The sequence below is a fragment of the Canis lupus genome, chromosome 11, assembly GCF_048164855.1.
Source record: "Canis lupus baileyi chromosome 11, mCanLup2.hap1, whole genome shotgun sequence".
NCBI classification, from domain to species: domain Eukaryota; kingdom Metazoa; phylum Chordata; class Mammalia; order Carnivora; family Canidae; genus Canis; species Canis lupus.
In genome coordinates this window covers 12,319,037-12,387,363 of record NC_132848.1, presented here as the reverse complement: position 1 = coordinate 12,387,363, position 68,327 = coordinate 12,319,037, and the positions used below count along the sequence as shown (strand labels likewise).

The 68,327-nt window shown below is 39.5% G+C and overlaps 1 long non-coding RNA gene across 1 annotated transcript; it reads right to left on the bottom strand.

Annotated features, from left to right (window-relative positions):
- Positions 1-13,653: 13,653 nt before the first annotated feature.
- On the bottom strand, positions 13,654-67,204 carry LOC140642508 (uncharacterized). The gene is made up of 9 exons (XR_012038941.1): positions 67,038-67,204; positions 65,819-65,983; positions 59,706-59,834; positions 50,932-51,114; positions 49,556-49,730; positions 27,514-28,422; positions 18,272-18,307; positions 17,810-17,913; positions 13,654-16,803 (listed from the first exon to the last, which is right to left on the bottom strand). It is a non-coding gene; the product is annotated as an uncharacterized lncRNA (long non-coding RNA).
- Positions 67,205-68,327: the final 1,123 nt, after the last annotated feature.

Below are 68,327 nucleotides of genomic sequence, written 5' to 3'. Positions count from 1 at the left end.
CCTTCCAATAAAGGGAGTACCCAGGTGGGCCCATGTCATCACAGGGTCCTTAAAAGTAGAAGAAGGAGTTGGAAGAAGAGGAAGGTTTTATCTGTGTTGCTTGTTCTGAAGATGGAGGAAAGAGGTCTCCAGAAACTGGAAAAGGTAAGAAAACAGACTCTTGCTCTGAGCCTCCATAAAGAGACATGATGTCGCCGACACAGTGATGTTATCCCAGTGAGACCCGTGCCAGGCTTCCAGCTTGTTGAACGATAAGGTCATACATTTGTATTGGTTTAAGCCACTAAACTCATGGTGGTTGGTTCTAGCAGTGATGGGACGCTTGCACAGCTAGACTTTGGGAGGCCTTTAAAGAGTGTGTGGGCTGAGAGCTGGCCATGAGCCACCATTTAAAGTCTCTCTTTAGCATCCTCACTCCACTCTCCTGGTTCTTGCTGGCCTTGTCATATCCATCTGGAAAACCCAAGTCCTCTAAAATCCTATTCTCTCGTGCTTCACTCCTTCACCAGCATAGCTGGACATTGCTGAAGAAAAGCCTGCAACTGCACTGGCTGGGCTCACTTTATGCCCGGGATCATAAAATTGCAAAAGGCATCTGAGGACTGCCCGGCAGCCATACTGCATTTGTCTAGTCCATTATTTCCCCAGACTCTCAGATAGCCAGGTGCTTTTTGCCCTCTCTCCAGTTACCTCCAACAGCTCCTCCTTGGGCCCCACTCTCAACCATGAACCTGCTTGCTTTTCACTGGGGAAGCTGAATTATTGGAAGTGACCCCCCCCCCGGCTCCCACACCCCATCTTCCCACCATCTGCCTCTGTGCTCATATACCCCACCCCATGCACTGAACCCTTTTCTGTCTTGCTGACTCAGGGATCTGCTCTAGTCCTTGTCCCATCCTGCTCCTTTATCCACAACCTTTTTCTTTAATAATGACTTATTCTTGCTAGCAAATAAATATATTTTCACCATCTTAAAAAAAGTTTTAACCCCGCTTCTTTGTTCAGCTCTATCCCCAATTTTTGTTCACCTTGAGAATGAAACGTAGCAAAGGAATTAGCTATACTGACTGTCCCAAGTCTTCTCATTCTCTCTTGAACCTGTTCTAATTCGGCCTTTCTCCCCACTGTACTACACCACAAGGGTCACTGATAAGTGCCAGGTTCTTCACATTCAATGGTCCTCTCTCCACCCTCTTCCTATCAGCAGCATTTAACATAATTTCATCACTCCTTGCTTCTTGAATTTTCTTCACTGCCTTAGCATTATTCCCTGGTTTTCTTCCTACCTCAGTGACCACCATTGACTCTTTTGCTTGGTCCTCTGTATTTCCCCAATCTCTGAGTCTCCATATATTTGAATCCTTTCATGAATTAAAACTGCATGGGAGTCTAAATTGAATCTCAAATTAACATGTTCAAAACAGATCTATTCTAACTTGCTTCTCTCCTGGTCTTCCCCATTTGCTCGGGGAAAGATTTGACTCTTATATGCCACGTGCAGTTCCTTAACAGATCCTGAAAGCTCTAATTTCAAAATATGCACAGAAGCTGCCCAAGCTCTTCCTCTCTAAAGCCTTTTAACTCTTCATGGCTACTTTCCTAGTGCCTAGAAAAGAGCCAGCTACATAGTAGATACAAAAAACGATTTATTGAATGAATAAATAAGTTAAATGAGCCCGATGTTAGGAATATAAGGATATTATCAGGTATATTATCAGGTAAAATGTGTGAGAATGTTCATAGTAGTTTAAAGTATTCACTGAGCATTATTTATAGTAATTAAAAATTGTAAGCCTTTTATATGTCCATTAATGGAATTTGATTAAGTGAAAGATGATGAACATCTGTGATTTCGTCTGCTCAGAAGCTCTGTTCTCAGAGGACCTGCCTTTGTTCATCCAAATGGCTGCTATGGGAGATGCCATATTCTAGTAGCTAACTGACACAGGGGTGGATGGAAATTAAGTAATGAGCATCTTCCCCGAGATTGAACGTTGTACCCTGAAAATTATAGTTGGTACATTTGGAGCAATGTTTCTTGCTATGTGGAGAAATCCATGCAAGAGTGAAAGAGCATGAAGTAGACCCAAGAAAGAAAATGGAGCAGGAGATCAGAAGTCTCAATGCTGTTGGGGTCCCTGGTTCTAGTTTTTCCTGAAGTTCCATTGCATCTTTGCTCTTTACTCAATGCTCTTTACTCAATTATTCAACCTTTCCTTAGTTCCCATAATCTGATTAGCTTCCTCTTTTGTTCAAGTCCAATTATATTTGGGTTTTGTCACTTGAAACCAAAAGCACAACATAGTACAATGTAGGTATTGGAAAGGATGATCATAGCAATATTCACGGATGTAGGAAAGACTCCATGATAAAATAGAAAGCAAGTTGTAAATAAAGATGACCCTATTAATAAAAGAGTATATATTTTCAGATACAAATATGCATTTAGAATAGAAGGGAAGGATGTATGTATGCTAAACTATAGTTATCTTTGGGTGGTGAGATTTCTGAGGACTCCAGTTGGTTTTTTTTTTTTTAATGACTTCTGTAGTTTTAAAAATTTTCTACAGTGAACATTATAATGGCCATAGATCTTTTACATACAAAAAATAAGCAACACTTCCTCTTAATTTATTAACCCGGTATTTTCACTCAAAATATATGAGTAGGAGAGAAAATGGGGAAATCATGCAAAAATTTTTCTGAGACTTGACCCATTTACCCTCTTGAATGCTTTAGTTAGTTGATACCCATCACACCCCTCCCCCAGCACCACCACCAATTTACTAATGAAAAACTCAATTGAAAATGCAATTAGAACATATATCTTCTGTGACACTTGGGTGGCTCAGTAGTTGAGCATCTGCCTTTGGCTCAGGGCATGATCCCCAGGGTCCTGGGATAGAGTCCCACACTGGGCTCCCCAAAGGGAGCCTGCTTCTCCCTCTGCCTGTCTCTGCCTCTCATGAATGAACAAATATTAAAAAAGAAAACATATATCCTCTGAAATGTTCTACTTTTTTACTCATTTCATTTTGGGATGGAAGTCTACATATAATTCAAGAGATGATTATTGTTTTTTAATGTTTCACGTTGGGTATCAAGTGCAGGAAAAATCAATGAACAGTTATTCATTGAGCATCTACAATGTGAGAGGTCATGCTAGTTTTGTAGGGAATTTAAAGAAGTTCAGTTTTGCCCTCAAGAAGCTTAAAGACCACATGGATTATAATACAGAAATACTTAAAAATACAACTACCCATGCCAGCCAGTGAGTGCCAAATAACCTGTAAATATCAGGCCTTCAGAAGTGGGGACATGGTAGTTCTGGGCAGGAATGGTCAGAAAAGCTTTACAGAAGTTAGATTCAAGCAGGACATAGACAAAAGAAAGGACATTCCAAGTTGGCACATGTGAGTGTGTGGGTGTGTAGGGAGCACTTTGAGTGAGCACAAATAAGCATGTGTTAATAGAACATTTTGGGGAGGCAGAGAGTAGACCAAACGGAGTGAAGGGATTTTGCGTAGTTTGGGGTCAGATTGTAGAAGGCCTTTTATGGCTATATATGTGTGTATATATAAATATATAAATATAAATATATATATAAGTAATATATATATTATTATATATAAATATAAATATATATATTTATATATACACACACACGTATATGTGCTCTAGGTTATATATATATTTATATATATAAATATATATATATTTAATTTTAGCTGTTCAGAATTACAGACAATTGAGTTCACATGCCAACTCAGTTAGTAGTGGCTATCTGGAATGCTTTGACAGGGATTGTGAGGCAGTTCTTGGAAAAAAACACTGTCATTGATGAATGGTGTCTGTCCTGGATGTGAGAAGCAAAAGTAGCAAGTGTGATATATTGGACCCCACTGAAGACTGTGGGAAGCCAACACTTGACTTTCTTTTATTCCCATTTTGCTCAATTCTTTAATGTTGATAAATGCTCAGAGAGTGAACTTTTGATTCCCATGTGGGTTTGCCGACGCAGATATAAATATGAAGCTAGATTTTTTTGTATTAAGTTTCTAAGGCATTCATATTCTTTGTAGCTGCAGTTCATTTTCACAGTTGCATGATCAGTTGCTAAATCAGTGAACAAAAATTCTTCCGAACAAAAATTCTTATGGAAAGTCAATAACTTGACTACCTATGCAATTTGACTACAGCTATAGGATATGCTAATCATGCTAGATGAGTATGTTCAGTTATGTGAGTTTTTTTTTAAATTATAAACATGTATATTGATTGACATTTTGATGTCTTCCTCTGGTTCATGCGTGTTTTATCGAGCATGAGTAAATCTCCTGTGACTAGTCAAGACAGGTCTCCAATGCCTGGAAGTGAAAGGCCAGATCCAGCCAGCCTTCCCTGGGAGGACATAGAATCTTTGCAATTTCCAGAAGGTTGTCTGTTCCTACTGATTTTAATGAACTACTCTGGCTTTATTGGTCACCCTTTAAATATTTTTATTATGTAATGTTTGGCATATACAAAAGAATGCAGTAACATAAAAAAAAAAAAAACCCGGGATCCCTGGGTGGCACAGCGGTTTGGCACCTGCCTTTGGCCCAGGGCGCCATCCTGGAGACCCGGGATCGAATCCCATGTCGGGCTCCTGGTGCATGGAGCCTGCTTCTCCCTCTGCCTGTGTCTCTGCCTCTCTCTCTCTCTCTCTGTATGTGACTATCATAAATAAAAATTAAAAAAAAAAAAAACCATGACCCTTCTTTCCAATTAAAAAAATAACGGATTAATGCATTACTTATATCATGTGCTTTTCTTCTCCTGCCTCTCCCCAAGAGGCAACTATTTCCCTGTAAGTTGTGGTTATCATTCTGTTGATAATTTTAGCACACATACATATATAACAGTGTAGTTCTGCTTGTTTTGAGCTGTATTGAAATGGCGTCCTACTGTTTGTCACCTTTTGGAACTTGCTTTTCTCATATACCTTTTTAAGATACTGTCATGTTGTCCATGTAGCTCCAGTGTATTTTGACCATTGTATGATACATCCTTTTGTGACTATTCCATTTTTTATTCTATTGAGGTTTTTTTGTTTTTGTTTTTTTTACAGTACAAAAACACTCTCACAGGAGCATTTTCTGTTGTGTCCTCTCTCCTGTACCCTGTGTAAGAGTTCTCCAGGGTATACATCTGAGAGTGGAAATTCTGGGTCACATATAGGGTATGTGGATATTCACTTTTTATGAGATAATGCAAAATTGTTCTCCAAAGTGGGTTGTCACCATTTTATAGTCCCACCACTGTTTATAGAACTTTGTCTTCCTTAAGGTTTTAGGGCAAGGATTAAATTGGAAGTTGAATAAGAAAGCTATTGAAATAGTCCAAATTTGAATTGATTCCAATTTAGAGGTTAAGCAATGGGCCTGGTTGACAAATTATTTTGGTCATTGTATTTGGTTATTAGGTGGGAAAAAAAACATTAAAAATAATTCCAGCATCATTTGCTTGGGACAGAATTCATTATTCAAACAGTAAAAATATATTGAGAACCAAGTACATGTCAGGTGATAAGTTAAGCAACAGGAACATAAAGATGAAATACAGACTCCGTTTCTTCAATTAAGAGAGAAATATCAAGTTATATCAGTTACAGTATAGAGTCATCACCATGATTATGAGAATTAGAACAAAGGGATCTTAGAAGTGCAGAGAAGGGTCATCTAATCCAGTCTGGTGGGAGTCTTCTGGAAGAGGGGATCTCTGAACATCTCAATTTTGAGAAGCAGGAATTATAGAAAGTCTTTGGGCCAAGCACAGCAGAAAAGGTCTTTGTGAGCCAAGAGTACAAACTATGGAAAGGCAGGGACGAGCCTGTTGCTGCATTTGAGACACTGCAATTCTTTCTTTGTGGCCAATGCTTGGTTGGTGTATAGGGGAACTTCTACTCATCTTACAGAAAGATTGTAGTGGTAGGCAGGAGCCAAATCACGCTGTGTGCTAAGGAGTTTGGACTTTATGATAAGGCAGTGCGAGGCCTTCAGATTTCTAGCCTTGTACTTGTACCCGGCTCCCCAGGGATTTGGTCCATCCTCTACTTTTGACTGTGGCTCATCAGCTTACACTTGTGATGGTATCATCTAGTTCCTTCTACTGAAGGAATCCTATAAGAGCCTTCCTGGGTGAGGCAATAAGGTCTTTATACTTCCAGTAGCTTAGTACCCCTGGCCTCAGCTACTTCCCTGCCTGGTTTCCAACCCACTTCCCTAACCAGATCATCTGTGTGCTCCCTGAGCCTGCCTGCATTATGACTCAATGACCATACAATTCCTCATCCAAACTAGGCCTCTGTGGAGAGTGAAACAAGGAGCTATTGGTAGTTATTCTGGGCAATAGGATAAACAAGGATTCTCTCTGGGGAAAGTGGTGACCTATTGTCACCCCAGATTCATCTATAATGCTTTATCTTGTTCTTGTGTGTTTGTGTTCTACAAGCAATTTACCAAGCTTCTGATCCCCCAGCTCTGTCTTAATGGCTACATTTTGTGCATTTCCTCAGTTGAGCAAACTTCCTCATTTAGACTCTTCTTTTTGGATTTGCATTAGATCTTCTTAATGTAATGTCTTTGAAAGTGTCTGGAATCTGTTATCACCTGGTCCTGGCTGTCAGACTGAGAGACCAAGGCAATGAGAATGCCAAACCTGGATGGTGAGTGTGTTCCTGAGAGTGTAAATGCCCTCACAAAAGTGGGTAATGTTTTTGTATAACTTAACTGTATCACCCCTGTAGGGTCCAGGGCTCCCTGTTACTTCAGACACCTGATCTCATAACAAAGTTAGGTTATTATATCCATTTGGATGCTCACAGAGGTTAAGCAGCTATCCAAAAACCCCATAGCTAGCAAGGGTATGAGCCCCAAATTTCTCCCGTGCTCATCCCTTTCCATTCTAATACGCACAGGGATGTATTTTAAATCTTTTTTTTTTAAGATTTTATTTATTTATTCATGATAGTCACACAGAGAGAGACAGAGAGGCAGAGACACAGGCAGAGAGAGAAGCAGGCTCCATGCAGGGGGCCCGACGTGGGATTCGATCCCGGGTCTCCAGGATCGCGCCCCGGGCCAAAGGCAGGCGCCAAACCGCTGCGCCACCCAGGGATCCCAGGGATGTATTTTAAAAAGGCAGTCAAGGTGATGTAAGGGCATCCAATCCAGCAGGCAAAGACTGAATCAGGAGAATGTGGTGCCAAGAAATGCCTGGGGCTCTGAGAAATGTCAGAAGTCCTCGCAGTAGAGTGGATGGAAGGGCATGGATGACCCTTGAAGATCCAGGCAGAGAGGAATCCTGGTTAACGTAAGTTGCTCTCTCACAAGGCTGAGTTTACAACAGAAATTAATGAACAAGTTGACTAAGGTTTAAGGCAACTTACCTTGAACGTGCATAATGTACCAGGAATAAGACACAGCTGACTAAAAAGGTGTGCAACCAGAATTTCTCCAGGCTTCCTTATTAGATTGCATCAGAAAAGATACTAATTGTGTAATATTCAAATCCCGCTGGTTAATTGTTCCCAGTTTCTGAACCAAGACCTGAAGTCCCTGCTAAGTTTCCTCCTCACCAGCCTTCTGGGAGCCATCGGAGAATGTGTTCAAAGATAAGTGTGCTCACCCGGGACCTGCGGCCTTTCTGGCATGCACCTGCCAAGTCCTCTCAGGGGATTCTCTGTGGTCTCCTGGCTGGCACAGACTCAGCGGGCCTCCCTGTCGGGCACCATCACTGAGTCCTACAGATTGACCTCAAAGTGGGCACAGAGATCTACAAGTGCCCTCAGCGAGCTCCAAATCCCACTTCAACCGAGGCAGTCCTCTTTTATCCAGTTCATAAGGGGTCTCTTTCTGTGTTGACTTCACTAAAGAATTTGAACTTCTAACAGGTGTTTGAAGACCATTTCCCCAGAGCCTCCCTGGTGCCAGGACTCTGCTGCATTCCGGGGAAAAGTGGGCAAGTGCTCATTTTCCTGCTCAGCGTAGAACTTTGTTACGTGGGGAACAAAGTCCTGCTGTTCAGACCCTAAATGCCACAAAATTGCTTATTAAAATAATTTCTGCCATTTGGGCTTTCAGTGCCTTTCTCCAGAGATGTCAGACCCGATCTGTGGGGCAGGCTGGGAATAAACAGGCTGCTTGTCTCTGTCAGAGTCCTCAGTTGTTACTAATTGAAATGTTCTGTGAGCAGAAAAGGAATTTATTGAAGAATATAAGATTTCCCAGAAGGCCAGCAACCAAGCTGGGAGGCCCGGGACAGGACCAATGCCCAGAATCACCCTGAAGAACCGCTTTGGTAGAAGGAGCACTGTTGCTCCTGCCAGGCACACACACGTTGCTGGTGCTGGGTCTTGGCTGGTGCACGACCTTGGCCACCCCTCCTTCTGGAAACTGATTTACCTGCAGCCATTCTCACCCGAATGGACCCCAGATGGCACTTGTTTCTCTGCCAACACCTGCTTCTGGGTCACAACCTTGCTCAGGTGTGTGTGGTTGTCAGGGCCTGTGTTCCAGTGTGTTCTAGCTGCAGGGGAGGTGGGCGGTTCTCCAACTGGGGGAAGCATGTCCAGTTGCACTGAAAAGCTCAAAAACAGTGGGCCTCAGTGGAGCTCCCAGCGAACAGCCAGCAGCCAGCCTCCACCTGCTGGCTGTGTGAGTGGGCCATTTGGAGACACTTGATGGGATGAGCACTGGGTGTTATGCTATATGTTGGCAAATTGAACTCCAATTAAAAAAAAAAAAAAAGGAAGTGTGTTTGCACAGGACTTCCTGGATCCTTCTCATTACCAGGCTGGCCCCAGTGACTGCTTTTATCTCTACTGAGATCTTTATTAGCCAGAACAGACAGCAGGCTATCCATGACCCTGAGCTCAGCCTCTGCCTTGCGTGGCTCAGAGAAGGCTTCTCCCTGGGTTTTTCTAGCCAGATGGTCCAGTTACCTTGCTAACTAAGGTGCATCTGGCACTTGGCGCTTCCACTTCTGTTCTTTTTCCTCTGCTGCCCTCTAGGGGACCCATTTAGGTCCTTCACGTGCCAGGCAAAAAATCTCCCTGACTGGTGGGAACTATTCCAGACATCTCACATACACCTTCTCCTCTATTCCTGACGACTTTCTGAGGTGGGTGCTACTTTCAGTCTCCTACGAAAGCAGAAACATAAGAATCCAGTAACTGGGCCCAACCCTGGCGTTTGAACCAACGCCGTCTTGTCCTGCAGTCTATGCACCGCCCTGGTCCCTTTCTCTCCTGGCGTGGCAAAGTAGATCCGTCCAGGCATCTACGTGACACTTGTTTATCCCCATAAACTTTGCTTTGCAAGGTGGGTGTTTACCTCTGTTTTGGATTATGGCACAAGAGGCCTTACTGGTTTCCCTGTTGTCTTTTCCCCACCTAATAATCTATTCTCCAGACAGAAGCCTGGAGGATCTTTTAAAAAATGATGTTACTCTTTAACTCATACATTCATTTCCTTTTACCTCCTTTCTATACAGGAAAAATAGAAGCATCTGTCTTACCAAAGGGGCAGATTAGCCAACCAAGCAAATGGGGTTCAAATCTGCTAACACCCTGAAAACCACAATCTAAAATGGAATCTATTGATGTGTGGTTATAACACTTAATGCACATGGTTTATTTCTGAGTAATTTTAGCATCTATCTTGTTCACCATCACACTTATCCTACAAGGAAGAGAGCACACCTCCTCTCTTTTATGAGACAATGTTAGCAGGGCTCTGGCTTAGACAGAGCGGCATGATCCGTGTGGTACAGAGTTGGCCCTGTTACTTAGAATAGACCTGTGACTCCTGACACCTAAAGGGTTTTCAAAACTTGAATGAGGTGTGTACAGGAGAGCCCTTTAAGTATGATCTGAGATAGCAGGTTACTATGTAAAAACAGATAAAGCTGCTCAAGTGGAACGGGGGAGGGGGGCAGTAAACTGTAGGGGGTATGTGTTTGGGCCATTTGCAAAGACTTTGGAAGCATAACAGAAACTTCTTGAGCTGAGCTTCAGAAACTCCTGGAAAGCATGTACAGTAAAGAGCCATTATCAGCAATAGGGGTGGAGATCCAGAAGTTGCCAACCCCAAACCCATAGTCAATATTTGTACTCTTTCCAGCGTCTCAGTTCCTTTCTCTCTCTCTCCAGGCATCCTAGTTTTCCATGGCACCGGAACGAGAAAGAGAAACGTTGACATTCACACAGTCACCCTTCTGACCTCACTTCAGAGCTGTGGCACCTCCCGGCCAAGACTTCCAGCTTTGTTCCTCCCATTTTCCACTTCATGTTGAGCACGATGAGACTTGACTGAGACTTAAACTCCCTTGCCTGGTGGGTGGGAATGGGGAGAGGGGATGCAATAAGGAGGTGGCTTATCATGTTTGTGCTCTGGGGGAGGGGGGGTTCTGGGATCAGAGCTGCACACCTGCTGACTTGTCAGCTGATACGTGAAAAGTAAAGAGCCGTTACAAGAGGCAGCAAGATGGGGATCCCTGGGTGGCGCAGCGGTTTGGCGCCTGCCTTTGGCCCAGGGCGCGATCCTGGAGACCCAGGATCGAGTCCCACATCAGGCTCCCGGTGCATGGAGCCTGCTTCTCCCTCTGCCTGTGTCTCTGCCTCCCTCTCTCTCTCTGTGTGACTATCATAAATAAATAAAAATTAAAAAAAAGGGGGGCAGCAAGATACTCAGGGTTCTTAGACAAAAATACCATTTCTCAAGCCCCTGTCTTTCCAGTCCAGTTGCTGAGAGCAAAATCACCATTTTCAACTTCAGTGTGAATTTAGATCACCGGGGGAGATGATCCGTAGATGGAGATTCCCTTATGGTTAAGGAGATTTTCTTCTGCTTGTTTTCATTGTTTTAAGAAGCAAGTGTCTGATGCAAGCAACACTGGCCTATGAGTTTAGCAGGGAAATTGAAATTAAGTAGTATTAACATTATTTCCCATATTATTCTTTTAATGTGGGTCATTTGGATTCTTCCCAAATTTTGTTTGGCTTTGCTTTCTGAAGCAAACAAACAAACAAAACAAGAGACCTGCAGGGGAAAAAAAAAATTGCTATGGTCACATTGGCCCTGAGGATTGAACGATTTCTAGATCCATCTAGCCTGACAGACATAGTAATTTATTCTTGTTCTGTTGTGCATTCACCTGCCATGCCACGTCTCCCTCTTCATTTTCAACTAGGAGCTTTAAAAACCTGTAGTTGTAAATCTTCTATCGTGTAGACCGATGCCATGGCTCATTCCTGCCTCTGCCTTCCATCATTGGAAGAAAAAAGTGATTATCTTTGTGACAATAGGATTACTCCCACCTCTGACATCCCTGCTCCGTGGTGACATCAGTAGGGAAATAACTTGAAAGGGGCAAAAATACACATGTTCTGATTAAAGGCATAGCAGGCATGTACTGAAAGTCTCAGAAAATTTGAAATGTTGAATCAGCTGAAGACAAGATCTTACGAATGTAGTATCATGAGGAATTTTCGAAAGTCTTAACAAAACAATTATTTTCAGTGTTTCACTACATTTATGAATCTGTAGCTCACCAATGGAAAATATGATGCTGTGAGAGGCAGCTATGAGCGCTACCTGGAGTAGAGTATTGGGTTATCTCAAAAGACACTTGTCCTGTACTCATAAATGTACTTCCCAGCTATTACACGTCACTGTTTTAGACCATAGGGCTTCTAGACACCGAGTGTGATTTAAAGGCAATCCTTCAAGGGGTCATTGAGGCTTAGGAAGTTCGAATGGTAAGACCAAACTGGGTAGCTTTATACAGAGCTCAGATTTAGTTGTCAACATTAATAGGCAGATCCTTTCATCAATGTCAGACAACCAGTGGATTGTAACACACCACGGTCCAAACTTTGAAAATTTTACTTTGTGCTCACTTAAGTTTTCTTCCACCCGGTCAAGCATGACATTGTTTTCCATTCTTGCTGTTCTTAGTCAAATGAAGGCTAAACCACTCAGTTTAGCATCAGATTTCCAGGCATGTTTATGAATCTGACCCACCCAGTTGGAAGAGGAGCTAGAAATGTTATCAGCATTCAGGTCAACATGCTCACTACAGGGACCAAAATTCAAGCTCTGTGGAAGGCACAAATAATTGAGACTCCAAACCCAAGGTGGGAGAAATTAAATTCCTACTTAGATCGTGGAGTTCTCAGACATGCATTAATTTGAAAAATATTTAGTATGTTCTTCGTGCCAGAGATTAGAAATGAGTAAGATTAATTTTGTTTTTTTTTTTTTTTTTTTTTTTTTTTTTTACCTGGTTTTTATTTTTTTTTTTATTTTTTATTTATTTATTTATTTATTTATTTTTTATTTTTTTATTGGTGTTCAATTTACTAACATACAGAATAACACCCAGTGCCCGTCACCCATTCACTCCCACCCCCCGCCCTCCTCCCCTTCTACCACCCCTAGTTCGTTTCCCAGAGTTAGCAGTCTTTACGTTCTGTCTCCCTTTCTGATATTTCCCACACATTTCTTCCCCCTTCCCTTCTTTTCCCTTTCACTATTATTTATATTCCCCAAATGAATGAGAACATATAATGTTTGTCCTTCTCCGACTGACTTACTTCACTCAGCATAATACCCTCCAGTTCCATCCACGTTGAAGCAAATGGTGGGTATTTGTCATTTCTAATAGCTGAGTAATATTCCATTGTATACATAAACCACATCTTCTTTATCCATTCATCTTTCGTTGGACACCGAGGCTCCTTCCACAGTTTGGCTATCGTGGCCATTGCTGCTAGAAACATCGGGGTGCAGGTGTCCCGGCGTTTCATTGCATTTGTATCTTTGGGGTAAATCCCCAACAGTGCAATTGCTGGGTCGTAGGGCAGGTATATTTTTAACTGTTTGAGGAACCTCCACACAGTTTTCCAGAGTGGCTGCACCAGTTCACATTCCCACCAACAGTGTAAGAGGGTTCCCTTTTCTCCGCATCCTCTCCAACATTTGTTGTTTCCTGCCTTGTTAATTTTCCCCATTCTCACTGGTGTGAGGTGGTATCTCATTGTGGTTTTGATTTGTATTTCCCTGATGGCAAGTGATGCAGAGCATTTTCTCATATGCATGTTGGCCATGTCTATGTCTTCCTCTGTGAGATTTCTGTTCATGTCTTTTGCCCATTTCATGATTGGATTGTTTGTTTCTTTGGTGTTGAGTTTAATAAGTTCTTTATAGATCTTGGAAACTAGCCCTTTATCTGATATGTCATTTGCAAATATCTTCTCCCATTCTGTAGGTTGTCTTTGAGTTTTGTTGACTGTATCCTTTGCTGTGCAAAAGCTTCTTATCTTGATGAAGTCCCAATAGTTCATTTTTGCTTTTGTTTCTTTTGCCTTCGTGGATGTATCTTGCAAGAAGTTACTATGGCCGAGTTCAAAAAGGGTGTTGCCTGTGTTCTTCTCTAGGATTTTGATGGAATCTTGTCTCACATTTAGATCTTTCATCCATTTTGAGTTTATCTTTGTGTATGGTGAAAGAGAGTGGTCTAGTTTCATTCTTCTGCATGTGGATGTCCAATTTTCCCAGCACCATTTATTGAAGAGACTGTCTTTCTTCCAATGGATAGTCTTTCCTCCTTTATCGAATATTAGTTGCCCATAAAGTTCAGGGTCCACTTCTGGATTCTCTATTCTGTTCCACTGATCTATGTGTCTGTTTTTGTGCCAGTACCACACTGTCTTGATGACCACAGCTTTGTAATACAACCTGAAATCTGGCATTGTGATGCCCCCAGATATGGTTTTCTTTTTTAAAATTCCCCTGGCTATTCGGGGTCTTTTCTGATTCCACACAAATCTTAAAATAATTTGTTCTAACTCTCTGAAGAAAGTCCATGGTATTTTGATAGGGATTGCATTAAACGTGTATATTGCCCTGGGTAACATTGACATTTTCACAATATTAATTCTGCCAATCCATGAGCATGGAATATTTTTCCATCTCTTTGTGTCTTCCTCAATTTCTTTCAGAAGTGTTCTATAGTTTTGAGGGTATAGATCCTTTACATCTTTGGTGAGGTTTATTCCTAGGTATCTTATGCTTTTGGGTGCAATTGTAAATGGGATTGACTCCTTAATTTCTCTTTCTTCAGTCTCATTGTTAGTGTATAGAAATGCCACTGACTTCTGGGCATTGATTTTGTATCCTGCCACGCTACCGAATTGCTGTATGAGTTCTAGCAATAAGATTAATTTTGAAGCTTTAGAACACTGACTTTATAACATCGATTGAAAAATCTACATCTTGTGTCCTCATGTACAACTTTTCTCTGAATGGGTAAATTTGTAGAAAGTTAGAATGAATGGCCCCAGAGTGGGAGAGCCAGATACCTCCCTCTTAAAGGCAGCCTTTGGTGGTTTCTTTTGGGAAACTATTTAAGCAGTTGATTTCTGTTCTCTCTGGGATCTATCTGCCTCTTTGCTGACTCTGGCTCAGTGGGCCAATCTTAATGTATCAATTCATACAATTGGAATAATAGCACCTACTTTGTAGAGTCATTGTGAGGATTAGAACTTGTCAGGTGTGATAAATGGAAATATGACCAGAATCCCAGATGCCCTTTGTCTTAAGTTGGGTTCTCTAGAAGCAGAGCCAGAGACAGATTCAAGCCAAGTGACTTACTGAGAGAGTGCTCTTTAGGAAAAACCTGAGAAAGGGAGGTGACACTGGTATAGTCAAATTGCTCATCAAGGATATAGTCACAGGTAAATTCTGTTGTTGACCTGAACAATGAGGGACTCTGAGGCATAAATGTACAGCAGAATTACCATGATTTGAGGCAGACTGGCTCTTCATATTCCATACAGTCAGACATTGGCTGAAGCGGAGCAGTGGAGGCAGGTGGTGGTTGTGTTAGTGGTAGGGTAACTTCCCAGGCATATGCAAGTATGGGAAATAAGAGGACTTCTATCAGCCGAGGGCCATGTACTTTTAACCTCTGCTCCTCAAATGGAAATTTCTTAGGACTTAGGTCCCTGAGGACCCCATTCAGTCCTTAGTACTTCCTCCTCTGGTATCCAAATAGAAGGTATCTTTGAGCCCGCCTTGGAGTATTCTGTGTGAAACAAACACTGTGCTTCAAGGTTCTTTCACGGTGCTAGGCAGACAGGGGATCTAGAGATGCCAACTTTTCTTTTATGCTCTTTTTGTCCCTAGAACTGTCTCTCATTTTAGATACTCACTGCTAAAGTATCCTCCTTCAAAGTCATGCCAGAGGTGAAAAAAAAAAAAAATAGAAGAGACTCTCATCAAGGCAATGGCACATGGTACATGTTAAATAAGTGTTGGGTACATTCCCTTCCTTCCCTTTAATTAGCCTTGTCTCACGATCATTTATGTGATTTGAACTTTTGTAAGGTACAGCAGAAGTTGTGTAGTTGGTCAGTTCTCATGGACATTATCAATCACCATAAAGACTAAGATCCAAATGGATTTGGAGTTATAACCATTTGGGGGGAATGTATTTGCAGAAAATAGCCAAATTTTATCTTTTTAAAACCTTTCTTTTATCTCTGATTCTTTAAAACACATGACACTATCACCCAGTTTGGTACTTAAGTATCTAAAAAATTTTCTTTTTTTTTTTAAAACAGTCTTAAGGGTAACTTTGTATTGTATCCATTGACCATCCAATGCCTTCTCCCTAGCCCTTAGTTAACTGTCAGAAGCAAAGAAAATGCTTAATTAATTAATACTTGTTATCTTGATCAAGTAGATTAGTGGGCAAATTAAGACATCCATAAGTCAACTGAAAATAATCCCTTAGAAAAGAAACCACATGAGGAATTCCTTCTAAAATTTTGTGCCAGAAATTTAGCAATAACTAGTAATATTTTATATGCTCACGTCTTTTTGCCTAATGATTATGCTTCTATGACTGTATCCTTAAAAATATGGAACCAATCCCTATGTCCATTAAAATAATTAAATCATCACAGTCAAAAGCCATTAAGCAAGAATGAGATAAATGTATGTACTGATGACAAAAGTCCAAGGTGCAAGTAAAAGAAACAGTTGCATATATATTTTTATGTATACATATATATGATATATATAGAAAATTTTTGTATTGAGCTGTGAGGTAGAGATTAAAAAATTAAACTTTGTTTTCTTTTAGCTGGGTCAGCAATCCAGCAGTCTATTTGTTAAATAGATGAAATTTTCCCAACTAAATTGAAAATACTAATTTTGCCATATATTGCCTTATATCTAAGTTAGCATAGATAACTGGATCTTTTTCTGGATGCTACTGGTTTGTCTTTTCAGTGATATCACCATAATCTGGTCACAGTACCTTTTTAGACTATCTTAATAGTTATGTAGCAAATGTCCCACCCTGTCTGGTTCAACTTATGGGTAATCTTCCTCACCTACTTTTGTATTAACTTACAACTTTTATCTGGTTTTTAAAAAGCTAAAAATATTTTAGTGGGATTGAAATTGCATTAAGATGAATTTGGAAAGAATTGATAACTTTATAAAAATGTCTTTCTGTTCATTGTCCCTCAGTATAATCTAACAGGTTTCTTATACTCCCACCCTATTTGGGGAAGAGGGGAATAGGCTATTTCTCCTTTTATTTTCTGACTAGTTAATGCTACTATAAAGAAAAGGTATTGATTTTCATTTATTTTACATCAAGTCACTTAAACTTGTATTCTGATTTTTTTTTTTAAGTGTTGATTCTTCTTCAGCTTTGTTGGAAAAATGTTTGTGGTTTCTTTTAACCCTGTCAGATACAGAAAGGATACAGTAAATGAAAAACCTTCCTACAATCAAGTTCAAATTAGTTTCACTCTTATTCTTTATTAATCACCATTCCTAAAGCACCTTTCCACCCTCTGAGGGAAGAAGAGAGGAAAGCAACATATAAGCACTGTGTGATCAGGTCCTCCTGCCCTCACTCTGTCTAGGACAGGGTGACCACCAAACTCCTGAACTGGAAACTCCCATGGTCAGTGGAGGAAAAATCCAGCAGCTGATACATGAGGACCCACAGTCTGCAAGTTCCCTGTGTATCCTATCAGGTGGATAGAAGCCAAGGAAGGTAGGTTCATTTCATTTTTATAGGACTGATTTGCCTGGTCAGATTAGGTACCCAGAGGCTAGCCTCAACCATCCCCATTCTCCTTTCTCCTGGGTTAAAAAATGAGGATTATAGTGGCCTGGTCCTGATGATGGTTCTACATTTTACAAAACAGCTTCACAAGATAATAGTTTCTAAATAGGTCTTGCAGAAAGAGAAATGTAAATTTATTCACTGTAGCTGGTTCAACAATTTTATGAACTAATTTTAAAAGAAGGGCCTTGACTTTCTTACATGTTTTATACAAGGTAGAAGGACAAGGGGGAAACTCAGTAAATGGTTTCTGGCTCGAGGAATGAATGAGCATGTGGAGATTTCTGTGACCCTTCATGACACTTCTCTCCCTCTAACCTCTGTGTTGAACTTCTTGGCCCTTTGTCCCATCAGCACATTGTAGTTCCCATCTATTGTTCTATTCATTCATCACACGGATTTCAGTGAGCTGTCAAGAATCACCCTCACGCCACACCTCTACGACTGCTACTAGCACCACCAACAAATAGTGTTGAGGTAGAGTGATTTTATAAGTATTTAAAACTATATTGAAATAAACTCAGATGCCTCCATCAACGTTGGGGTTTTTTTTTTGTTGTTGTTGTTGTTGTTTTAAGAAAAGAGAAATAGGTGATAAAATTTTTGCAGCACTTACACAAATGAGCCCTCTCTAGGCAAAGTTCCTAGTGATTCAGTCACACTGTTCACAGCATATATCTCTGCTGGATACACAAGTTTTAGTTATTTGTATGTTGTTTTCTAAAAGTAAATAAATAAATAAATTTTTAAAATTCTGGCTTTGACTCATAATGGCTCTATAGAAACACTTATTCTGTTATTAAACACTTGGAACAGATAGACTACTGGTATTTCTCTACTGTGCTGCCTCAGCATATGCAGGCAGATGAAATCACCCTTCCTTACTGAGAGACCTGTTGCTGTCCAGCAGACAGTGGGAATTCTGAATGTATAGGATTATGTTTTAGCAATTTGGATAAGATCTTTTTCTTAATTATTATAGACATGTGCTACTTTTTATTTTTTATTATAAATATAATACATTATTAAAGACATTTTTAAAAAATCAAGAAGATAAAAGTAGTGACAGTGCCCTTACCAAGCATCAGGATTCTCCACTGTACCATCTCTGCATCTGTGTTAAATATGATTAGTTACAAAAAATACTATTGAATAGTATCAGCAAAACAGTGATATCTGTGCTGTTTTATTTTGTTGCTATTATGAATGATGAATATAAGTTGTATACGTTTATTGATTAGTTATAATTAAATAATATAATTGTTTTCAATTTCCCTTTCACTTTTACTTAATTTTGCATTTATTTGTATCTCCCTCCCCCTTTTACTTCTGTGGAGTTTTTGGTCAAGTAATATAAGCTCCTGATACATTTACATTTATTTGTATCTCCCTCCTCCCTTTACTTCTGTGGAATTTTTGGTCAAGTAATATAAGCTCCTGATACAGTAAGATATTAATGTTTTAATATTTTTCAGCAGACGTTCCTATAATTTGATCCTAATCTCATGATTTTTCTGTTTCTGTATTGAAGTTTTATATTTTCATATAGTGTGATCTTTCATTTTTCCCCTTATGTCTTTAATCATTTCTAAACTTAGTAAATCCTTTTTTGCTTCCAGACATTTGATATTCATTTTACTTTTTTTCAACTAATTTCTGTTGATTTTTCATGTTTACTTAATTTATCTAAAATTTGTTGTAGGGATCCCTGGGTGGCGCAGCGGTTTAGCGCCTGCCTTTGGCCCAGGGCGCGATCCTGGAGACCTGGGATCGAATCCCACGTCGGGCTCCCAGTACATGGAGCCTGCTTCTCCCTCTGCCTATGTCTCTGCCTCTCTCTGTCTCTCTGTGTGACTATCATAAATAAATAAAAATTAAAAAAAAATAAAATTTGTTGTGGTGTGTGAGATGAAATGAGGTTCTAAACAGATTTTTTCTCTCAAATTGCTAACTGATCACTCAGACAGCACTATTGACTAAAGCTTCACTTGCTCATTGAATAATGGTGTCTCCTTTATCGAATACCATGGTGCTATATATAATAGGTTCTAGTTCTGAGCCATACATTCTGCTTACACTTAACCCAGTAATGCATATTTTTTCAGAGGCTATACTACATATTGTAATAGATTATATCTGACAAGATTAGTCCAATCTTAGTTTTTGTACTAGTTTTATTATCTCATTTCTATTACTTTCCAGATTTATTTTAGTATAATTTAGTTGTGTGTGTGTGCATGTATTATCGGAATTTTGACAGAAATTATTTAGAATATGCAGATTTATTTTGGAAGGGCTAGTGTCTTTATAATAGTCAAAGAATAAAAGTTTTAATCTTTCAGACTCAACAAATAACCATAATCCATGTTAGTACTTATCAGAGTATAATGAAAGATTTAGAAATGGAAAATGCAAGCAGGTTTATTACTATGGTAAGTAATTGGTTAGCACAACCACATGGACACTTTGGTCGGGCTCCATAGCAAGATCCTATTTTGTCATTATTAGTATTATCATCACTATCATGATTTCATAATAAGCATAAAATGAATACATCATTTTCAGCCACAGCCACAAGGTCTACAGGTTACAATTCATTACTGGTTAGGTGCTAGATACTGAGGGAACCAAAAGGTAGAAGACCTCTTCAAGGTGGCAGAAGGCTTACTGTGATCTTAAATACCTCCAGGCTTTGTCCCTTCTGTTGCTCTTTCTGTTTCTCCCTTTCATAAAATCTTTCCAATCCATCAAGATCCAGGTCATTAGGTAACTCTGTATAGGTCTTCTAAGACACTGGCAGTTAGTCACTTCCTTCTCTTTAACCTTAAGGTACTCGTTTATATTTCTCTGATCAGCTTGTCTCCTTGAGTTGTAGCTACTTGCATACTCTTCTGTCCTTCACTAAACCGAAGTCCTTGAGTTTAGGAACCTTTGCTTTTCATCATTATAAACGGAGTGCTAACTCTTGAGGATGGACTTCAATGTGTGTTTATTGAATGAGTATATAAATGAATAAAAAAAAATATTTGTCGGAAAAATATTGAAATAAAGATTTCTCAGAAATTTTTGATAAGTTTCAAACATTCTGAAGCCATTTAATAGAGCTTGGTGAAACTCAAATATTAAAAACTGGTGTGTGTCTATGTATGTGTCTTGTAGGCAGAATTTCCTCCTAAGATTTCAATATGACATATGTGGGTTAGTTGGCTCATCACTTTTGTTTTCCAAATAATTCTTAGCTTTAGAAAACATCGCTATAAAGCACACAGCAGCCAATAGGTAAACTTTGTGAGCTGGACCGAAATGTCATCGCCAAGCTGGACTTCCCCAGGTGGAAGGCCCATGTGCTAAATAGAAACTGCAGTGTCTACCTGTGAAAAACATTTATGTGTCAGCAGAATTGACTTTATATGTGGATGGGGTTGGTAATTCTCTACAGGGTACTTATTTTCCTCCCAAAAAATCATCCCTGTCCACCCACCAAGGAGCCAGATACTCTTGTCATTGCATTGTCTTTTAAGAGTGTTAAATTAAATCATTATGTTGTAGAGCACTAAATTAGGCATGTGTTGGATTATATACATTTTTTAGCCACTTGGTACAAATGACCCCCCCCCCACCCTCAAACCTATTCCAGATTCTTTGTAAAAGAAACTGTTGCATATTCCATATTCACAACCTTACCCATGAACACAATCCTGGTTCCAACTTCTCCTCGACATGAGCTTGTTACCCACTGGTGCTTCAGGTCTTGAACTTGATTTCTGGTTCCAGTTACCTGGTTGTAGCCTTGGCTCTATTTTCTTAGTCTTTCTGGTTCTCTACTTCCTGAAAGGTTTAAATTATCTCTGGCCATTGTAGATAAATATCATATCCAATATCTTTAGGCCCTGGGAGCTTTTGTAGATGTAGATGGAGCCTCTTCTGGATTATTCTGGCACAAGTTGGAATTAAATCCTACAAGGGGTCTCTGATCATCAGTCAGAGGAACAATGACTGTAGGTAGGTGGTTTAAGGGAGACTAGTTCTTTGGAATAATGTTAAATATTGTGTATTTCTGGCATCATAAGCCAAGACCAAGCACCTCACATTAAAAAAATAACAATTTATTCTAGGGTCCTATCAGTAAGCATGACGTTTTGTTTTGATTAGCTCCATTGTACTTCAGTACACATCCAAGCAGCATTCCCCACATTTTTCTGAGAGCCCTCCCTGCCAAAATGTATTTTATCAAAAGACTTATTTGTAAGAGGCCTGTGTAGAGTATCTTATCAGAAATGGCATACTAAGAAAATGACTCTTATTGCAGTACTTTATTTATTTATTTTTTTTTTTTTTTTAATTTTTATTTATTTATGATAGTCACAGAGAGAGAAAGAGAGAGAGGCAGAGACATAGGCAGAGGGAGAAGCAGGCTCCATGCACCGGGAGCCCGACGTGGGATTCGATCCCGGGTCTCCAGGATCGCGCCCTGGGCCAAAGGCAGGCGCCAAACCGCTGCGCCACCCAGGGATCCCTCTTATTGCAGTACTGATTATTCATATTGACTTGTTTATAATTTACAAAATACTTTGCTTTCCATATTATTATTTGGTCTCCCTGATTCTTACCTTATTTTATTAAAATATGTTCTCATCAAAATAGACTGTTAAAACACAGTCAATGATGGTGTATCACTCTTCTGCTCAAAACCCTGCGATGGCCTCTTCTCTCATTGGAATTGAAAATTCACCAGTGAATTTTCTTTGTGGAAAGGATTTTCATTCAACTTCTTTAACAGATTGCAGTTTAAAAGTAGATTTAATTTCTTAATAGATAGAGGAATATTCAAAATCTACCTCTTCCCTTCAGAATGAGCTAAAGTAGCTCATGCTATTCAGCACCTTTTTGCATTTTATTAAAGTTGTTGAGTGTATTGGCATAAAGTTATTAATAATCTTTCTTTCTTTCAAGCGTGTGGATGTGTAAGCAGGAGAGGGAAGAGAGAGAGGAAGAGAGGCAATTTTAAGCGGGCTTCACGGCCAGTGAGGAGCCCGATGCTGGACTCCATCTCACGACCCTGAGATCATGACCTGAGCTGAAAGCAAGAGTCAGACACTTAACTGCCTGAGCCACCCAGGCGCCCCTATTTTTCTCTTTATTAGTAGAATTTGTATTGTCACTTCTCTTATTCCTGATGTTGGTAGTTTGTATCTGTCCTCTTTTTATGATCTTTCTTATGAGGGGTTTATCAGTTTTATTGATTTTTCTCAAGAGCCATTTTTTTATTTAATTGATTTTTCTCTATTTTTCTGTTTTCTCTTTCATTATTTTTTGCTCTGATCTTTATCATTTACTTTCTTCTCCTTGTCTTGGGTTTTATTTGCTCTTTGTTTTCCAGTTTCTTAAGATAGAAGCTGAAATTGTTAATTTCAAAACTTTGTTCTTCTCTGATATACATATTTTAGTTCTCTAAACTTAACTGCATCTTACAAATTTTGGTATTTTGTATTTTCAGTTTCATTCCATTTAAAATACTTTCTAAATTCCATTTTGATTTCTTCTTTGATTTATGGGTTGTTTAGAAGTATTAGTTTTCAAATACTTAGGGATTATCCACAGATACTTTCTGTTATTTATCTTTATTTATTAAATTTATTTATTCCCATTATGGTCTAAGAGTATACTTTGTACAATTTGAATCCTTTTAAATTTACTGAGACTTATTTTTATGACCCAAAATATCAGAATATGGCCTTACACACTATAGACGTGCTTTTGCCTCAGGGCCTTTGTACTTGTAACCTCTCACGGAAATGTTCTTCCCCCAGATAGCCACATGGCTTGTTCCTTCAACCCCTCTGAGTCTGTTCACATCTCATCGTCTCCATGAGGCTTTGTCTGACTACGAAATACAAGATGTTCGTATGAACCAGATACTCTTCACCATCTTTTGTTGATTTAGTTCTCTCAATTGTACTTAATATGTGTTTCTGTATTTAGTTAAACGTCTTTAATATAGCATGAGTTCCACGAAGGCTGGAATCATCACTAATGTATTCCTAGCACATGGGAGAGTGCCAAGAACATAGTAATCGCTTTATAAATATTAACTTAATTTGATTAAAAATATAAACCTGTAAGATAGGTAGGGCTGATTTTATTGCCACCATTTTATCAACATAGTAACCAACTAGTAAAATCAAGACTTTCTATGCACTCTGATTTATATAGTAATTCCTGACACTTGATTGCTTTGTAGCCATTTTGTGCCTGGTACCCTGCTGGAGACCAAGGATTCCAAAATAAACAGGCACAATTCTGGCCTTTGAAATTTGTTAAGAGCAGTTGAGAGTAACTAGAAGTGCACCTGAAAGGGCCTTATACACCATGCAGGATACTTGGATTTTACCCAGAGAGCAATAAGAAGTCACTGGAGGGCTTAAGAAAGGAAGTGGCATGACAAAAATTTCAAAGTAGAAAGATTTAAATTGCATAAATTATTATTGCTGAACTAATATTTGCTGAGTGTTCATTTTATGTCTAAGACTCTTCTCAGTGCTGGTGGTATAGCAGAGAAAAAGAATCCATCATGAAGCTAGTCTAGTAGAAAAGACTAACAATAAAAAAAATAAATAAAAATACAATATAGTTTCAGACTGTTGTAAATGCTTTGAAGAAAAGTAAAGGAGGGTAAGGGAGTCATTAGGATGGAGGTGGGTGTATTTTAAATAGGAAGGTCAGGGAAGATTTTATGAAGGAAGTCATATTTGAGCAGAGACATACATAAAATAAAAAGAGTTCTACAGAGTTTCAAGCAGAAGGACTAGCACCACTGTGGATGTTGGTTATGACACAGAATTGAGCTTTGCCTGGTTTGAGAAAATCAAGGAAGCCAAAATGACTGGAGTTAAGTGAATGACAAGGGCATGGTGATCTGCAATAAGGACAGAGAGGTTAGCAGGGGGTGATGATGGTGGGTCATAAACTGCAGTTGGGTTTTGTTCTAAATATAATGAGAAGCCATTTGGGTGTGTTGAAATCAGGGAGGTAATGATATCTAACTTACTTTTAAACCTACTTCTGGTGGATATATGGAAGACAGACTGTAGCAGAGCAAGAAAGGAAGCAATAAAACCAGTTAGAAGACTGTTGCAGTAAAGCAGGCATAAAATGATGGTTGAACCTGACAGTTTGTAGTGGAAGTGGTGGGATGTGGAATTGGTAGAGTTGCCATAACTTGCTAATGACCTGGGTGTAGGGTATGAGGGGAGGAGATATCCTACATGATTCTTTAGGTTTTGGCCGAAGCAACTGGTCAATGGTGGTGCCACTTCCTGAAATGGAAGGCACTGTGGAACGATCAGTCACGGGCTGAGTTGTATCTTTCCTCAACCCCACTTCTTGTGTTGAAACCCAAATCCCAATTTGACTGCGTTTGGAGACAGGGGCTTGAAGGAGGAAGTTAAGGTTAAATTAAGTCAAAAAAGTGGGGCTGGGATACCTGAGTGGCTCAGCGGTTAAACGCCTGCCTTCGGCTCAGGGCGTGATCCTGAAGTCCCAGGTTGGAGTCCCACATCAGGCTCCCTGTGTGGAGCCTGCTTCTCTCCCCGTGTGTGTCTCTCATGAATAAATAAGTAAAATCTTAAAAAAAAAAATAAAAATAAGGCTGTAATCCAACAGGTCTTGTGTCCTTATAAGGGGAGGAAGATGAAGGATGTATGTACATAGAGAAAAAGGTGTGTAAGACAACAGCAAGAAGGTGGTCACTTAAAAGCCAAGATGGATCTCAGGAGAAACCAACCATACTGGCACTTTGATCTTAGACTGCTAGTCTCCAGAACTGTGAGAAAACAAATTTCTGTTGTTTAAGCCTCCCGGCCTGTGGTATTTCACTGGGGCAGCAACGTTACTCTAGAAAACCTAGCAAACAATACAGAAATGAGGAAGATAGTGGGGGGGGGGGAATCAAATTCTCTACTAGATATGTTGAGTTTGAAATGTCTATTAGACTTCCAAGCAGAGAAGCTGAAGAGGCAGGTGGATATATAAGCTCAGGGGAGAGATGGAAGCTGGAGATATAATGGAAAGGTATTAGCACAAACATATTTATTATAGGAAGAACACATTCCCCAATGTCTATGTTCCTATGAGGAGCCTCCATCAGTGTTACAGTCCTGACTTTTCACTGTTTTCGGAGTCCCTCTTCCCCAGGAGGAGGTTTGACATAACTGGTGAGTTTGGGAGAAAGAACCAAGTTTCACTAATTTTCTTGTATCTGTTTGGGATGTCTGCCTTCAGAGAATATAAATTTTCTAATCTTCCATGCTGTGAGTTTTTCAAGATGTAGTTTGCACTGGGAGAGGCCTGTGGTTATCCAAATGTTCCTACGACTGAGTGAGATAGCAAAATATTAGCAAGTCTAGTTACCCTGTGACTCAGGGCAAAAATAGTTCTACGGAGTTCCAGGCAGAAGGACAAGGACTACCATATGCAATGGTTGTAACACAGAATTGATCTTTCTTTCCTTTATGTTCTGCAATATAAAATATTTCAAAAACTAATAACAGAGGTGACATTTTGATCTTTCTTTGACTCTATATCTACCCTGAAATTGATTGTGAACTTGAAGGTTCACTAGATAAGGTCACCTATCTGATAGATACCAATAGAGAAAATCATAGGGCCAAACTTAGAAACTTGGGGCTTTCCAGAGTAAGATAGTGGGAGAGGAATCATTAAAGGAGATTAAGAAGTTAAGCTAGAAGAAACTAGGAGAGTCCTCTCACACTCTCTCCTCTTGCTTTCACTGGAAACCAAGTGAAGAAAATATTTTAAGAAGGAAGGGACAGTCCTCTGTTTCAAAAGCTGTTGGTTTGTTGATCTAAATGAGAGTTTATGAAATTGGTGGTATGATCATCTCCTGTCTTTCTGGTTAATTTTGTGAAAAGAAGAGAAAAGCTGTGACTCTAGCTGGCTTCACTGGAAACGATGTAAGCATAGCCTCCTCTATTCAATCACTTAGTTAAACAGCTCCCTCAAGAAGGGTGACCAGTTGTTCTGGTTTGCACACTAGGGAACGAACAGTTTCCTGAGATGTTGGATTTCCAGTGCTAAAATAGGAAAAGTCTGGGGCTAACTGGAATGAGTTGGTTACCCTGTCTTCAAGTAATACCTCCTGCAAACACACAGTTACACACATAATCATACCACTGTGGCTCATTATCTTGCACCTCTCAAGGTAGGCTACCCCTCTGAATGTATATTCTTAGTAGTGATGTAGACATGGATTGGTGGAAAAGAAAAAGGAAAAGGAAGAATGGCTCACCCATCCAATCACAGGTAAGGATGCGAGCAACAAGACTATTTGCATTTGTGTAAGATCAAGGCCATGGTCTCCTGGTGGAAGGTGATGATGGTAAGGAGATGGATAAGAAAGCATGATTCCATACAATGTGGTTTCTTCTCAAAAATGGGGGAGGTTTCTTTGGGCATGTAAGTAAATGGTAATCCTTATCAAAGTAGGGAATATGAAGAATATGGGGTCTGTGAGAGAAGAGTGATTTTTGTTTTGAACATGTAAGGCTTGGAGTGCCTGGGGGCCACTAGAAAGTGTAGTGCAGCACAGTGTAGATCTTAAGAGCATTGACTTGGGCCTTCCTACCTGGATTCAAATCTTAGCTCCTTACCTGTGATTAGCTCTGTGTGACTTTGAGGAGACTTAACCTACTGGCTCTCAGCTTTCTCATATATAAAATGAGCAGAATAATGATGGCTGTGCCTGGTAATGTGATGGTGAAGAACAGTTTCTGATACATAGTATACGATAGGTACTCTTCATAGACTGGAGGATCTGAATCTATGGGAATATGGATAATTTAAAAAAACTGAGCTGGCAATACAGAAACACGGACACTGGGAAATGAAATGCCCAAAAGAGTATATGAACAGGGCAGGTGGGAGATTGAAGTGTGTGTGTGTGTGTGTGTGTGTGTGTGTTGTGTGTAGGGGGAGTAATAGTGGGAGGGTAGTTAGACAATATACAAAACTTTAGTGGTGATTGTTTAAAAGATAGTATGCTGTATCATGGTAATATAAGAGGTATTTGTTTCTTGTCTCAATTTTCATTTCGAGTTTTTATCAATTAGCCGTTCCTTCATAGCAAACTTTGCCAAAACTTATTTTTTCTGCCCATAAATTGCTGTGTTCTAGAAGTTTGGGCAGGGCTCAGCTTGGTGACTCTTTTGCTGGCCTGCCTGGGGTCCCTGATCTGGCCACAGGCATCTAGCAGCACAAGAGAGGCTGGAAGGCCTCCTTCCCATGCCTTGAGGTTGGGTTTACCTGCCGGCTGGGATTGGTGTCTTCTCATGGAGGCTGGCCCAGGATTCCTTACGTGGTGCTCTTAGGGCAGCAAGGGCCTGAGAGCAAAAGCTGAAAGGCCTTTTAAAGCCTGAAGTCATCTGATGCCCCTTCTGTTTAAGTGAAGTTGCGGGGCTGGCATAGAGTCTAGGGGAGGGGAAATAGCCTCTGTGTCTTGATGGGAGTAGTGACAAGATTACATCACAAAGGGGCAGGTGCATAAGAATTGGAAGAATTGTTGTAGCCATCTTTGAAGACTGTCAATGATCTGGTGTGACATTTTTCATGTCATTACCGAAGGCCTACTGGAGAGGACATCAGATGCATAACAATCTTCCTACCCCCAGTCATGCCCAGAATAAGCCTTGCATGTGATACAGTATGTGATGGGTATGGGAAGGGTAAGAATGAGTTAAAGGTCCAGTTTGTACCAGGTTTGTAGTCTGATGTGATATTACCTACTGTGACACTCTCCTTTCATGACAATATGGGTAGCTGGCCAAGTGGACAGCAAGTGATCATAGGAATAGAACTAAAGAAGAGAGCATTCTGAGAGCTGGAGAGAAGCCAATATAATATATCTTCAATATTGGAGAAATCAAAGTGGAAACCAACGAGTAGACCCCATAGAAACACAAAGTCTAAAAGAACCAGCATAGAATGGAGACAGTACCAATAGCACTCACAGCTCAGCCCTACTTTCCAGCGGGGTTTACTGTGTGGGCTAATAGGGCCCAAAGGCAGACGAGTACTTACTGCAGTGGTTGACGGGGGCACTTGGTACCAAAGAACAAAGCCAGACTGCTGCTGTTCTCTGCTCTGGAATCTTCTGGGGTCATTGAAGTCATTACTCCTCCCTCTTCTCAATGGCCAATCACAGCTATCAGCTAACTAGAAAGTAAGAGAAGAGGTCACTGTTTCAGTAAGGAATGGATATGTTTTCTTTTGGGATGCTGCTTTTTTGCCCACTAACACTGTCTCTAATTGATTCACATTTATCTTTAGATCCCAGTAAGTGGCAGCACATGAGGATAGAGGCATCGCCGTGGAGGCAGAGCTCTGAGGAATCACGTTGCCTTTAGTTTTGATGTCAAAGATGACCCTGTATCAGAATGGGCCACAAAATCCTGCATAGAAAGATCGTTTCCCACATTTAAAAAAAGCCAGCCCTTACTTGATCCTCCCGTCTTATCTGTAGTTCCTAGCTAGGACCTCTGATTTTCATTTTTTTTCCTGTTTTCCTTTTTGAATTTAAATTTAAAAAAGTATTGTAGGGTATGTTGAAGCACAGTTCCGGTGTCTGACTGCCTGGGATCATACATTTACTGGCTATGGGAGTGTGATAAAGATAATTAACCTTCTCATGGCTCAGGTTTTTCAGGTGTAAATTGGGGGCAGTGACAGTATCTACTTCAGGTACTTGTTGTGATGATTAAGTGAGTTAATACATGAACAGCTCCAGCAACAATGCTGAGCACATGGTTAGCGTTCAACAGGTCTTAGCTATTGTTGCGAATATTGTTCTCTTGTTTGTTTTTACATTCCATGCAAGCCATGATGATAAAATTACAGAAAGCTACCCAAATACTCCCATATTAAAAATGTTTGCAGTTAAATTGATAAAATAAAGTATGCATACATAAAATATTTAAAGAAGGGTTAAAAGGCCATGTTTGAGAAAAAACATTTAGACTAATTACCCACACAAGTAGTGAGGATGATGAATTTGGGGAAAGACATTTAATAGGGAGCCTATCGCTTAAAAAGGGGAGGACCTTGAAGAAATAGTATTTAAGTTTGGGATTTTGTGGGAGGACGATTGGCCAGTGTGGACAACCGCATTCGACGGCCCAGCACCCATCCCCGCATGCCCTTTTCTACTACTCTCACTCTCACTTGACTCTTCTGAAACATTCTTTCAGTCTACTTTTTTTGGGTGTGTGGGTCAAAAGTTCAAGAACCTGTCGCTCTGACATAGTACCAGGTTGCTCATGTCGAGTTGCAGTTTTCATCGTGATTTCAGAAGTCGAGTTTTCCACAGCACTCTATCAGCTTCTCTTCAAGGCATATGAAAGCTGATTTCAAAGAAAACAACATTGGCCCTACTTGGTGAAAAATAAAGCACTTCTTGAGCTTTGAACATTTTGTTTACTACTTTGCTTACTTCACATGCTCTGTCCAGGTTCCGTTCTCCGGTGGAAATATGTGCGTAATTCTACAATGGCATGTCTTCGCACATCTGCAATTTTATGTGGTAGTTTCTAACAACTACAATTTTTTTGGTTTGATCTTCCTTAGTGGCTGTAATGGCGTATTTCTATTTTCAGTCCAGTGGCAAATAACTTTTGGCCCTTCCCTTTTAAAGATTTTAATATATTGATGTATTTTGGTGTGTATCTTGATTATGTTGGTGAAAAAGAAAACCAAATGTTCCCCTATACTCTCTCCCTCAAAATTGGTCTCCCTGAATACCTAGGCTCTTCACTTTAATCCACACACAGAACAGCACACAAATTGTCTCGCACTAAAGCACAGGTCCAAGGATGTCCTTTCCTTTTAAATGTGACATTCAAGGCCTGCAGAGCTTCTTCTTAGACAGCTTCCCACACCTCCTTCAGTCTTGCTGTTGTTCAGAGCCCGCTCCCCTTTCACTAACCCTGTGTGAAGGGAGTTCTCACGCCTCGGTGCCTTTGATCATGCAAATTCCTCTCTTGACATTGGCCTTTCCTCTTCTCTTTCTGGAAATGTTCTGATCATGCTTCAAGGACTTTTCTCAGTGCTCTCCCCCCGCCCAGCCAAGTAATTGGTCTCCTCTGGGCTCATCAAACTTTTGACTTGTACCCCCTGCTGGTCGTTACCTATTGGTGGGCTTCTGTCAGTAAAAGCCACAGTTCATTTACACATAGTGAGACAGCCCCTGGCTTCAGGGGCTCACTGCCTTTTGAAGCAATTTGAGTTTGGGGAAACTCGAATTTTAAGCCTCCAATCTGTCCATTCCAGCCATTACACTTGGTGTCCATAGGCTCTCTAGATGCTGAATTTTATTAGAATTTACCTAAAATTCTGATAACACACTATGAACCAGTTGGAAATGAAAGGCACTTGACCTAGTATGGGTGACCCTTTGGTGTCTAGGGTTCTACTTACCTTGTCTTAGGCCTCACTGAGGTTGGCTCATAGGACCAACTTTTACAGATGAGGAAACTCAGATTCTGAGAGTCAGATGATGTGTGCCTGAGGCACATGAAGGCAGGTGAAGACAGTGGATATAGGCCTAGGTATCTGGAGCCAGACTCCATGGGCTTAGAGCTACACTGCCTGGGTTTGAATCTTTGGCTCTGCTGTTAACCAGCTTGTACTTGTTAACTAAACCTTTCTGTGCCTCAGTTTCCTTCACTGGAAAATATGATAGTAGTGTCTTCCTCGTGGGTTTTATTTTTCTTAAGATTAAGTCACTGTATATAAAGCACAGAACACTGTGTGTGATGTGGCAAACACATTCAAGTGTAAGTATTAGTCTTAGTATTAACCACTCTACCGAACACAAAACTAAAAAGTGAATGAGTCAGGATTTGGACACAGGTCTGTTTGGCTCCCAGAACTGGCGGCTCGTACATGTCAAACTGCCTCCTGCTTTGCCCATTTGCCTTGAGACTGCAAGGTAGAGTGAAACGCTCTTTCATCTTTTCCCTTAGGAATTCAAACCCTCCATCAAATTATTGTGGTTTGAAAGGCATGACTAGTACCTCCCCCAGGCTTTCTGGAGATAGAAGGCTTTAGCAACCTTAGCATGAGAGAAACCAGATTCTGAAATTGTTTTGGTTTAAAATGCACAACCAGTATGTCACACCTACTCTCTGGGGCATGAAGACTCCAGAAGCATTAACGTGAAAGAGCCCAAGCTGTGCTTCCCAACAAGAGCATGGCAAAAACCACAGATCCTACCCTGAAGGTTGTTCCAGGGTCGTTTGCTACTCTACTAACGTTGCTATCTGCCCACTGATGTGTGGACTGTCTACACCAGACCACCCGGGAAGAAAGGACTCAAAGGCCCCTGAGTGCGCCTGTTCTGGTGCATACAGTAGCAGCTTGCTCTACCTTCTTTTCCTCATTAAGGGGTGAAGGAAAGTTTTGTCAAGTTGTAGGAGTGTGTCTTCCTCCGCACTCCCCTTCCCCTTTCTTCTGTTCCACAGAAAGGCATGGGCCCCACATTGCTCAGGAAGAACAAAGCAGAGGTGAGAGGTAGATAAGAAAGGTGTTATGTTTGGCATGACTGGTTTAAGCTCAAGGCTGGGCCTAAATAGACACTTAGGGTGAATTTTTTATATCCTTTGGGTGTAACTTGCTGTGTCTGCATCCATATGATACCCTACAATTAAATAAGAGACTTGGTTTGTGAGATGCATTTCCTAAGACTATCCTGCTTTTTTTTTTTTTTTTTTATCCTGCTTTTAATTTAGCTAAAATCATTTAAATCCAGCTAACTCATTCTGGGCTTCGAGCCATGACATCAGACTAATTTCTATGGATATTAATGTGTGTAAGCTAAGGCCAGCTACTTCCAGGATTCCTAAGTCTTATTCAGAAGACAAAGAAGTATAACTCTAATGTGTGTTAAGGCCTACAATTGTGCAAGCAGGAGAAATGGCCTAGATGATCAGCTGGGGTCAGGGGTGGTAGGAGGAGGAGTCAAGGGAAACTATCCATTAGGGAGGGATATAGGAAATCATCACATGGAAAAAGAGGTGAATCCATCAAGCAAAGGGCAGGGCAATACATACCTGATTTATTCAACCAATTTAAAAATGGTAGCTCCAAAGTGTTGCAAATGTTTTATAGGATAACCATTTTTATGGCACCTTTGAGGCAGGTTCTATTATTATTTTCATTTTATATGTGAAGAAATCAGCTTTCCCAGCAATATAGCTGGGGAGTGACAAGACTCGAACAAGACAAACCACCTCCAAAGAAAGATATGATTGTGAACCATTACACCTGACTGCCATTCTCTATAGGGCTTCTCTGGGTTGCCTCCTCTCAACAAGGGCTAGCCGTCAGAATCACACCGGAGATTTCTACAAAGGTACAGATCCTGGTGCTTCCCCCAGGGGGTGATTTCATGCCTCTTCTTGGTAAATCGGCTCTACGATTCTGACAGTTGTTCAACCTTGAGCTTCAGAAGAGTTCATGGCGCCTCTTCCTTTTTTATTTTCCACATTCAATCCAGCATCAGATTTTCTGAATTTTCCACTGAAAATCTATCTTAAATTCTCCCATTTGTGTGTCTATCTCCACTCTCAGCACCCAAATCCACGCTGTCCAAACCAACTGTTCTTTCATCTTCTCTTCTGTCCCCTATCTAACCCATCCACATCATAGCCTCAGTGATTATATCCTCCTCTGGCTCAAAGTCTTCCAATGGCCTCAAGTTGCCCTGGGGATTCAGCTCACTCCTTCATGATGGTTTACAGGGTGAGCCCATCCCTGTTCACCTGGTTTACCTCATATTGCCCTTCTTCTCCAGCCACATGGGTGTTCTTTTACTTCCTCAGGGTCTTCCCACATGCTGCTGTTCCTTCTGTGAGAATATTTATTTATTTATTTATTTATTTATTTATTTATTTATTATTATTTTTTTTTAGAAAGAGCATTCAGGAGGGAGGGGCAGAGGGAATGAGAGAAAGAGAATCTTAAGCAGGGTCCCCACCCAGCATGAAGCCAAACATGGGACTCCATTTAGGACCCTAAGATCATGACCTAAGCCTAAATCAAGAGTCAGATGCTTAATAGACTGAGCCGTCCAGGCGCCCTGAGCACTATTATTTTCATACATGGCTCCTTCTCAGGTTTCAGACCTTCCCTGACCCTCTTTGACAAAATATCCCTTCTGTCATTTTCTTTTAGGACAAGCTGTACTTTTATAGCACCATAGGATTACTTACTGAAGTCAGTGTTTCCAGCACAGGCTTGAAGGGTCTATGAGGGTAGATATGGCACCTGTTATATCCATTGTTGTATACTTTCTACTTGGCCCAGTGTCTGGCCCAGAACAGATGTATAGTACAATTTTAATAAATAAATAATGGACAAAATGAATTCAAAGATGCATGAAATTGGAAAAGAGGTCACTGCATTTAGCAAAGGAGGCCACTGGTAATATTTACTTGGCTTGTTTCAGTTAAGAGATGGGGAAGAAATAAAAACTAATGAATCCTGAAGTTGAATGAGGAAGCAGAAAATAAATCAAATTAATGTTATGTGGAGGAAAAATAATTACCATGTTCTAAACCTTAAACTTGGCACGAAGCATTCGTTCATCATCATCATCATTTAACCCCTCCCTCCCACTTTTTAAAAGATTTTGTTTATTTGAGAGAGAGAGAGAGAGAGAGAGACCGAGCAAGAATACAAGCAGGGGTGTGTGTGGTTGGGGCAGAGGGAGAAGGTGAAGTGGACTCCCCGCTGAGCAGGGAGCCTGTCACAGAGCTTGATCCCAGGACCCTGGGATTATGACCTGAGCCAAAGACACCCGCTTAACCGACTGAGCCACCCAGGCCCCCCTCATTGCAGTAACTTTATGAACTTCTACTATCTCCATGTTTTGAACGAGGTAAAAAAAAAAAATCTCAGAAAGGTTAAGCAATATGCCCAAGGTCACATATCTAGAACAGAGCAAAACCAGGACCAGGCCTAATTTCAGAGTCCGTGTTCCTGACCAATAAACCAATGGCTCTTGAGTGTGCAGGACAATCACGGCAGTGGGTGGCTTATTAAAAACCACTGTCATCAAGAAATTCTGCTACTATCAAGAGAGTGAAATTAAGCAGGTCTCAGGGAAGAGTCTAGGAAGAAGCATTTTGAGGGATTCTAAAGCAGGTTGATGTGGGGATCCTACTCTGTAGAGCATCAGTCTGTGCTATGCTTCATAAGAGTAGATTTTAGGTCACTTGAAGCTTCTGATCGAAGTTCTGGGATCTCTAAGACTTCATCTTTATACTGGTAAAAATGTTTTTTGGGGCACCTGGGTGGCACAGTCAATTGAGTGACCAACTCTTGATTTTGGCTCATGTCCTGATCTCAGTATTGTGAGATCGAGCCCTGTATTGGGTTCCACGCTCAGCAGGGAGTTTGCTTGAGATTCTCTCTCCTTCTCCCTCTGCCCCTCCCACATGTGCTCACTGTCAATCAATCACTCCCTCTCTAAAATAAATAAATCTTAAAATGTTTTCTCACAAGCTTTAGTGGTTAAATGAGCTGCCTTGTAGAATACTAACATATAGTAGGTGCATAATAAGTGTTGGCCCTCTCCTCTCTCTCAGACTTTTCTTTCAGGAACTTTTACTAGGTTAGGAGTGAAAGAAATAGGCATAATTTGAAGTTGTACTAATTTCTGGGAAAGTTTTATCCTCCTCCCCCCTACTCACTGGTATCTCCATTTTTTAGATAGAGAAGTATAGTCATGGAGAGTTAACTAACTGTGCCCAAAGTCACAGCAGGTAAATGGCAGCCTTCTTAATATCTGTCCAATGCTGGTGAAGAAATTAGATTTGGAGATAATCTGCAGTAAATGTTTATTGAATTGAATTTCAAATTTAGTTATTCTTTCTATCGCTTTTCTCTTAGAACATAATCTTCCCTTTCTCCTTTATTTGTTGACTACTGTCTTTCACTCTCTTTTTTTTTTTTAAGTTTGTGTCTTTGTGCTTTTGTTATAAACATCAAATTCTTTTTAGGAGACCACATAGTACTGAAATAAAATAAGTCAGTCAGTGTGTCAGGTAATAGGTGGACCATAAGCACAGTTAAGGAGGATCGTGGTGTGGTTACTTAGAAATCGTTAATGAAGCTACAGAAACTCTAGAGGCTTCAAAGTCACATGGGCAAGAATAAGGTAAAGCCTTTGCTCAAAAGCGTGGAATGACTTGCTCCTGGCTCTTTGCCTCGTGCTGGGTAAGGTCAGTAAGGACCCTGGGACCTTGTCTTGTGCCTTTTCCACCCAAATCTTACATCAGTTCTATGCCTCGGCTTTTCTTCAGTTTTTCTCTGGCTGTGCCTTTATCATGCAGAAGCTTGTGACCCCACATCTCTTCTTCTGTGGCTTTGCTTTTAGAGCATGAACACATAAGCCAGACTGAGTTGGTGCCTCTGCCTGCAAGTCAGCTAAAAGCTTTAGGTCTGTCTGGCTTACCTTAGATAAGACCTCAGTAAGAGACCAGGATTTTTTTTTTTTTCATTTGATGTTTTTATCTCTTTGTTCTTTTATTGGTGCTTTTGTTTTTAAGATTCATTTTGTTTGTTCTGACATGTTTTGTATTTGGCCTCAGTGCCTGGGTTTTTAGCCACCCTTTATCTCAAAAATCTGTATGGTGCATCAGAAATATGTTCGTTCCTCTCTCTCTCTCTCTCTCTCTCTCTTTTTTTTTTTTAAGCATGAATGGCAATTAATCTACTACCTGGAAATAGACTCCAGTCTATTTTCCAAATTTACTGTAATTTAGTGTGTGAGTCAGTGTTCTCCAGAAAAACAGAGCCAATAGGATATATAGATACAGAAATTAGATACAGATTCATTTTAAGAAATTGGATCATGTGATTGTGGAGGCTTTGGGAGTTGAAAATCTGAGGGGGAAAGTTGACAAACTGAAGACTCGGGGGGAAAGGTTGCAGCTCGGGTGCAAAGGAGCCTGCTGGCAAGCCAGGAAGAACCAGTACTGAAGACGGAATCTAAAAGGCATTCTCCCGGCAGTTTGTTCTTGCCTTTTGTTCTATCAACTGATTGGATGAGGCCCACCTACATTATGGAGGGCAATCTGTTTTACTAGAAGTCTACTGATTTAAATGTAAATCTCTTCCACACATCCTCACAAAAACATCCAGAATTATGTTTTTGACTAAATACTTGGGCACTGTGTGGCCAGCCAAGTCCATACATCAAATCAATCAACTTGCTTATTGTTTTTCAAATTGGAGTCAACAAACCCTATCACAGATACTAATAGATTGGCATGAAAAATAAAGGAGTTCAGTGGTTAAATAGACTTGTGACATGTCGCCCACTGTGACCTCCTTCTTGGAGGACGCGTCGCCTACGGTGACCTCCATCTTGGAGGACGTGTCGCCTACTGTGACCTCTGTCTTGGAGGACATGTCACATACTGTAACTTCCCTTTTGGAGGCCATGTTGCCTACTATAACCTCCCTCTTGGAGTGTCCTATTGCACGTTCAACTGTTAAAGACTTTGGGGATTCCTGAGGTCAAGAACATGACTTACTTTCTGTAACTACTGCCCAAGGAAGGCTGGACAGCCCTAACTCTGTGGTGCTTTACTTGGCAGCTGCCACCTTCGCCAACACATTTGAAGGACGTTGTCTCCCTAAAAGTCCAGACTTTGAACCCTGGTGCTCAGAACTAAATTGCACAGAAATATTTGTCTAGGTGTTAAAAATATCTGCTACCAACTAGTCCAGTAAAACAGGACAACCATTTTATGTTCTGCTGTCCATGGGCTTTCCAGTAAATCCCAGGCAAATGCTTACCATGTCTATGCTGTGGTGAGGCTGAGCTGTCAGGAGCAGCACCTGTTTGTTCCAGTTCTACAGTTGTTTTCTCCTTTGATAGCACCTTTCCATTTTGTTTGCACTCTTCTGTCCCATGCCACTTCACCTCTCTCTTTTGCCACTGCGTGTTTCTTCCTTATACCTGAGGGAGCTCTAACCCAGATGAGCTCAAAAAAAGCAGAACTTCCATCGTTTTTATTCATGTGTGCTGTTTTCCTTCTGTACTTGGTGGCAAAGTCTTTTATACCCTGTACTGCATGCCAGTAATTGTCTTTCCCTAATTAAATCACCCACATGCTGGAATTGTATTGTGCACATGAAGTGATAAGAATAGGTATTGTTAGTGATGTAGTTAAACATATCATGCTTGAGTTTGATGGGGTTTGTAGAAGTTATACCAACTTAGGGAATCTAGACTTTCTACCTCCTCAAACCATGGGCCTAGGTTAGGTCCATGGCTTTGACATGACTCACCTTGAAATACTTTCTGGAGGAAGCTAGTTGCACATGTTCTTCTCATTCCTTCCCTTTCCTTTATTTTAGGGAGAAGTGGAAGCAGCATTTCCTTCATTTAGCATAGCCTCTTCTACCCCAAATAATCTTTTCTGTCGAGATGGATACATCTACATATACACCTTTCCTCTACCTGTCCAATGGCTGTCGTGTACTGAACTCAAGGTGGACCCCTCTGATTGTAGAGCACCTTGATGTCTGTCTTGTGAATAACCCTCTATCCCAGCTCTGTCTATTGGCCTGGATGCTTCATTATGCATTGAGGATAAGTCACTCAGCCCTGTGGTTCCTGCTGGCTCCCATCTGTACACCATAGCAGCCCACTCCTGTGATCAGACCCTTTGCAAACTACTTGGAACTCTTCTATCTCAGAAATTTAAAATCACTCTCACTTATTATAGATTGTTTTTCTTGTATTTATTTTTCTCTTAAGAAGGTAGATACTCCTAAGTGGTTTAAAACCTCAAGCTGTTCCCAGAGGGTCATTACTAGTCTTTCATTCTCCCTAATTCCAACCTTCTCCAGAGTAGGTGAAGGAAGAACCGTTGAAGACTTACAGTGGAGACATTGGAATGAAAATCCTCTATGTGGTGGAAACCATCACTGACGGCAGGCTAAGAAGACCAGACTCATGCCTTCTCTTGCTCTGCCTCATTTCTATCCCCAGGCTAGAAAGGGGATGGTGTAGTTGCAGCTGTTTAGAGGATGGGAGTTAAATAATACATAATAGAAGGGGGAAGTCTCCTGAGGGGTGAAGAGATCCTTTGGGGAACTGGTTTGGGCCAGATCTAGGGCTGGTGCTGGCTGGTGCCAGGGCTAAGAGCAGGACACCCCAACACCAGAGCTTGAGAATATGGCACTAAAAGGAGGAAGTAGAGGGCTTGTGGCTTGTTAGGTTTTTGGATCAGGACTTTCAGGGAGAGCTAGAGGCAAAGTATGTTTCCTTCTGGGTCATTCCATATAGTTCACTAGAGTTGAACAAAAGGCAAGGATTCAAGACTTGATGTCCAGCCCTAGAATTGAGAGTATGTTAACTTTGGGAGATTCTGGGGGGCAATCTAGCATGTGTTATGGTGTGGAGTCTGGAGCCAGACAGTCCTGTGTGACTCTGGGTAAAGCTCTTTGCCTTTCCTGGCCTCAGTTCCCTCCTTTGTAATATGGGAAGACTTAAGATGTGTCAAGTGCCTTGGCCATTGTCACTCTGCATTCTTTTTATTCTCTTATGGTGATGATGCATCCAAAGCAAATAGGTGATATATGCTAAATGAGTCAAGCAAAGTTATTTGATTGAGAAGACTGAAACAGACACAGAAAAGTGTGTGTGTGTGTGTGTGTGTGTGTGTTTGTTTAAACAAACATTGACATTCGACATCTAACATTTCCAAAAATACCAATTTCTCTTACCCCTTTAGTGGTCATGCAAACTGCTTTGGGTCCCAGGTAGAGGTAATTGCCAGGAGACATGGCCAGAGTTGAAGCTCAAAGCCTCGTATGCCAGCTGCTCCCAGGATAGTCACTGTAGCTAGGGTCAGAAAAGAGAAGTCTGGGAAATCTGAGGAGGTGTCAAGCTTTCTCTGAGAGGTAAATAGGTAGCAGTGGATTTAACCCTCTGTGATTAGGGGATGAAAGCCATGGAGGTATGGGACAGCGCTGTCAAAACCCACCATTCCAGGAGTATCAGCAAGAGGGCCTCACCCAGGCCCTTATAAATCCATCTGTCCATCCTGGCAGGAGGCTGCTACCAGCTTTCCTTGTTACTTCAAAAACATTACATCTTTAGTTAATGTGACTTAAGACACTTGGCATGAAGAGTAAAACCAATTAGAAAGAAATAAAAAGCAAAACAGCCTGGAAACCACAATCTAGCGACTGGGGCTCAGGAGGAAGAAAAGAAATGTCAGAGTAGGATGTGCTACATTTCCACACTTCACTGCTGAAAGCAGGAGGCTAGCTTTTTTTTTTCTTTTCTGATAAGTGAACACCCCCACATAAAGGAGCATCGGACCTTTCCAAACTCAAAACAGATTACGTGTTCTAACATTCCAGAATAGCTGAAGGAGGCCTGTGACCCAAACAGGAAACAGGAAAGCAACGGCTCACCCTTGCGTTGGAATCTGGTGTGTAATCCGTGTCTGTGGTTCAGAACACCTCTTGCCTTGTAGACTGAGCAAGGGGTGTGGCCAGCAAGGCCGGGGTGAATCTTGGCTACCACAAGGTTGGGCCAAGTCCGATCGTCTCACTTCAGCCTCTGATAGTGGGCTGTGGTGGAAGGAACCACAGCCACCGGGTGTCAGCTTGCTGTGGTCGGCCTGTCCCTTTGACACCAGCACTCCTAGTTGAGTTCGCCTTCCTCTCCACTTCAGTCTGTCTACTTCTTCAGTGGGAAGTAAACAATAGAGATTATTATTGAGGAAACTAAAGGCTCCAAAGCTACGGCCACTATACTAAGGACACTAAATGTAAAGGGCTAATATTTGGGACTTGTCAGTGGAATGTCATCTCAATATCTGTCCCATGATGCCTCTTTAAATCCATACCTTGACATATGGGGTCCGTGGGGAGGCAGCTCCCTCTGCATTTAGTGTCTCAGTTACCGGGGAGGAATTACAGGGTATATGTGGCAGTGAGAAATGGCAACCTTAGTTTCTGAGAGAGACCGCAAGAGAAAGACTGCATTTATAGTGGTGGTTAGACACTTTAAATTCTTAGTAACCAATTGTCAAATAATCGAACCACAACCCACATTTTGATTAAACTAGGTCAAATTTAAGTTTGTGTTGCTTGACTTTTGGTAAAGTGGGCTGATGTGGCAAAGCACCACCACAGAAGTGCTGCTCAAGTGAGCACACAGTGTGACTATGGTATTTATTGTAAATGTGCCTCTAGTCATAACAGTTTCTGTTGTTACTGTACTTCAGGAAGCAAGTAAAGGAACTGGGTTGATGTCATCTGGAAACCCGAAGGCTCCAAGGGCTATTCCGAAATTGATTGAGCTGCTTTACTTTCCTTTGTCTCAATTTCTTTGTCTAAAAATGTGGGCATGATATTAGGAACATACCTCCCAGGGATGGTATAAGGATTAAATGAGATAACACATTTAACACTTGACAGAGAACCAGGCGCATGGTAAGAACCCAAATCAAAGGTGGCTGTTGTCTGAGGCTGGGAAAGTGTTACCATCCCTACATTGCAGAGGTGGGAGCAGAAGCTGAAACGCTCCAGGAATTTCCTGAGGGCACCAGGGTAAGAAATGATGCTGTGAGGCTTGGTGCATGGACGGTACCCCAGGTGTCCTTCCTCCCTCTTCCCTAATGTATATGTGGTCCAGCCAAGGTCAGCACTCAGAAGCAGAGAAACCTACTGAAGTGAGAACATTGCCTACCATATTGTGAATGAAGCACATGGGATGGAGAGCGCAGGTTTGGATAGGGTTTTCAGGTCAGCAGGAAGTTCATCAAACTAGAACAAGGCCTAAGGGGTAGAACCAGGCAGGCAGACAAGGCGGATGTGTTCTAAGATGCTTCTTAGAGAGGACAGCACAAAAAAAGTGTGTGATTGTGCAAAAGGGGGACAGGGAGTGGGATTTGAAGTCAGGGAAGTTGGAATATGATGGAGAAACCAAGAAGATGAAGCATGCAGGGCTATATTTTGCTCTTAGTTGTTTTGATTAAGGATGTATTCCCCAAACTGGAATCTGAAGACTAGAAGACTTGGTTTCTGGTTATATTCTTGGGGCCTAGTGAAAATTAGTTTTCTGTAAACAATGTCTGTGCATAACTCAACCTTGAGAAATGCTGTACAAGGGTTGTTCCCTCCTCTCTGTGTTGAGGCAGCATCCTCCCCATAATCCAGACTTCAGGACCACTCTATAAATTAATCCTTTCAATTATACAGAATTCAGCTTATCAGTGATAGGGTCACTTGCTTCAGATGATAAGCAGTGCATAGCCCAGGTCCAGTTCCAGACTGGTGTTCATGGCATTCCTTAGGTTTAAATGTGGCAAAAGTTAAATCTAAAAATATCTCAAACAACCTGAATCATAATATGTGATAACCAGATTATTGTGAATCTCAGCCCTAGAGTTACACTACCAACATTTTTCAGTTCCTTAATATTTTAAGATTGCTTTCATTTTATTTTTATTTTTTTTAAGATTTTATTTATTTATTCACGAGAGACACAGAGGGAGAGGCAGAGACACAGGCAGAGGAAGAAGCAGGCTCCCTGCAGGGAGCCCAATGAGGGACTCGATCCCAGGATCCTGGGATCATGACCTGAGTCAAAGGCAGACGCTTAACTACTGAGCCACCCAGGCGTCCCTCATTTTATTTTTATTTTTTTTCCTCATTTTATTTTTAAATTAGAAGAGTTTTCTCTCTGTGAGCTTCAAATATTCTAATACTGAAACCCCTAATTCTTAGCTCAAACTACATCCCATATTGCTTCTGCATTGCATCTCTATACATTGGAAAAATTATGATAAAGCCCTTGGGACTGGGGAAGCCTCCAGATGGACGAAGATCGGATCTCTGAATGACTGCATGGGAGGTGGTTCCTAACGTGAACATCTGCACAGGAACTTTTATAAGAGCAAGAAATGAATTTCTATTCTGTGAAGATTCTCCCTTTTAAAACTTTCTCAGTCCAGTAATTCAGCTGGAATAATATATTCTGATGTAGTGCATTTGATTTCTTAGCTCAAATAGTAGAGCCTCTTGCTTCTTTGTCTTCCCAAACCAACAGTACAGTTAGAATGAAATATTTGTACCTATTGAATAAATGTCAATCATTATTCAAATGAGTTTAGGCATTTTATCTCATTTCAATCTCATAAGAATCTTAAACTGTAGGATTTTCAAATCCTCATTTAAAAGCTGAAGAACTGATAAGATTAAGGCACAGAGAAGGGAAATATTTTGCTAAGATCAGACAACTGTCAAGTGGCTAAGTTTAGAAACTAGATTTTTTCTTTTCTTTTTTTTTTTTTTTTTAAGAGAGAGAGTGGAGTGGTGCCTGGCTCAGTCAGTTAAGTGCCTGCCTTTGGCTCAGGTCATGATCTCAGGGTCTTGGGATTGAGCCCAGGTAGGACTCCCTGCTCAGTGGGGAGTCTCCTTCTCCTTCTCTCTCTCCCCCTCCTCTCTCCTTATGCATGCATGCTCTCTCTTAAATAAATAAAATATTTTTAAAAAATGCATGTGAGGGTGGGGGGATGGGGGCAGAGGGAGAGAGGGAATCTTAAGCAGGCCCCCTGCTGAGCATGGAGCCTGACAAGGGGCTCAATCTCAGGACCCTGAGATCATGACCTGAACTGAAATCAAGAGTCTGATGCTTAAAGGACTAACCCACCCAGGCCCCTGGAAACTAGATTATCTTGACTCAAAAGTTATGTTTTCGCCTGTAAATTTTCAACCATGTGCCAGTTGCACATCCGGACCGCATGTTGTTTATGGCAGAGACTGCTTCCTGTTCACTGAAATCCATTTTGTCCAACTGGCACAAGAGCCCCACTGTGTTTCCCTTTCTCCTTTGCAGTTACATATGGCCATGTGACTGAGTGGTCCTTAATAAAATGAGAGCAAAGGGAAAATTCATTCTACTTTTCAGTCTGGTCCATTACAACTTCCCACATGTGCTCTTCTATGTTATTTCTACTCTGTCAGGTGGAAGCAAATAGCAATGAAACCATAGGATACAGAGTCGCCTACAAGATGGAGAGAGTCTTGGTTAGTGAGTGATTGCATGGAAAGGAATTTCCCTGTCGACCTCACTTTAAACCATCTGTGAGCAAGAAATTAGTTTCTATTGCGTTAATCTGCTGACATTTTTGATGTTTTCTTTAAAATTAAATCAATTCAACCCAGGGAATTCAAGATATATCTTCTCATGATCATGATTCCAAGTAATCTATTTCCTCCCTCCCTCCCTCCCTCCCTCCCTCCCTCCCTTCCATCTACCTACCTACCTTTTATTCTACCTACTGTAGCTAAATAGCTTTCCCCAAAGTATTTTGTTCAATTATATTGTATAGATGTGGAATATTTGCATTGTATAATTCCTTGGAAATAACATATAGCAATTATAACACAAGAATTTAGCAGCTGTTCATGTGTTTTAGTGATTACTTTGGAACTGTGACTGATTTCCAAATCTTAGGAGAGCATAAAGAGTTCCAGATATAGTAAGCCCCCACACACACCTATTTTTGTAGTTTGAAATTGAGATCACGTTTTCTTCTGTTATCCTTTATTTAACTTTTTTTCTGACTGAAATTGACTATGGAAACTCAACACAGTGATAAGTTTGATCTTTTCATCAGGATGCCTTGAATGTTTTTAATAGGGTGATACTCTTATTTATTAAGAGGGGTATTTGAAGAAAGCCTTTGATGTATCTTGATCCATTGATAATTAGTAGAGAAGCATCATGTAAAGATAGCTAACGTTTTATAGTGTGCTTACTGTGTGCCAGGTGCCCTTGTAGGGACTTTGCATAAATTAAATCCTTTAATCCTCAAAATGGTTGTATGAGGTTAAGCCTTATTTTTATCCTTCTTTCATAATGAGGACATCAAGGTATGGAAGCATGGAGATACACAAATTACATGGCAAGTACGTGGTAGTGTTGGAATATGAACCCATGTAGCCTTTAATCATAACCACGCTGCCTATTTTAATAGGTAAGTATTGATTCTGTGTGATTTCCCTTACCATTCTAAAGGCATATTAATTTTCTATTGCTTTATAAAAAATTTCCAGAAATTTTAACTTAAAACACTATATACTTATATCTCACAGTTTCCATGGGTCAGGCTTCCAGACTTAGCTTAGGTGAGTCTTTGTTTAGGATATCACAGATCTCATCTGAGTTTCAAATTCCTTTTCCCAGCTCACATAATTATTGGTGGAATTTATTTCCGTGTAGCTGTAGAACTTATTACAGCAGCTTGCTTCTTCAAAGCCAAGAAAAGAATGTCTTTGTGACCTCCTTAAAGTCTAAAATGTTTTTAAAGGGCTTCCAACTGATTAAGTCAGGTTCAGTCAGGATAACCTCCTTTTTGATGAATTTGTCAACTAATTTGGGATCTTAATTATACCTGCAAAATCCTTCAATTCTTGATATGTAAGGTAACCTAATCAAATATGTAACCGAATCATGCACGTAAACCAGGGGCATTGATCATGGGGCCATTTTAGGATTCTCTTTACCACAGTGGTGCAATGTCTGATCCCTTCTTCTGTGGGTGAAGGAGATGGATAAGCACTATCATACAATGAGATGATATGTTCATTAGAACTGACTTATCAACTTCAGTTTATAAAAACATCAGAAGTTTGTTAAAAGTTCTTTACATAAAATTTTCCTTCTTTAATCCCCTTCTAGAAGAACTCTATTCACACTGAAGGAAGGTTGATGGTATACATAAATAAGTTTTTTGAGTTTATTATTAATTTATTTTGACTAGTTTTCCAGGGCATTTCTTAAAACTACCTAGTTACTTTTGTACTAGGATCACCCACTGGATAAAAATGAAACTACATAGTGTGGCAAACTAAGATCTTTCTTACTAACCAAACATACCACATTGCCATCAACTCTTCTCACTGCCGTCTCCTCCCATCATTCCACTCCCAAGTCCTTTTTGTGCCTCTGGATCTCCACACATGATGTACCTGCATAAATGCTCAGTTTTATCTGGGGTACTTTTTATATCTCATTCCCACTCCATCCTCTACCACCTGTCAACTGGTAGATTCTCTGATTCTTCAAGACCTGGCTCAGATGTTATTTCTTCTGTAAAGCTTTTCCCAATTTCCAAGCTGAAAGATAAGAGTAAAAGCTGCAGAAAAAGGATTTGAGTTCTAGGTTCAGCTGGAGGGTAAAAATGGGGGATAATACTGATATGAACCCCTTTTGAAGGGTCCTGTCTCAATCTGGATTTAATTATGTCATAGAGAAGAACAATATTTAGGAGAAAATAAAATGGATCTAGGAAATCAAAGCTAAACTAAAAATAAACACGTGGATTCTTAGTATGTTCTCTCACTAAAGAGGTTGAGAAATAAAATGTCAAATGTGCTCTCTAGTGTCTGGAACTTCATTCTTTTCTAACTCTCCACTAAAATGAACCTGAGCAAATTAAAGATTAGGGGGACCTTTTTCCTCTTGTCTGAATGCAGAGCTGCTTTAAAAATACCTGGAGTAATGCTGACAATAGTCAGCTTTGAGGGATTTCCACTATCCAACTCAAAACCACTTCAGCATAAAAAAATAATTATTCATAAACAAATTGAGTTCTTGATTTGACAAATCTGTGATGATAACCAAATAGGAAAAGGTGAAATTCAAAACAGAACTTTGTGATGCGAAGAAGGTTAAACATAATAGGTATGCTTAATTTGTATTAATTTTAAGAGAAAGGTGGTGTTGACATATGTGAGTGTTCTGTTTCTTTTATTGGATATATGGCCCTTTATTAAACATAGATACATACTTTTCCTGTATGTAGGTAAGGTGAAGAGAATTATGAGTAATTCCAGGAGTTCTGAAAAAGTAAGAAGCATACCAAGACTAAGAAAGATTGTGACCAGCCGTGTCGGAATACATGTGGGGTTGAAATACATTGAGGGTTGAAAGAAGATAGATTCACCACATTACCCAGAGTAAGCTCAATCTCTCATCTTCTCAGAAACAAAACCTCTCGGATGATTGGTCTAATTATCAAGAGGTGCTGATGAGGCATCATAAGTTGATCATAGTGCTAACAAATCCTGCCAAAATTGTTTATAATACTGAAAGGACAACAGCATGTCTTGCCAGTCATAAGTTAAGAACGTATCATTTCAGGAAAACATGACAGGTTGCCAGAAATGAAAACTGATCTTGAAAAGACCCACTGACATGATAAGTGCCCTGTGACTCTAGAAAGAGGAAGGAGGCAGGCAAGGGGGGAGGGCAAACATGGCCACTGGATTAAGTCTGAATCACTCTGGAAATGTCACTCAGGGCTCAGGTCCTGACTAAGGATCATAACATGCAAACTGCAACGTTTGCTGGTCAGAGGCAATATTTCTTCCCCTGTTGGTTAAAGGTTTCTTTAACACTGGAAGATATAAACTAATTGAGAGATATGAATAAGTGAGTCAGTTTTTAATATGCTAAATGAGGGTACAACAATAGCTACTTTAATCATTGTAATAATTTGTGTTCTTTTTATATTAATCTACTTGTCTGCTCCTAACGTACAATATTATTTATTTATATATATGTATACTTTAAGTATATTGCTTATCTTCTGCCTCCCTTTTTCTCACCTTTTTCTGTTCTTGTCAAATATGAGGGCAAAGGTCATAGTCCTCTTTTTAAACCTCTATATTGATAGATGTTTGACATACAAAAAACCATAGGAGTTTAGTATATACAACTTGATGTATTTGGAGATAAGTACACACCAATGAAACCATGGCCACAATTGATGCCATAAACTCCTATATCATCTCCAAAAGTTTCCCCCTGCCTCCTATGTTTTGTTGTGAGTTTTGGGGTCTTTTTTGACCACTGATGCATCCAAGAACCCGACACAATGCTTGTCACATAGTAGATGCTCAGAAAATATTTATTGAATGAATAAGTAATTGTCTCTTAAAGGCTTTTGTGTTTGTGTTTGTAAATTGTGTTTTTAAGGTTTTTGAATCATTTAAGAAAAGGCAACACATTAGACTTGTAACTATATTGAAGTTTTAACAGCCTCTTGCTGTTTAAGCCTAACACAGATTGAAGGACATTTCCAAAGAGGGGGATACGAGTGGAGAATGATTCCATGTGCACATGTGTGTGCATCACATGCTATTTTATGGCTAATCTAGCAGGATTATATGCTAGCATAGACTTTCTGAGAGGGCAAACCTTCTATTAAATAGACATCTATACAATTCCACTTTCTAGAGATTTTATCCAGAAAGATTTCAAGAGAGCTCCTCATCCTGGGAGTTGGGTCCAGATATTATTTTCTCCATTTTTTGGCTGAGGAAACTGAAATTTATACACAAGTTCGGTGTGTCAGAGAATGTTTTTGGGATCTTTCCAGCTGCATTTTTCTTTAGGAATGAATTAGCTTGTCTCTCTGCAGCCTGTCTACTGCTATGACTTTAGAAAAAGAGACAAATACCATCTCAGAAAGGACATAAAAAGAGAGGGCATGCAAAGAAATCATAAAAAGAAGTTTCTTACAGGTAATGGGATGTTTTCCCTTCCATGCTGTGGAGTGCTGAGGAAGAAAGGAAGGAGAATCAGGGATGTAGTTTTTTCAGTATATGCAACCTGCTTAGAAAGTTCAAAGAAGAATCCAATTTCTCCCCCATCACTGCTTGAAACTCTGGAGGAAAGAGCCTTGCAGACATGTGAAGTGATTGAGTGTGGCATTGGCAAATGACTAGATGGATGAGACATAACTGACTGCTGGGGATTCTGGAAGGTCCCTTAGGCCTCAATGAGTAGATGTGTTGGTGCTTAGAAGACCAGAGAATTGGCAGAGAGAGGCCTGAGAATGCACGATCTGCTGCAGTGTGAGAAGACACACCAGAGGCAAATAGGGCCAGAGTATGTGCCAGCAAAGTGTTCCAAACACCAGTGTGGACCCTGTGACGCATCAGCTGGGAGGGGACCAGACCATTCACTGGGAATCAGGAGAGCCCTGTCATGCCTTGACCTTGCTGCCATGTGAGTATATCAGCCCCATCCTCCCCATCGTTGGAAAGAGCAAAGGAAGAGAGAGAAAGGTGGAAAGATTCGACATGTATCCAAAAGAAAATGCATCATAGAAAAATCCATTTAAAAGAGAAGTGACAATAATACCTAATTTTAGTAAGTTTGAAAGAGTGTTTTCCATCCCCTGGTACCCAGTGAGGTGGGTGTTTATGAGGAAGAGTAAATCTATGATATATAATAAATAAGCCACATATTCTTCATATATCTAGGTAGTGTTTGGAGTTTCCATCCCTGCTACCTGAGGAACATATTGAAGCCTACCCAGGTGTGCGGAGTATAACCTCAGTCTCAACCTGGATCCTTAGGACAAGGTTCTCTCCAGTATATTCTAACATCCCATTCTCAGATGTCAGCAAAATCTGGCTGCCCTATAAAGAGTCACTATATATAAACTAACTTAGCCTTGGGTATTCTCTGAATCAGTATAATTCTATGAGCATTGAAGCAAAGGAGGCATTCAAGTTTGATAAAGGAAGAACTCCATCTGACCTGAGTCCAGGAAGGGAAGAATGTGATTTGGAATCCCCGAGGGGCCCATGGGCCCACGAAGGAGGGGCTGGGGAAGGGAAAGTGAACTCTGTTGAGCTCATGGTATCGACTCTTTCTCTGTGTCCTTTCCAATATGGATTCACAGAGGTTGGTCAGATGCTCAAAGCAAAAGAATAGGATCAACTTCCACGGGCTTCACACTGAGCAGGTCCTGGGTGGGCTAAATTGTGATGAAGGCAAGTTTGCTTCTGAAACCCATTCAACTTCATTAAAAAAGAATTTGGTTCCCAAAGGTATCAAACCAGAACAGTCAGAATTGGCAGATTCAAAAGATAGTTTTCATATATTAATTAGAGCTAGGGCTCAGTAACACTCACATCTAAAGAGGAACACTAAATCTTATAATAAAAGACCGATTAAAAGGCTAAAGATGGTAAAGTAGAAATGAATAATGAGCTACATTAGCAAAAAACAGACTTCAGTAAATTTTAGGCAGTGCAGAACATTTATGTAATTATATCTGGGACCATTCTGAGAACATAAAAAGGAAACATTGCAATTATCTCAAACATGATAGAATAATATAAAGCATTCCATATTATGCCCAACCATCCTTCCAGACCCTTAGCCTTTATATCGCAAATACTTAACACAGTTTTTGGCTAAACTGTCAAAATTAGCTCTTTAGTTTGCTTTTACCTGTTTAGAGAGATTTGGAAGCATCATGGGAGAAAAATGTGGTGCACTGGTATTTCCAGTTGTACAGATGCAGTACTAGTCATGACCGTCCTCAAACCAACATGGACTGTTTTTGATTATAGAAATATCCGACTGATTCCAACTAACATGTACAGTTTTCCTCAGAAATGCTTGTCTGTGAAATGAGCACAAGGGATTTTTATGCAAGGTGGAGGAAATGACCCCAGAATAATGAGTGGGTGAGGCGCCATCTCATGAAGAGACCAGTTGGATTCAAGTCCAAGCCTAAGATCAATCACCTGCCCATTCAAACTGTTTCAGCACAACTATTGGCAGAATTGAAGTAAGTTTTAAAACCATTAAAAACAGTAATTCATCACCTTTCCCGTGTTTATACCAATCAAAGAAAAAAATGGGGGAGTTGGGGCTTAGGTGGGAAAGGAAATAGAAATAAAGAAGCGGGGAGATACAGCCATGATGGTGGAGGGACAGGGAAATTTAAATTATTTTACTCCAAGTAATTTCTAACTTCAAGTTCAAAATACCATACACGTGTAAGGAGACCTCATCAACCCAACATCAGCAGGATGAGCGCTCATTTTGATTCAGTTCTCCAGTGTGGGGCTGGCCTGGTTCTTGTACGTACGCTCTCTCTCTGCATCCCCTCTGCGACCCACGATGTGCACCTGCTGGTCACAGTGAGGAGGTGGACCTGATTTACAGAGATGTTCACTGATCCATACACAAATTGAACTCAGAGACCTTGGCCTCATTGATTCTGGACAAGCTCATCCTTCATTTTCTAGATTCGATTGCATCAGCCAGCCAATATTTTTTTTAAACATCACCAGGAGAGGAAATTTATTACTGCCAACCTTTCTCAGTGTTGAATGGAGTGTTTAACCTAAATCAATAACATAATTAACAAATGAATGTAGGTGAGCACTTTTGAGAACAAGGTTGAGGATTACATTCTTGCAAAAAAGTGAGTTTTTCCCTCCGAAGCTCTTCCTGTCCTCCTCTGCACATGCCTCATTTGTCTTCCCAATGAGTTCATTTCTGGAAGTGGCTGACTGCAGATTTCAAACCATAAGAATCAGAGAACCTCACAAGCAAGTGGGCTTTGTTCGCCCTATTTCTTAATGTCTTATGCCCTCTGGTGGTAGAAATTGGGAGACTTGCTGTGTTTTCGTTTGAGTTCTCCAAAACAAAACATTTCATTAAAATGAAATTGAAAAAGTATTCATCCTAATTAGCTGCAGGTTGTAAATAAATATATTTTAAGAAACTAGAAGGCTTCAACATAACTTAAGGCTAAAAATGTGAAGTAAGCACAGAGTAGTGAAGAGTCTTGTAGTTGGCAAAATTGCTCTCACCTTTCTGGAGCAGGGATTCCAGGCCTTTATCCTGTTCTCCATTTCTCCACCTTTCTTTTTGAAATAGAGAAGAAAACTCCATAATCGCACATGAGTACTTGTTACACGTGAGCCAACTCTTTCTTTACTGCTAAATTACATCTGATAGTTTGGGTAGAAAAGGAACTCCCTGAGATCTGTTGGCTAGAACAATATATACGTAAAATTCGACTGTAAGACAAAATGACCATGGAGGTACAATCACTAGGAGTTTATTCATACAAAAATTACATCATTCCTTGGATCATATCCTCTGAAAATGTGAGGAATAGTTGGAAAATTATAAACTAATGAGTCAAAGGGAACATATTAATCTGGGGGAGAATTTACATATAAAAAATCTTTCCATGTATATTTTTTAGCTTTTCATAAAGCAAAATGTTATTAAAATTTTTATTTTGAGAAGGAAATAAAAATGAGAGGGTGTCAAATTTTCCCTTTAAAAACAAAATTGTAAAAAAAAATAAATAAATAAAAACAAAATTGTATGTAATCAGAGATGGCAGGATTTTAAAATGCTTTTTTTTTCTTTTCAGCATATATTTTTAAAATTTTTATTTTCAAATAGTTTCAGGTTAATAAAAACTTGCAACAATGGTACAAAATATAGTATAAAATTTCTATATGCCTTTTATTCAATCTCCATAAATATTGATAATTTAAATACAGTATAATTTTCAAAATCAGGAAATGAACATTGATATTATAGTATTAACTAATCTACAGACGGTATTCCACTTTTGCCAATTATTCCATAAATGCCCATTTTATGGTCCCAGATCTAAATGAAGATTAAATTCATAACGATTAAATTCATATTATACATACATAGTAAGAATACCACAGAAATGACATCATAGTTTTCCTAATTCATTGTATTTGGAGTCTGTGATGTTGATGTAGCTTATTCCTGGTGATGTTAGGTTTGATCACTTGGTTAAGGTAGTGTCTGATGGATTTCTCTACTATAAAGTAACTGTTTTTCCCTTTTTACTTAGTATCTTATAAAGAAATGCTTTAAAACTATCTAAATACCTGTACCTTATCTTCTCTTAAGCCACTAATTGCCAACTGAATTTTTTATTTCCATAATTTTTTGACACTTATTAATTAAAATTCTGTAAAGAAGAGAAGGTTTTCCTTTTTTTCTCATTTATTGGTTAACTCAATTATGTATATATATTGGCATGGAGTCATAGGTATTTATTTTATTCTATATGTTCTAATCCATTACTATCACCATTTATTTTATTCTCCACATTGGCCTGTATTTGACCATTGGGAGCCTCTTCAAGTTGATTTCTGTGTCCTTTCAACATTCCCTGCTATTTTTTTGAGCACTTCTTTTTCCTGCACCACAAGATGTTCCAGGCTAATTTTATGCTTTCCCTGCTCCAAACCTGGGGTCATTTTTCCAAGGATAACTCTAAAAATTAAAATAGTTACTTATGGTTTTTCTTATTTGCAACTCCTTTCTCCGACAGTAAGAATCTGCTTCTTATATAAGTTTATTTACTTATTTGCACAGTCCTATAAGATACACAAGCTAGTTTCAGAATTACTAACTCATGCCTCTTTCGGAGGTTGGAGGAAGTTACTAACTCATATACAATGGTTGTGTACATTTCCTTTTGTCTTTAGTCTTAAGAGACATAGTCAATATACTGTTTTCAAACTTATTTAGGTTTACTCTTGTCTTCCCCACTCCCTTCAGAGTGGTATAGTTTGTAATTGAGTTAGGCTCATTTGTTATTATTTGTATGAATTTTGGGTTCTCCTCTCATCCTGCTTGATTTGAATCACTTATTTGTATTTTTGGTCTATGACATATCATCATGGTTTCAAAGAGTCAGAACTGTACAAACAATTATACTCAGGGAGCTGTTTCTTCTCCTGTCCCATCATCCTTCCCACCTCATGCCCCTGCCTCTTACTTCTTTAAGTAAGTAATCTTTAGTTTCAGGTTATACTTTTTTGGGGTGGGGGCAGAAATGGGTAGAAACATGTATATTTTATTTCTCTTTCTTTTATAAAAGATGGCATATAAATAGGTACTCCCTTGCACTTTGTCTTGTTTTTACTTGATGTATCCTGGAAAAGAGTCCATATTAGTTCATAGAAATACTCTTTAGTTTTTTCCTCTTATAGCTGTGTAGATGTACATTTGCAATGCTGTGATTAATAACCCATGCAAATGTATTTTTTGTATTATTGGAAGGGTATTTTCTGGATAAATTCTTAAAAGTGGACTTGCTATGGATAAAAAAGTAAGAGTCATCTATATGCTGGCTACAAGAGAATCATTTCAGACCTAAAGACACATGCATGTTGAAAGTGAAGGGATGAAAAAGCATTTATTATACAAATAAAAGTGAAAAGAAAGCCAGGGTAGCAATACTTATGTTGGACAAAATAGACTTTAAAACAAAAACTGTAATGAGACTAAGAAGGACATTATATATTCATAAAGGGAACAATCCAACAAAAAGACATAACAATTGTGAATATGTATAAACTCATGATGGGGGCACCCAATGCATAAAGCAGCTAATAACAAATAAAGTAATTGATACTAATACAATAGCAAAAGGGCACTTTAATACCCCACTTACATCAATGGAGAGATCATCCCAACAGAAAATCAATAAACAATGGCTTTCAGGGTATCTTCAGTTCAGGTCATGACCCCAGGGTCCTGGGATTGAGCTCCCCATTGGGCTCCCTGCTCAGTGGGGAGTCCGCTTCTCCCTCTGCCCCTTCCCTTGCTTATGTGTGTGTGTGTTCCCTCTCTCTCTCTTTCTCTCAAGTATATAAATAAAATCTTAAAAAAAGAAACAGTGGCTTTCAATGGCACATTGGGCCAGATGGCTCTAACAGATATATTCAGAACATTCCATCTTAACACAGCAGTATACACAGGTGCACATGGAACATTCTCCAGAATAGATCACATATTAGTCCACAACACAATTCTCACCAAAATCAGAAAGATTGAAGTCATCCCGTGTATCTTTTTCAACCACAATAGTTTGAAACTAGAAATCAACCACAAGAAAAAAAATCTGGGAAAACATAAATACATGGAGGTTAAATAAATAACATGCTACTAAACAATGAAAGGGTCAAACAAGAAATAAAAGTGGAAATTTAAAAATACATAAAGAGAAATGAAAAAGAAAGAACAATGACCTAAAATCTTAGGGATGCAGCAAAAGGTGTTCTAAGCGGGAAGCTTATAGCAATATAGGCCTACCTCAGGAAGCAAAAAGAATCCCAAATAACTTAAACTTACATCTAAAGAAGGTAGGAAAAGAAGAACAAACAAAACCCCAAATGAGCAGAAGGAAGGAAATAAAAAATTTTAGAGCAGAGATAAATGGTATAGGAAAAAAAATAAAATAAAAATAGAACAGATGAAACCAGGAGCTGGTTCTTTGAAAAGATCAACAAAATTGATAAACAATTAGCCAGACTCATGAGAGACAGACAGAGAGAGAGAACTCAAAATCAGAAATGAAAGAGGAGAAATAATAACTGGCATCACAGAAATACAAAGGATTAAAAGAGAATACTCTGAAAAATTATATGCCAACAAATTGGATAACCTAGAAGAAATGAATAATTTCCTAGAAACCTACAGCCTCCCAAAACTGAATCAGGAAGAAATAGAAAATTTGAACAGACTAATTACCAGCAATGAAACTGAAATAGTAATCAAAAAACTTCCAACAAATAAAAGTCTAGGACCAGATGTTTTCACGGGTAAATTCTACCAAACTATAAAGAGTTAATACCTATTCTTTTCAAACTATTCCAAAGAATAGAAAAGGGAAGAAACTTCCACATTCATTCCATAAGGACAGCATTATCCTGATACCAAAGCCAGATAAAGACACTACAAAAAAAAAAAAAAAAGAGAACTATAGGCCAAATCCCTGATTAACATAAATGCAAATACCCTCAAGAAAATAGTAGCAAACTGAATCCAACAATACATTAAAAAAAATCATTCGCCATGATCAAGTGGGATTTATTCCTAGGATGCAAGAGAGTGGTTCAATATTCGCAAATCAATCGATGTGATACATCAACAAGAGAAAGGTTAAAAACCTTATGATCATCTGAGAAAGGTTAAAAACCTTATGATCATCTCAGTAGATGCAGAAAATGCATTTGACAATGTGCAACATCCATTCATGATAAAAACCCTCAACACAATGGTTTTAGAGGGAACATACTTCAATATAACAAAGGCCACTTATGAAAAATTCACAGCAAATATCATAATGGTGAAAAACTAAGAGGTTTCCCCCCAAGGTCTAGAATAAGACAAGGATATCCACTCATCACCTTTATTCTACATAGTACTGGAAGTCCTAGACACAGCAATCAGACACAAAAAGAAATAAAAGACATCCAAATTGGTAAGGAAAAAGTAAAACTTTGACTATTTCCAAATGACATGATGCTATAAATAGAAAACGCTGAAGAAAAAAAAAAAAAGAAAAAGAAAACGCTGAAGACTCCACCAAATAACTTCTAGAACTGATAAATGAATTCAGTAAAGTCACAGGATATAAAATCAATATGTAGAAATCTGCATTTCTATATATTATTAATGAAGCCGATAATATGGCCAATCTTCAACAAAGGAGGCAAGAATATGCAATGGAAAGAAGACAGTCTATCTTCAACAAATAGTGTTGGGGAAATTGGACAGCCACATGCAAAGAATTAAACTGGACCACTTTCTTACACCACATGAAAAAATAAACACGCGGGGATTCCTGGGTGGCTCAGTGGTTTAGCACCGGCCTTCGACCTAGGACCTGATTCTGAAGACTCGGGATCGAGTCCCGGGTTGGACTCCCTGCATGGAGCCTGCTTCTCCCTCTGCCTGTGTCTCTGCCTCTTTCTCTCTCTGTGTTTCTCATGAATAAATAAATAAAATCTTAAAAAAAAAAATAAACTCGAAATGGGCTAAGGACCTGTATGTGAGACCTAAAACCATAAAAATCCTAGAAGAGTGGACAAGCAGTAATTTTTCTGACTTCAAACATATGAACAGTTTTCTAGATATGTCTCCTGAGGCAAGGGAAACAAACACAAAAACTATTGGAACTACCTCAAAAAGCTTCTGCAGAGCAAAGGAAACAATCAACAAAACTAAAAGACAACCTATAAATGGGAGAAGTTATTTGTAAGTGACAAGTCCAGTTAAGGGTTAGATTTCAAAATATATAAAGAACTTATAAAGTCAACATTGGAAACACAAAGAAGCTAATGAAAAAAAAAATGAGAAGACATGAACAGACATTTCTCCAAAGAAGACAATACAGATCACCAACAGACACATGAGAAGGTGCTCAACAGCACTAATCATCAGGGAAATACAAATCTAACCACAATAGGATATCACCTCACGCCTATCAGAATGGCTAAGATAAAAAAAAAAAAACACACAAGAAACAACAAGGGTTTGCAAAAAATGTGGAGAAAAAGGAACCTTTGTGCACACTGGTACAGCCGCTGTGGAAAACAGTATGGAGTTTCCTCAAAAAAATTAAGAATAGAACTACCCTATGATTCAGTAATTCCACTGAGTATTTACCGTAAGAATACAAAAACACTAATTGAAAAAGTCATCCTTATGTTTATTATAGCGTTCTAATATGCTGTATCTATTAAAGCCAAATTATGGAAGCAGCCCAAGTGTCCACCAATAGATGAATGGATAAAGAAGATGTGGTGTATATGCAAACAGCAGAACATAACTCAGCCATAAAAAAAAAAAAAGAATGAAATCTTCCATTTGCAACAACGCGTGTGGATCTAAAGTGTATTATGCTAAGTGAAGTAAGTGAGAGAAAGATGAATACCATATGAATTCATTCGTATGTGGAATTTAAGAAACAAAAGAAACAGAGACCAACCCAAACCAGATTCTTAACTCTAGAGAAGAAACCGATGGTTATCAGAGGAGAGGAGGCCGGGCAGATGGGGAAAATAGGTGAAGGAGATTGGTAACAGAACACTCACCATGATGAGCACTGAGTAATGTACAGAATTGTTGAATCACTATATTGCACAACGACTAATATAACATTGTATGTTAACTATATGGGAATTAAATTAAAAAGTGGCCTTGCTGAGTCAGAGGGTAAGTGCAGATGTAGTTTCTCAGGTTATTGCCAAATTTCCTTCTAAAAAACTTGTACCACTTTGCATTCCTACTAGTAATGTATGAGCCTGCCTATTTCTCTGCAGGACGTGTTGTCATATTTTTGTTGTTGTTGTTGTCATATTTTTAAATTGTTGCCAATCTGATCATTATATACCGGGATAGTTTTACTTAATATTTCTTTAATTATGAGTGAGGTTAAATACCGTTTCGTATATTCAAAGTTCATTTTTACAAGTTGTTTGTTAATTGCCTTCTCTTGCCTTTTCTGCATTTTAATGAGTTTATAAAAATTATTTCCCCCCTCAATTTTTAACAGTTCTTGATATATTAGCGGTATTTGTATTCTATCTGTAGTTAGAGCTATGCTGTAAACACTTTTTCAAAGTCTTTGATGTCTTTGACTTTATGATTTCTTTTGTCATACGGAAAAATTTTTATTTTTATATAGCCAGTTTCCAATTTTAAAAAAATTGCCCCTGGGTTTGAGTCCTAGTTAGGAAATCTTACCAAGGTTAAGGAGGAATTCACCTGTTCATCTGTGTTTTCTTCTAATACATTACAGGTTTTTTTTTTTTAATATTTAGATCCCTGTTACAATTGGAATTTTTGCTCATGTATGGTGTGAAGAGTGGATCTAATTTTATTTTATTCCAAATGGCCATCCTGCTGTCTCAGAAGAATCTATTAAAATTATAGCATTTTTCTTAGTAATTTGTGATACCACCTATATCATATACTCTATTTACGTATGTACTTGGGTCCATGTCTGGACTTTCTTAACCTATTATCTTTGTCTGTTGGTCTACTCACACACCAGCATCTCACCATTTTAATTATGAAGATCATATAGCATATTTTATGTTGATTAGAGCTATTCCTTCTTCCCAGCCTTTCCTTTTCAGTGTATTCTTGGATTTTCTTGTATGTTTGTCTTTCCACATGGTTTTTTAATATCAACTTGTCTACCTCCATAAGAAAGCTTATTTGTGTCTTTTTTGGGATGGTGTTACATTTTACATTAACTTGGAAAGAACTGACAATTTATGATTCAGAGTCATGCTATCCAAACACTGGGGGTGTCAGGGTGCCTGGGTGGGTGAGTTGGTTAAGCGTCCAACTTCTGATTTTGGCTCAGATCATGATCACAGGGTCATGAGACTGGGCCCCCCGTATTGGGCTCTGCACTGGGCGTGGAGCCTGCTTAAGATTCTTTTTTCCCCTCTTCCTCTGTCCCTCCTCCCCCAGCTTGCACACTCTCCTCTTAAAAAACAAAAACAGACTGTCTTTCCATTTGTCCAGCTTTCCTTCTATAGCTTTCAGGGGTGTTTTCCTTGCAGCTTTCCTTTTATATTTATTCCAAAGTACTTAATCTTTGTTAACGTAAATGAAGTTTTTCAATGACGATATCTTCTATTTGGTTATTCTATGTATATATGAAAAGTAATTTCTATATCCATCGCTTTTATCCTGCTACCTTTAACTTATTTTATCATCTGAGTTCATGCCTTTTCTTGACTTCAGCCAGAAATAAAATTTTATTGTGATAAGCCTTTGAGATTTGGTTTATTTCTTATAGTAGTTAGCCAGTTTTTAATACAAGGCAGGAGTGATTTTAGTCCTATCTTGTAATAGAGAAGCTGGGACCAGAGATATTGACAAATTTGCCCAAGTTCACAGAAAGAACAAGGGGCAGAACTGGCCTTTTAATCAAGATCCTGTACTATTAACTATCGCGTGATACTCTCTCCTCAAGTTATGGCTCCCCGAGTGTCTGCTGATTTCCATTTGAAAAAGAGAAAAAGCAAGTTCATACCTCATCCTCCTCTTCTTCATCTACTGTGGCAGCTGTATTATTAATTATTGGGAACTGATTGGGAGTGTGAGGAGGATTGATGAATGGGTAATAGCCCTGGCCTGCATCAGCAAGCCACACAGATTTAAGAGAAAGTGAGTTTCATTGCACTTTGCAGACTTCATGTAGATAGAAAACTATACAGGATTTTTGGCTATAAAATTCATGATAGCTCAATCCTGGTCCACTTTCCAATTTGTTTCCACTGTGCAACCAGTGTGATCTTACAAAAATGAAAATAGTTGAATATCATTTCCATTCCTTAAGTCTTTCAATGGATTCACTTTGGTCTCAGAATGAAGGCGGAACTTCACATGACTCCTGCTTCCATCTCCAGGCTCAGCTACGTGCCCTACTTTACCACCCTGGTACTCTGGCCATAGTGAAGTCCTTACAGTACTTCATTCTTCTGCATGCATCCAGACAGCATGTTCTCCAGGGGGCCTTTCCTGATCCCTGCCTTCTATCTCCCTTGCATGCCTTCTGTAGGGACTTGTTCTAAGCTTTGTCACATTGCATTGTACCACTTAATTGTCTATCACAAACTCTTGAGGGTACAGGCTACTTTAATTTTAGATTCTAGATCCTAGTACCATGTCTTACGTAGTAGGCACTTAATATGTTTGTTGACTGAAGAAAATAACTTTTCATTACCAAGAACCTCTTTCCTTCATGAATGAATAAATATTATTTTCTTACCTTTTTGATTTCATGGCACACTCTTATCTCTTCTTTAGAATATTTTCTTCTTCCTGCATGGGAAATGCTTTTCGTATATCCTCAGGATTGTCCCCATCATGAGCTGTGGTCTGTCATAAACTTTTCAAACTTTAAAGAGAAACCTCAAATCAGTGATCTAAGATTTTTTTTAAGGAAAATAATCAACTGACATATTTTTTCCACTTTCTTTTCTGTCTGGGAATGATTTATAGCTGTCATTGGGATGAATAATCCCTGGCCTTTTATAAAATGCAAACCTAAAAATGTTCTTTGAAATCTGATCATGCCATTTCTAAGAGGCATCACTTTCTGTCAAAAGCTTGGTCCAACTCTGGCAACTGATATTTTACAAGTATCAGATGCATTCTCTGAACTATTTTTCTTTACCTATGGCAAAGATAAGAGCCAGTTTTTATTGAGCTCCATCTATGTGTTAGACACTCTTCTAAACATATGGCCTAAGATTATTTTATGCAGCAGATTTAATTCTTTACCAGTTTATAGATGAAGAACTAAGGCATGCAGAGATTAAGAAACTTGCCCAATAATAATTAAAAGGAACTGAGATTAGATTTTCAGGGGAACCAAATCCAGAGTTCATACTCTAAAATTGCAGTAGACCATTTCATCTATACTTCACCCTACTATGCCCCCTGGAATATTTAATGTTGTTTGTGTGCTACATGTGTGTCTCTTGTTATCTCCCCAATAAGATATTTCTTTAGAAGGAGTGTCTTATCTCTCTAGCTTCTACAAAATGTTGTATAGTGCTAGATACATTGTGTGACCATTACACAAACACATCCTCAGTTGCTTTGAAAAATTTATTTAAATTCACCCCCAGTCTTAGGAAATTGTATACAGGGATTTTAACAAGCTAGGATAAGATAGAGTATTTTTTAAATCTCTCAATTTGTTGATCTAAGAGATGAGTTTATGATTATTATTATAATAGATGCAATAGCAATTGAAGAAGGAGAGAAGACCCTCATGAAATCACCCATTGACTGTCTCTCGTCCCTATCTGGCTTCTACATGAGTGTAATGATACTTTGATGCATATTAATGAAACTGAGTGCCTTGTGACTGATTTACTTTGTACCAACACTGATTAATAAAGCATTAATTTAACTCATTCTCTTTCAGTTTCCTCTTTTGAGGGTCACAACTGCTCTCTGAAGGAATAGGAAGCTTGTTGTTACTGTAGGCAGGTCTAACTAAATTCTTCTTTGCCCCAAGGACACCCTCAACTAAGCTTGTGTACTCCAGCTCTCCAGTAATGATGAGTGACTTCCTCAACTGGAATGCCACCCAATGCTTGGGAGGTTAAAATATCCCCCCATGCTATAGTGGATTGGGTTTTGGGAGGACATAGATCTACAGAATAGATCTAGTTAGTTATAATTCCATTATTCTCTTACACCAATGTCAAACTCAAGGAAGCAAAAGGGAAAATAAATGTATATATTATGGCCTCAAAGCTTTTACATTACAAGCCTAAGTCTTCCCAGAACTTTTGCTACATTATCCTTTTTATTAATAAGTACTTCTTATTCTAATTATTTTGGGTTACATGGAATACATGTTTTTGGTAGAACTATTGAAAATCAGAAGTGCATTTTTAAGTGTTTACTAATTCATGATCTCTTCACTTAACCATACCCACTGCTAATATTTGGTATATATCTCTATAAATTATTACATATTATGTATAAGTTTCCACTAACTCAATCTTATATCATGGACATTTTTTAGATCACTTCAGATTCTTCAATGACCCTTTAAAAAGGCTTTCTAATGTCTATTGATAACTCTATAGTGTTCTGTTTAATGATCTGACATTGCTGGCTATTTTGATACTTTCGCTGAGTTGAACACCAGCTTGTGCTTCCAAATCCTGCCTGAGTAAGAGTGGAAAGTCCATTATAAGCTGCATAAACACAGAGGGAGATTTTCTAAAGGAAACAGCCTTCATCTGCCCAATAAAATCCTGAAATTAAAACAAAGAAAAAGAAGTTGTTTTTTGTTTTTTTTTTTTTGTTTTGTTTTTGTTTTTGTAAAGGGCCCCAGAACTCAGATGCTTATCTGAGGGTTTTTCAAAGTGAGTTAAGTCCAGTGGAGCTCTGTTCATGTCTGAAATCCCTCACCACCGTGCAAGGATAGAAAAGTGACAAGACTCTGGGAAACGAATAAGGGGTGGTGGAAAGAGAGGTAGGCGGGGGGTGGGGGTGACTGGGTGACAGGCACTGAGGGGGGCACTTGATGGGATGAGTACTGGGTGTTATGCTATATGTTGGCAAATTGAACTCCAATTTTAAAAATATGTAAATACATACATATATATATATATATATATGAAAAATGACAAGAGCACATCTTTATCAGATTTACAGTAACTTCATTTTAGTAAGCCAAGCTGCAAATAACACAAATGCAACCTTACATGCAGTGCTTTGGCTGCTCCTGTGGTTACCAACCTGTGGGAGGACTTAAGGGAACAAAAATCAAGAGACATTTTCTGAACCTTCGAACTGACCCAGCCGTATTACCTCTACTTCTGTGAATAATTTACCTTTTCTGTTACTAGGTGAAGTAAACACCTGCTTTGAGATATATTTACCCAGAAAAAAGCTGGTGACTAATTTGTCAGCTAAAAGATCACAAACTAATCCTTTTAGGATTAGTCCTAAAAGAAATTGGATTGTGGGAGGTAGCAAGAGAAATAAAAGAAAAAACTTCTCTTCAATATTCTGTACAATGAAGCACACAAGGCTTTTAGAACATGGGAGTACAAATTAAAATATATGCTATTTTATGACTGTTAAACTGAAAAGGATTAAAATAATGAGTGTGAGCAAGGATGTGAAGCAATGGAAACTCTCACACAGTGCTGGGAAATCACAGAGCAGTTATGTACCATCTTGTGAAGCTAAAAGTATATATGCCCTTCAGTGGAACTTAGGGAAAGCCAGAGAAAAATTAGGGTGTTTTTTGGTCTTGTCTTTTAACATAATGAGGTACAAATGAAGATGAAACTTCAAAGTCAGGTGTCTTGCATCCTTGCTAAGGCTCAGAGGAAAGATTCTGGAGCACTGGTAATACGAGGACAGAGCAGCAGGGGCATCTTTCTCTGGTACAGGTAATGAGGCGTGCATGGTCTATAGAGAACGTGAAAACAGAAATATAACCAACTAAAAGCCCGCTTTCCTAGTGTCACCCTATGCCAACCTCCTAAACAATATTCCTCCCTGAATAGAAGTCTAAGTTTTTTTTACAATTATTGTGGCTATTGTATATTTTTTAAATTACTTCATCCTTTCGTTATCATTATTTTCTACATGGAAGTTAATTCAGAGACCTTTCGGTGATGCAGGCAATCCCTACTCCCCATGGACTCAGCTACCTCATACCTCAGGGGATAATGGGATTGAAGGGAGGTTCTTCTAGAACAGGGTTTGTTCTATCAAACTGGTAGATAAGGGAAGGGGTCAGTGGAAAGGGTGGGATGAAAGAGAAGGGGTAGTGTATAATTGATGCATCAGAGTCTGAAGGCTTTTTGTAGTTGTGTCTCCCTTTGGTGGCTCTAGGCCTGACCTTGACTTTGTCTAATGAGATGATAATGCATGTGATGCAAACAGACTTGTAAAGTGCTTGCTTGCACACAGAGAGCTGTTCTCTTTTGGCCTTTGTGGGAGGGTGTGTGTGGGGGGATCCAGCAATCACTGACTAATATGTGAACAGGCTTTGGATGTTTTGGATGATGAGTGACACGTGGCCTAGCCACTTTTGTCTCCCCAGCTGACATCAGGTCGATTTCCAGACATGTGAGTAAGGCTATTCTAGACCGTCCAGTCCCAGGCAGGCCTCCAGCTGGTCATGGGAGTAAGTACAGCTACATTTAGCCAAACCCACCCGTGTGAGCAGAAACATCCAGCTTACCTTTACACTTGTGGGCAGTGCTGTGCAATTGTTTTAGGCCGCCAGATTTGGAGGTGATTTGTTATACAGCAGATACAAAGTCTTTGAGTAAGGATGGGATAGAGGGCAGAAGAGACAAAGTAGTCTTGGATATGACGTAACATATATATACCTATGTTCAAATCCTGCCCCCCCAACCCAAACACATACACCCCTTTCTCTCCACTTCCTCTCAGGGTGAGGGAAAAGAATGCAGGCTCTGAGCTGAAACTGCCTGAATTTAAATCCTGTCTTTGTTTTTTACTGGCTGAGTGATCTTGGGTGCACATCTTATTCCTCTGTAAAATAGAGTTGATCTCACAATGTTGTCGAAAAGATGAGGTGATACTATATAGATAAGATTTTACTTATTTGATGTTAGCTAAGTAGGTCCCTGGGTGAAGATATGGCATAAACTGGAGATACAATGACAGGGAGAGTTGAGGAAGTATCAGGCAACATCAACATTCTCAAGACAGGCTGTGAGATACCCTCAGGAAGTAAAAGCACAGTAAGGATCTGAGGATAAAGAAAATGAAAGGCAGTGAAAATTTTAAGACGGTGATTATGGAGGGATTTGTAAAAATGGTTGAATATAGTGTTTACAAGAACACATACATGGAAGCCGCACGCAGCACGGTTCAGATTTTCTACAACAGTGCTCAGGCGCTTAGGAGTAGAATTGGGGAGAGCAAGTAAGGGGATTGTTGGATGGCAGATGAACAAAGAAAGGGGATCAGGAGAACCAATACCTGTTGGCCATACAGCCTGAGTTGTCCTGGAAGCAAGGAAGATCATAGAGGAACTGATTGAGAGAACAGAATGGGGTCAGAGGGCAAAGAGCAGAAGTCACGTGGTCCCATTTGAATGTAGGAAGCTGCCACTTTCTTAGTTGGTGGATAGTATCATTTTCACCCTGAGTGACCTGCTCCCTTCCCTAGAGCCAGTGGGCCTGTTAGCCTATGATTTTGTATAGTTTCTGTTCGGGAAGACATATTTTCTGAGCTTCTTTAAGGAACTCTAAACTATTTAAAAGAGAGCTCTGGTGTTAGAACCCAGCCAGTCTTGAGGAATGTTGCTATGGCTGACGTCAGAGTCCTTAGTGCCTGAGCTCTCTTCCAGGATTTTTTTTTTTTTTAATGGTTTCAGGTCTCACATGTAGGTCTTTAACCCATTTTGAGTTTATGTCTGTGCGGGGTGTAAGGAAGTGGTCCAGTTTCCTTCTTTTGCATGTAGCTGACCCGTTTTGGATGGAGCTAGAAAGTACAATGCTGAGCGAAATAAGTCAGTCTGAAAAAGACAGATACCATATGATTTCACTCACATGTGGAATTGAAGAAATAGAACAGATAAGCAAAGGAAAGAGAGAGACAGAGAAACCAAGAAAGAGACTCTTAACTCTAGAGAATACACTAGTGGTGACCAGAGGGGAGGCGGGTGGGGGGATGGGGGAAATAGGCGATGGGGAATAGGAAGTGCACGTGTTGTGATGAACCCTGGGAGATGTATAGAACTGTTGAATCGGTGTGTTGCACACCTGCAAGTGAAATAACTCCGTATGTTAACGATATTGGAATTAAAATAAAATTTAAGAAAATCCAGTCGATCTTCACGGCTGTCTTCTGAGGATGCTTATTTGATCATCTGTCTCAGCTACTAAACCTTTTCTACAAGAGACCTTTATTATCCTTGCACATGAAGGCAGCAAGAAGCAGGACTTTCTATAGTACTCGGGTGTGTGCCTGGCCATATTTGAACATGCCCTAAATCTAGCCATATTCGAGCCTCTGCTCCTCTGCGGAGTGAGCCTAGGGCCTCCTATCTCTCCTCTCTGCCTTCTTAGGTTTGTGCCCTTTTCCAGACACAGCTCATGCTCTTAGTCTGCAGAGTCCGTCTCAGGTTTCCCAGCCCTATGTAATGTCTTCCTTCTCAGAACCAACACAGCACCCCATCTGATACTTAGCATGTGCTATCTTTTATTCCAGGTTTTCTTAAAAACCTAAGGATCAGCACATTTCAAAGGTAGGAAAGATTTCAGAGAATACCCAATCCAATGTTCTCATTTTGCTCATGAGAAAATTGAAACCAGAGACATTTAGTAAATGACAGAACCGAGTCACTAGAATCCTGCCTACCTTTGTCATCATTTGTTATTTTCCACTGTGTTGTATGTATGTCCAGAGAGGAAGTCCGGTTCCTCAGCACAAGGACTTCTTCGGATTGATGGCATTTACAGGTTGGGATCTTCAGTAGAGATTTTCCCACAGTGACGTGTTGCTTTACCAAACTACATGAGATGGCTGAAAGAGTTATACATTCTTGTGTAGAACAGATTTTACAGTCAAAAAAAAAAAATCACAGTTTTTCAAACTCTTAGATGTATAAAGTTTTCCAAATAAAATGTATTTAAGGGTTTTTGTTATATAAGATGTTCAGGTGTTCCCACCTTTGTTATTACAAGGAAAAGGAAGTTAATCCACCTTAGCTTTGTTCCTCTAATTTACTGCTAAGGGTGGTACCTCTAGGTCGGACATGGACCAGTTCTAACCAGTGTAGGTTACAGATAAGTATTTGAATCCCAGCAGAGGAAAATTCTCCCATCTGGCCCTTTTGCCAGTTACCTGGAAGAAGCTTACCTTTGTGGTTACTAATTTTATTTTCATTGTGGGAAAAAAACAAAAGCATCAAAGAGTCCATAAACAAAAACATTTATGCAGTTTAACTTAATTTGATAACATGGATTGGACAAAAATGAAAAAAAATATAAATTGGCAGCTAAATAAATATTGTTACTAGAAATTGCTAATTTCTCCAGTTTTGAATTTTAATTACAAAAAAATCAATCTATTCTCTAAGATTATTCATTACGTATAATATGTGACTTCTCATCTATTGCCTTGAACAACTTCTCTGAACCCATTTGAAAACTGAGTTGGAACCTGCCACTTTCACTCCAAGTCCACTTGTGACCACGTTAAGAAGACATTACCCCGCAAAGTTTAATCACAGCTTACTGTGAACACTATCACAGTTTAATTAACGCTCTACATGCTCATTTCAAGATGATGGCTCTGAAATCTCAGGACAACCTTGTGAGCATCCCAAAATCGAAAAATCCTTCCAGTTATTCTTCCCCTGAGCTTAGCTGGGGGCATTCCAGCCACACAGGTCTCTTTCCTGCTCTGTACTTCACCTTCCTTCTTCTACTCCTTCCCTCACAACAGAGAAATGACAACCACCACCCACTTGCAGTCACTTCGAATTCCACCCGCAGGAGCTCAAAACATAAAACACATGTATTTGTTTAAATATGTAAATTGCAAACAGCATTTTCACAGGAAAAAATATTCTCACCCTCTTGGTGCTAGTCCTCTGTGTATTTTTCTTCCAGACTTGTTCTTGGGCTACAAATGACTACAGTTTTTGCTGGCATTTCTCTGAAAGTAGATTCAAGAGCTCGTTAAGAGTCAGAAAAGCTACCTGAATTTGCAGGCAACTTCCTGTTGGGCTCACGTTTTGCAGAATGCAAACGTGGTGTGCAGAAGGTGGGCAAGGTGTTTGAAAAAACAGGAAGCACCTGTGAACGTGTGACTTTATTCCTGGAAGCAGAAGGCTCCCCTTGAGATGGTTGTAGATGCTTCCTGCCTTTTCACCCACTAGCACTTTTGCAAAGCCCTTAATGTATATTAAAGACCAAGAGTGGGCCTCCAATTGGCAAGATTATTTGGAAAGTCTGGCACATCCATGGGCATGGTAGAAATACAAAGGTTTTCTATTTTTTCTTTTCCTATGCAGATTTCCCTTTTTTGCTGGGGATATCGATATGCCTGGAAATTAAAGTAAGCCTTAAAAGATGATTGTTATTGTGGTAGAAACATAATATGGCATCTGCCCTCTTAACAAAATCTTAAGTGGAGTGTATAGTATTGTTAACTGGATGGCGAAGAGCAGATCTCTAGAACTGTTTCTGTTTGTATGACTGAAACTTTATGCCCATTTAAGAGCTGCTCCCAGTTTCCACTCCCCAGCCCCAGGCAACCACTGTTCTTTCTGCTTCAATGAGTTTGACTCCTTTAGATAACACATATAAATGGAATCGTGCAGTATTTGTCCTTCTGTGGTTGGCTTTTTTCACTTAGCATAATGTCTTCAATGTTCATCCATATAGTAGCAGATAACAGGATTTCCTTCTTTTCTTATGGCTAATATTCCATCATGCCTATATACTATGTTTTCTTTACCCATTTTTCTGCCAATGAACAAATGAATGTTCATTGGGTTGTTTCCACTTCTTGGCTATTGCAAATAATGCTGCAGTACATGGGAGTGCAGGTACTCCTTCAAGATACTGATTTCAGTTCTTTTGGATATGTACTAAGAAGTGGGAGGGCTGATTCATATGGTAGTTCTATTTTCATTTTTTTGAGGAATTTCCATGTTGTTTTCCATTTTGCATTCTCACCAACAGTTGCACAAAGGTTCCAGTTTCTCCATATCCTCACCAACGCTTGTTATTTTCTGTTGTTTGTTTTGATAATGACTATCTTTGACTTATTTCACTCAACATAATACCATCCAGTTGCATCCACATCAACATAAACGTTAGAGAATCATCCTTTCTGATGGGTGAGTAATATTCCATTG